General features: G+C 39.4%; 1 protein-coding gene across 1 annotated transcript; it reads right to left on the bottom strand.

Annotated features, from left to right (window-relative positions):
* Positions 1 to 26748: 26748 nt before the first annotated feature.
* Positions 26749 to 52430, bottom strand: LOC149204935 (uncharacterized). The gene is made up of 2 exons (XM_089394836.1): positions 51327 to 52430; positions 26749 to 28477 (listed from the first exon to the last, which is right to left on the bottom strand). The coding sequence occupies exons 1-2, from the start codon at positions 51927 to 51929 to the stop codon at positions 27704 to 27706; spliced, it is 1377 nt and encodes a 458-aa protein (XP_089250962.1). The 5' UTR covers positions 51930 to 52430; the 3' UTR covers positions 26749 to 27703.
* Between the last annotated feature and the right edge of the window lie 19659 nt (positions 52431 to 72089).

The raw sequence follows: 72089 nt of genomic DNA, 5'->3' as shown, positions 1-72089 counted from the left end.
ATTGGTCAGACACAGGAGGTAGGAAATACTCATCGTAATCTAAAGATTCTTCGTCTGTGAGCTCATTCTCAAGATTATATTGTAGGAATTTAAGATGAAAACGCATATTGAAATCCCTTACGGGTTCATCTTGTTCTCTAAGATAATCAATTTCATCATATACCTGATCGTAATAATAACAATCAAATTCCAAGATGAACATCTTAACGAATTGGTCCCAGCTGTGAATTGATGCAACTGGGAGGGTTCTGCACCATTTTGTAGCTTCTGCTGTGAAGGTAAGAGTAAAAATCCTGCACAAAACGCCTTCATCAATCTTTTGAGTATCAGAAGTTGAAACTTTTTGTATGAACTGAAGGGCGTGATTGAATGCAGAAGAGTTTTTCTTACCATTGAACTTTACCTGAGACAATAGCCTTACCACGTTCAGTGGAATGTTGGAAGAGGTATGAACATAGATGCAACTCCAAATAGGAACTTCATGAGTAGTCATCCTGTTTCAAGATTTATAATTCAAAAACAAAACATTCCAACAGGTATTATGCTCAGGCCCTCCTTCTAGCGCCAAATATGTTGAGGGCCCTGAAATCGGGTCAACAACAAGGGGGATACCCACCCGGTCGGGAACCTGGTTGGCGGCTCCTTACCCGTTTGGTGTAGCGGGTCCGACTGGGGATAACGGGACCAGCTTCCCGATCTAAGGGGTGTGTGTGTGTGTGTAGGGTTTGATTATGTTGTTTCTTTGAGAACTTTTGAGAACTAATTTAAATCTAACTCATGATTTGACTATAAGCTGCTGAAATCTAATGAAAACAACATATGCAATCTACGCTAACCCGGGGTATGTCTTTTCCATCACGCGATCTAAAAAGATTTCATATAATAACTGGTAATGAAGATTATTCAGCTATTATAAGAATATAAACCATTTAAGATAAACCATTCTGCATAAGTAGTTAAACAGGACAGTTGTGGACTGCATATCGCATGATAAATCATTCATATGTCAAGCATGAACAAATGACTCCATTGTACAAAAGTGCCAAATGGTAACCACACATTTATACATTAACATATAAATAACATCAGCTGTATATCACTCTAAGCAAATAAGTAGAAATTCATCAAGAGATAAAAGTACCATTTATGACTGATTTTTACTCACAAACTTCAAGCAATAATGATTTACTTCTACTTACTTCTAACACCTACTAAGAGTACAGAAATGCAACATCAGTAGCAGACATTAAAATGCAAATATCAATAAATCCGATCCTTCCATTCATCAAAACCCCCTCTGAGGTGCAGAAGTGCATGTTCTGAGGACAAGTTTTTTGACAAATTTCTGGACCCTTCTCCAATGCAATGAGAAGGGTTAAAATACTATGTCCTAATCCTAATAATAGTATTATTACAAAATTAAGGATTCGGTTTTCAAACGACCGTCCTTTTTCTAATATAACCAAAACAAAAAGAAACAACATTCTAAATAAAACTACTTGTGGACTTGGTCTTTGAAGTTGCATGTTTCTAACATAGGCTTGAGAAGAGTCGGCTGCCTAATTTCCGTTCTGAGCTGGGCTGTGAAAACGGCATCTGTAAGAGCTGGCGCTACCTTCTCGGCTGCGTTCATGATACACTTTACCGTCATCCATTGGCTATGTGGTTTAACCAGGTACATCCAGTAACTTTCCCAATTCAGTCCAGCCAGTGCTTGGATAGCTTTCCCTTTTGCCTGTGCCTTTTGCCTCCATTCTGTCTCCAGTTGCAACTTGTTTGGTAGGTAGCCCGGGGTGGTTTCTGAAATCAAATTGGCCCTGTGTAAATTTTCATTTACACAGTCGATAAGAATACTTGCCTGTGTCGCCGCTGCCTCTGCTGCTTGCTCCGCCTGCGTGATCTGCTCGTCCCATTTATTAAAAAGCATTTCTTTTTAATTTTCATTAATTCTAGGTGCTCCTGCTCTTTTTCCCTTCTCATCGTCTTGCCAAGTCAGATACTCTGTCACTCTCTTGTCGTTCTGATCATATTCGCTTCGCAACTCCACCACCTGACTGGTGATTTTGTCGCTTAGCTCACAGAAGTGCCTCCACTGTGATATTTTACGCCCCAATTCTTCTTGTTGCTGCAGTAGTTGATCGTTCAAGCCGATGGACTCTGAAATAAACTCTGCAAGCTTAGGTTCATCTCTGTGCATTTCTTGCTCCGCCTGCAGTTGTTTTTCTTTTTCTTCAAGACTCTTTTGGTAGCCTATTTGCATCTGTCGGAAGTCTTCTTGGAGCTTTTCGAGCTGTCTGGAGGCTTCATTGTTTGCGTTGGCTTGCTGTAACTGTTGTTGTAGCAGCTGTATGTGATTTTCTCGTTCCTTTAAGAGCTGCTGAACTTCAGAGGCTTTGTCAATAGTTGCAGAAGCATACGCTCCTGCAATTTGAGACAGATTCGTAAGATTTTCTGTAGGATTATTACTTGGGTCTTTCCACAAGACGTCTAAATGTTCAGCGTCTTGAGACAGTGCATTTTCGAGCTTCCTTTTCTTTCTTTGTCTTCTCACGACTGCCTTGTGCTGGGGATTGTAGAACACATCTAGCGGGGGAATTTCTTCTACGTTAAGTAGAAGTTCTGAGGATGGAGTGATGGAGAGATCTTCTGCTTCTGTGGTAACGCTGACTACGGTCGGAGCAACCTCTTGCACCTCTTGTGTGTCGTTTGCGGGCGTCTTTGGGACTTGCCCTTCGAGGTTGATTAATTCATTGAAGGACTCCCACTCTTTATCTAGCTCTACTGTGACAAGAGGAGCTTCGATAACCGGAGGGGGAACATCTCTTGGTGGCGAGGTGATAACTTGTTACTGAAACATTACACTGGACCGAGCTGTATCTTTGACTGCTTCTTCGTTAATTCTTTTGTCATGCACAGACTCTTCAGGATGTTCGGAACCTTCTCGCGCGGCGTTGGACTTGGATTTGGAAGTGCTGGAGTTCTCGCTGAGGCTGATGCTCGGAGTTGGCTCTCTAGTAGGTATTCGTAGCCTTTCTAGTGGAATGCTGGCCAGCCTTCTATCTCTATATGTTGTGAACTTCTGGAGTTCACCTGGAGACAACCTTGACTGAGCTTCTCGCAAAATCTCTTTGAGTGAGTTCTTACCTTGAAAGAGATCGTCAAACAAATCTTTGTGTCCGACGAACACTCTTATCTTGACGTTCGTAGTAAACTCTTGGGCAACTTTATTTGGGTCGAATGGCCTCATTGGGAACTTATATAATTGAAGGCACGTCACGTTTTCCACCTCATCAAAAGCGTGTCCTGCATCGAATAAAGAGAAGGCCCCACAATTGACGGGAAATTGAGGCCAAAAGGCCTTTTTCTTATCTTTTAATTCTTTGGTTAAGCCGCCTTCAGAACAGGTTTGATAAGCGATTTCTCGAGCCAAAAGCTTGTCTGGGACATACAAGGGTAGGACATGTGGAGGAACAGTGCTTCCATAAACTCGAATGTAAGTAAACCATTCTTCCCCAAACCATCTTGCGATGGAGACGATGTCGGTCACGGCTTCGGGAGAGCACCTTGGGGGGTCTTTACCATATATCATTCTATACATGGGCAATATAAGCCCATGGCAAATCTGGTAAAAATGAGGGGCAAACTGGGAATCCCACAAGATTTTGTGATAGACGTGAATAGGCAACGGGTCTTGGGTAGTCCATTTCCATCCCATGATGGGAAAATTAGATACAAGGCAAACAGAATCCATAACATAGGCAGCCAAATAGAAAGGAGGATAGACCCTTTGAGAAAAGGATCTTTTGGACCTGTAACTAACCACGGCCGTATATAGAGTATCGGAAAGAATTTTAGCCCAGTCTACTAAATCGGCATTTGTGGCAGCGTCGATTAATGGCAGCCACTCAGATGAAAACTTGTTGATATCGGGCATACCAAACAATCTACACAGCATGGCTGCAGCAAAACAATATGGAGAAGTAAGGGAACCAGTGCTGTACATACCTTTCTTATCCTTCTTTAACGGCTCGTCTCTTCTAGACCATTCTTTAGTGGTGTCCGATAGATCTGGGTTCTCCATTGCGAACTTCCTAAGAAATTCCGCATTATAGGTCACTTGCGGTTCGGGCAGATGGTACATTAGCTTCAGATCTTGGGCGGCGAAAGATCCCACGATCCCATGTCCCTGAATCTTGAATTGTATGTTACTTAATTCTGCATCATCCAGAATCCACTTGACCATGTCTGTGTATGGTAGAATCTTAGGCCTTGCCGCTATTCTGTGAAGGAATGAACATGCTAGGTCTTCTAGGGTTGCTTCAGAGGAGCGTGGTGTGCCTGCAACGGCAGTCACTTTCATTATTCTCGGTTTCTCCTCTTCTAATAGCCTGTACATGCTTTCCCATGTGGAGATTCCTGCATCTCGGTTGCAGGCTGTATCTGTGTATAGGGGCGGCATCTCCTTGGTCTTCTCTCTTGCTTCGGAGCTCTGAGCCTTGTTCTTCTTTCCCATTTTTACTTTGTGTTTCTTTCTGAGTCGTCTTTGCACTTTGTTCCTGCAGATTACAAGTGAAATGGAATGTCCGATCAGAAAGGTGATGGGAGAGTTTTAAATGCAAGAGATAAATCAATTATGCCACCTTACGTGAAGCAAATATCCAACAAGGCACGCGTCTTTAATCCTCTTAATGACTGACAACCAATCTATTTACTAACATTAAAAGCGCATGATTTCAGGTCAGGTAATGGTAAGTGGCTTTTCCTTTGAAAGGCGCGCCCGGAGGATTCGTACTAAGGTGATTTTATGATTTGCTGACGTACCTTCGCATGTCGCACGGTCGCAATATCGCAGATCGCAAAACCTAGTGCTTGCCAAATCTCGTCTGGCTTGTTTATGCGATATGCGATCTAGCGATCGCAATATCGCAGGTCGGCGAAGTTCTTGGCTTTTCGTTATGGACATCAGTATGGTGCGACGCGATGTAGTTATTAATCATGAGGGTGGCGGGTATTTTGATTTTTTTAGAAGAGTAACGGAAATGTTTCCTATCTTTTTTGTATATGCGACTTTAAAAACCTATCGTCTTCCATAGAAAAATATCTGAGAGGCCTTTTCTAAATTATGATTTGTAACTAAAAGAAAGTCTAGCTTTTCTTAAAAATTTTATCTAAGGGTCCCCATTCATTCGGTATCATGATCTGATACTAAATGAAAAAAAAGGGGGGGGGGGGGTTGTTGCTGGCCACAACAATTGGCGATTCACTTGGGAGAACCAGTTATCTCTGTTATTTCTATTGATGCTTTTAAAAACTTCTGAAATTTTTAAAAATTTTGAACTTTATTATAAAAAGATAAGACAAATGAGACTTCAAACTGCCTATGATGTTTTGTTTCAAACTCTTTCCATTTCAATTATCTGTACACCCAGTTTGTCTTTGTATCTAAATCAGCTGTTACTTGGTCTTTGTAAAACATAAAATAAAGTCTTCTCTGTTTATCAGTCCTTTAGTCTGCTCCTTAGTCGCAGGTAGAGCCTCTGCTGCCAGCAGGCGTCCATAGCCTCGACAGGGTTACCTTTTAACCAACAATGATCCTTTATCCTGCTTGAGGTTACTCGCAACATTCCAGAGAAAAATCCTTTTTACACACTTTTCCTTTTTTAATTCTCTAAAGAACAATGTCTTGGTTTGGTGGCCAATTTATGACACAGTCATTCACTTGATTTACACTTTTGCTGAACAAGTCGGCTCGTGATGAGACCTCTTGTCTTTTGATTGCAACAATCTTAAGTTGTTGCCCTGTTTTGATAGACAGTATTGGCAAAGTCAGCAAGTTATAATATCTGTGATCATGATAAGCCGGCTCGTGATGAGACCTCTTATTCTTTGAGATATAGTGTTTTTCTTGGGTTGTTTCTCTGAATGCTGTAATTTCCTTTTAGCAGGGAGGAAGTCATTGTTTTTCCTTAAGAAAGTTCTGGACGACAATGATAGGGTGATAAAGGCTGTTTTGACAGAGAATACTTATCTTAAGACTGATACCTTTAATTGTGCTGACCTAAAACAAATCCTACACTGAGATAGCTTTCTTTAAAATTTTGGAGTTTGAAACTATCATCATATATGGGTTGAAGTTCTAATGATAATAAAGATCAAATTTTCTTAAAAGATTCGATGTTGATAGTAGCAGAAGTTCCAAATTTTAAACAGAGACAAGGTATCTTCAGTAAATGTCAAATGTCATTAAACCAGAACAAACATTTATTACGGAGGAAATTAAAAGGAATGATAGGCAATTATTTTCTGAGGTTATGAAAAATATGTATAGCTTTGCCTATCAGTTATTAAAAACAAAAAACCTAACTAAACTACTCCTACTCCTACTCTAACCATATATAGGAAATAACTATGTGAAATGATATTTCCAATGGAACCATCTATTCATTTTTATCCCTAGCCGAATGAATCTTCCAAGCATTAATAAAAAGAATCGAATTTTTCTTGGATCGTACTTGTTGGCTAAGAAATAAAAACACAGAACTTCAATTGGAATTCTGGCTAATTTTCTTTTCTTATGCAAGGTTGTTTCCAACTGGGTACCTATTGGATCATAAAAATCAGAATGAATCTCAGTTGTGAATTGATGATGTCGCAATAGGAAAGATCGCAAGTCGAATTGTGGACAAGATTTTTTGATTTCAATGACTTGTGACCAGTTATCTGTTAGTTTCGAATTTTTTGTGATTTTGTTTGAGAAGAAAATTCTCATATGTGAGTTGCTAAAACATAATCTATCTAAAGTTTGAAGATTTGAAAAGAAATCCGATTTTGTACAAAATGAGTTTGAGTGAGAAAGGGATGATTGGGAATTTATACAAATAGTGTTACAGCACGACTGGGTTTTACTTGTAACATCTTGTTTTTCACAAAAACTGGCCAGGCTTTGTGAATAGGGAACTAGGTCATGATTACAAACAGGGATGGAGCTTTCCTCATGATATGAATCATAGATCGGGGTATTACCTGGGATAGTAAAATCATTTAAGTGATCTTCTACTTCGAGATGAGGGTGGACTGACATGATTTCTGTTTTAAGATGTGCCCTATCCTCTGACCCTAATTGAGTTATCTGAGAAAACTCAAAAACATTATCATCGTCAAAGTAATTATCATAAAAGACTCTACAGATTTCCCTAGGTTCCTCCTTTTCATTGTATGTTTTCTGACAAGGGATTTCAGGCAATCCCTTTTTATCCTTGATCGAAAGCTGCGTTAATGCAATCTCTTTAACTTGAAAACCTAATGATGAGTCGTCTAAATAACCCTCTGTAGTTTTTGAGATATCTTGAATATTAAGAGGGGAAAGGTTGTCATCACTAAAAACATCAGGATAAAGAGAAAAATGTAAATCTGGAACAATACATTTAAAAACATCATAAAAGAAACTTTGTTCATCAGATCCATCACAAATGTCGGGCTTTAGATCATACCTTTTTGCGCTGATACTTTTTGAAAGAGAAACATTTGATTGATCTAACCTTGGCATCTGCATTTGTTGGCTTGCAATGATATTGTCAGAGTCATTTTCTGTTTCCAAGGTACTTTTGCTTTTAGCATCCTCATCTCTCTTTACTGGTAGTAGAGCATGCATGACTCCCAGGCTTTGTAGGTTTTCTTCATTATGGATGCTTTGTGTATTTAACTTGGAATGATCATTCATATTAGAAGAAAAGCTAACAAAGGTAGAATTAATTTCTGATTGGTTAGACATAGGAGGTAGGAAATACTCATCGTAATCCGAAGATTCTTCGTCTGTGAGCTCATTCTCAAGATTATATTGTAGGCATTTAAGATGAAAACGCATATTGAAATCCCTTACGGGTTCATCTTGTTCTCTAAGATAATCAATTTCATCATATACCTGATCGTAATCATAACAATCAAATTCCAAGATGAACATCTTAACGAATTGGTCCCAGCTGTGAATTGATGCAACTGGGAGGGTTCTGCACCATTTTGTAGCTTCTGCTGTGAAGGTAAGAGTAAAAATCCTGCACAAAATGCCTTCATCAATCTTTTGAGTATCAGAAGTTGAAACTTTTTGTATGAACTGAAGGGCGTGATTGAATGCAGAAGAGTTTTTCTTACCATTAAACTTTACCTGAGACAATAGCCTTACCACGTTCGGTGGAATGTTGGAAGAGGTATGAACATAGATGCAACTCCAAATAGGAACTTCATGAGTAGTCATCCTGTTTCAAGATTTATAATTCAAAAACAAAACATTCCAACAGGTATTATGCTCAGGCCCTCCTTCTAGCGCCAAATATGTTGAGGGCCCTGAAATCGGGTCAACAACAAGGGGGATACCCACCCGGTCGGGAACCTGGTTGGCGGCTCCTTACCCATTTGGTGTAGCGGGTCCGACTGGGGATAACGGGACCAGCTTCCCGATCTAAGGGGTGTGTGTGTGTGTAGGGTTTGATTATGCTGTTTCTTTGAGAACTTTTGAGAACTAATTTAAATATAACTCATGATTTGACTATAAGCTGCTGAAATCTAATGAAAACAACATATGCAATCTACGCTAACCCGGGGTATGTCTTTTCCATCACGCGATCTAAAAAGATTTCATATAATAACTGGTAATGAAGATTATTCAGCTATTATAAGAATATAAACCATTTAAGATAAACCATTCTGCATAAGTAGTTAAACAGGACAGTTGTGGACTGCATATCGCATGATAAATCATTCATATGTCAAGCATGAACAAATGACTCCATTGTACAAAAGTGCCAAATGGTAACCACACATTTATACATTAACATATAAATAACATCAGCTGTATATCACTCTAAGCAAATAAGTAGAAATTCATCAAGAGATAAAAGTACCATTTATGACTGATTTTTACTCACAAACTTCAAGCAATAATGATTTACTTCTACTTACTTCTAACACCTACTAAGAGTACAGAAATGCAACATCAGTAGCAGACATTAAAATGCAAATATCAATAAATCCGATCCTTCCATTCATCAAAACCCCCTCTGAGGTGCAGAAGTGCATGTTCTGAGGACAAGTTTTTTGACAAATTTCTGGACCCTTCTCCAATGCAATGAGAAGGGTTAAAATACTATGTCCTAATCCTAATAATAGTATTATTACAAAATTAAGGATTCGGTTTTCAAACGACCGTCCTTTTTCTAATATAACCAAAACAAAAAGAAACAACATTCTAAATAAAACTACTTGTGGACTTGGTCTTTGAAGTTGCATGTTTCTAACATAGGCTTGAGAAGAGTCGGCTGGCTAATTTCCGTTCTGAGTTGGGCTGCGAAAACGGCATCTGTAAGAGCTGGCGCTACCTTCTCGGCTGCGTTCATGATACACTTTACCGTCATCCATTGGCTATGTGGTTTAACCAGGTACATCCAGTAACTTTCCCAATTTAGTCCAGCCAGTGCTTGGATAGCTTTCCCTTTTGCCTGTGCCTTTTGCCTCCATTCTGTCTCCAGTTGCAACTTGTTTGGTAGGTAGCCCGGGGTGGTTTCTGAAATCAAATTGGCCCTGTGTAAATTTTCATTTACACAGTCGATAAGAATACTTGCCTGTGTCGCTGCTGCCTCTGCTGCTTGCTCCGCCTGCGTGATCTGCTCGTCCCATTTATTAAAAAGCATTTCTTTATGATTTTCATTAATTCTAGGTGCTCCTGCTCTTTTTCCCTTCTCATCGTCTTGCCAAGTCAGATACTCTGTCACTCTCTTGTCGTTCTGATCATATTCGCTTCGCAACTCCACCACCTGACTGGTGATTTTGTTGCTTAGCTCACAGAAGTGCCTCCACTGTGATATTTTACGCCCCAATTCTTCTTGTTGCTGCAGTAGTTGATCGTTCAAGCCGATGGACTCTGAAATAAACTCTGCAAGCTTAGGTTCATCTCTGTGCATTTCTTGCTCCGCCTGCAGTTGTTTTTCTTTTTCTTCAAGACTCTTTTGGTAGCCTATTTGCATCTGTCGGAAGTCTTCTTGGAGCTTTTCGAGCTGTCTGGAGGCTTCATTGTTTGCGTTGGCTTGCTGTAACTGTTGTTGTAGCAGCTGTATGTGATTTTCTCGTTCCTTTAAGAGCTGCTGAACTTCAGAGGCTTTGTCAATAGTTGCAGAAGCATACACTCCTGCAATTTGAGACAGATTCGTAAGATTTTCTGTAGGATTATTACTTGGGTCTTTCCACAAGACGTCTAAATGTTCAGCGTCTTGAGACAGTGTATTTTCGAGCTTCCTTTTCTTTCTTTGTCTTCTCACGACTGCCTTGTGCTGGGGACTGTAGAACACATCTAGCGGGGGAATTTCTTCTACATTAAGTAGAAGTTCTGAGGATGGAGTGATGGAGAGATCTTCTGCTTCTGTGGTAACGCTGACTACGGTCGGAGCAACCTCTTGCACCTCTTGTGTGTCGTTTGCGGGCGTCTTTGGGACTTGCCCTTCGAGGTTGATTAATTCATTGAAGGACTCCCACTCTTTATCTAGCTCTACTGTGACAAGAGGAGCTTCGATAACCGGAGGGGGAACATCTCTTTGTGGCGAGGTGATAACTTGTTGCTGAAACATTACACTTGACCGAGCTGTATCTTTGACTGCTTCTTCGTTAATTCTTTTGTCATGCACAGACTCTTCAGGATGTTCGGAACCTTCTCGCGCGGCGTTGGACTTGGATTTGGAAGTGCTGGAGTTCTCGCTGAGGCTGATGCTCGGAGTTGGCTCTCTAGTAGGTATTCGTAGCCTTTCTAGTGGAATGCTGGCCAGCCTTCTATCTCTATATGTTGTGAACTTCTGGAGTTCCCCTGGAGACAACCTTGACTGAGCTTCTCGCAAAATCTCTTTGAGTGAGTTCTTACCTTGAAAGAGATCATCAAACAAATCTTTGTGTCCGACGAACACTCTTATCTTGACGTTCGTAGTAAACTCTTGGGCAACTTTATTTGGGTCGAATGGCCTCATTGGGAACTTATATAATTGAAGGCACGTCACGTTTTCCACCTCATCAAAAGCGTGTCCTGCATCGAATAAAGAGAAGGCCCCACAATTGACGGGAAATTGAGGCCAAATGGCCTTTTTCTTATCTTTTAATTCTTTGGTTAAGCCGCCTTCAGAACAGGTTTGATAAGCGATTTCTCGAGCCAAAAGCTTGTCTGGGACATACAAGGGTAGGACATGTGGAGGAACAGTGCTTCCATAAACTCGAATGTAAGTAAACCATTCTTCCCCAAACCATCTTGCGATGGAGACGATGTCGGTCACGGCTTCGGGAGAGCACCTTGGGGGATCTTTACCATATATCATTCTATACATGGGCAATATAAGCCCATGGCAAATCTGGTAAAAATGAGGGGCAAACTGGGAATCCCACAAGATTTTGTGATAGACGTGAATAGGCAACGGGTCTTGGGTAGTCCATTTCCATCCCATGATGGGAAAATTAGATACAAGGCAAACAGAATCCATAACATAGGCAGCCAAATTGAAAGGAGGATAGACCCTTTGAGAAAAGGATCTTTTGGACCTGTAACTAACCACGGCCGTATATAGAGTATCGGAAAGAATTTTAGCCCAGTCTACTAAATCGGCATTTGTGGCAGCGTCGATTAATGGCAGCCACTCAAATGAAAACTTGTTGATATCGGGCATACCAAACAATCTACACAGCATGGCTGCAGCAAAACAATATGGAGAAGTAAGGGAACCAGTGCTGTACATACCTTCCTTATCCTTCTTTAACAGCTCGTCTCTTCTAGACCATTCTTTAGTGGTGTCCGATAGATCTGTGTTCTCCATTGCGAACTTCCTAAGAAATTCCGCATTATAGGTCACTTGCGGTTCAGGCAGATGGTACATTAGCTTCAGATCTTGGGCGGCGAAAGATCCCACGATCCCATGTCCCTGAATCTTGAAATGTCTGTTACTTAATTCTGCATCATCCAGAATCCACTTGACCATGTCTGTGTATGGTAGAATCTTAGGCCTTGCCGCTATTCTGTGAAGGAATGAACATGCTAGGTCTTCTAGGGTTGCTTCAGAGGAGCGTGGTGTGCCTGCAACGGCAGTCACTTTCATTATTCTCGGTTTCTCCTCTTCTAATAGCTTGTACATGCTTTCCCATGTGGAGATTCCTGCATCTCGGTTGCAGGTTGTATCTGTGTATAGGGGCGGCATCTCCTTGGTCTTCTCTCTTGCTTCGGAGCTCTGAGCCTTGTTCTTCTTTCCCATTTTTACTTTGTGTTTCTTTCTGAGTCGTCTTTGCACTTTGTTCCTGCAGATTACAAGTGAAATGGAATGTCCGATCAGAAAGGTGATGGGAGAGTTTTAAATGCAAGAGATAAATCAATTATGCCACCTTACGTGAAGCAAATATCCAACAAGGCACGCGTCTTTAATCCTCTTAATGACTGACAACCAATCTATTTACTAACATTAAAAGCGCATGATTTCAAGTCAGGTAATGGTAAGTGGCTTTTCCTTTGAAAGGCGCGCCCGGAGGATTCGTACTAAGGTGATTTTATGATTTGTTGACGTACCTTCGCATGTCGCACGGTCGCAATATCGCAGATCGCAAAACCTAGTGCTTGCCAAATCTCGTCTGGCTTGTTTATGCGATATGCGATCTAGCGATCGCAATATCGCAGGTCGGCGAAGTTCTTGGCTTTTCGTTATGGACATCAGTATGTTGCGACGCGATGTAGTTATTAATCATGAGGGTGGCAGGTATTTTGATTTTTTTAGAAGAGTAACGGAAATGTTTCCTATCTTTTTTGTATATGCGACTTTAAAAACCTATCGTCTTCCATAGAAAAATATCTGAGAGGCCTTTTCTAAATTATGATTTGTAACTAAAAGAAAGTCTATCTTTTCTTAAAAAAATTATCTAAGGGTCCCCATTCATTCGGTATCATGATCTGATACTAAATGAAAAAAAAGAGGGGGGGGGGGGGGGTTGTTGCTGGCCACAACAGGTCCCTAATTAAGAGGGAGCTTAGGTACATTCCTTCCGTAGGAATGAGTACATTCCTTTATTGGAATAGATATGTCCTCCCTGATTAAGAGGGAAAGATAGACACATCATTCTTGTCTTCACATGCAAAGATAGAATGGAGGATTGGGTAAACATCTGGCATTTGATGCTCTTTGAGAATGTGTTAGGGCATCCAAGTTAAGAGTAGTCATAGAGGACCGATATTTTTTGAGGATTAGGAATCCAAGATAAGAATAGTCCTGGTGGAACACACCCTGAGAACCCAGGTGGGGTATGTTCCGAGAGAGACAATGATGAGGGTGTCTATACATCATTGGTCTCGCCAAAATTATGCTCAAATCTCATGGAGAGATAGAGTGGTTAGTCAAGGCCTTGCTATGTGACAATGCTAGTTCATATGATGTTATACAGATGCGGTTACCAATCTAACTCTTCTTATGAGAAATTCTTCAGATTGAGAATGACCAAGTACCATTATGAATACCTCCCTAGTTAAGAGGGGAGTGTTGAAAAGTGTAACTAGGTTCGGTCTTCATAATGACACATGTAAATGTGATTTTATATAATTGATGTAAAGAAAAATAAAATTATTTCTGTAGTGCTTGTCTCATGGGTTTCATGAGCAAGGAATTTTATTTTTAGTAATGGCTCCCATTGTGAGCCCTTAGGGTTGGTCATAAAGTCAGAGAGAATCAATGTCATGTATGAAGGACCCTTCTTGGGCATGTTAGATTTGTCTAAGAATCAATGAAAGTGTCAAACAACCCTCCAATACAAGCACAAGCATCTTCTTCAAGTCGACTACAAAATAGAAGAAATGATCTCCTCCAAATGACACGTCGGCTCACCCTCCAACAAGTCAGCTTATTTTGATGGAAAACAATTATAAATAGGGTTGCTCAGCATCATTTATGGCACAGATTTTTGGTCATCATCAAGTCTGAAGTAAAAGGTGTGAAGTACAGCGAGGAAGCTTAATTATGAAGCAAAGGAGAGAAGAGTATAATCTGAGCTCTTCTCTGGCCTTTTTTGGGGTTTATATCCTCTACAAGTGTGAGGCAACAAGAGTTTAGTTGCAGTAAAAGAAACCGAGAAGAGTAGCAGTCCTCATTGCATGGCCAAGTTGAAAGGTCTGTTGGAAATACTGAGAGGGGGGTGAATTAGTATTTCTTTTCAATTGTTAAATTTACCAGTTAAGATTCTTCACAATTACACACAGAGAAGTAAATAATAAGAATTTTATTATAAATAATTGAGGACACCAATTCTCTTTTAAAAAAAATTGTGTACAATGATAATAGCGAGTATCAACCCTTTTATCTTTCAGGGTCCAACCTGTTGCCAAGCACCAACTTGGACTTTCGTGAGGCTCTGACCTCTAGGGCTCCAACCCCTCAGATTTCTCAAGATAGATTATTCACAACTTTGTTATGCTCTTCAAATGTCCGTTTGCTTCAATGGAGTACAACCAAATCCATCTCATGATGTTGTAGTATCTTCCCTTACTGACAATCTAAGGCCTCCTTCACACCTTAATGTGTTAGTTCTTCCACCAAGCTCCTTCACAGAACTGCTCTTACGGTTTGCACTTCTGCCGAGCTACAAAAGATCTACTCCTTCGCACATTCGTTGTAACTCTGAGTTACTCACTGATGCCCACTTCACCTAGTCTGATCCTTTCGAACGTGCTTGTCCATAGAACAGGACTTTACCCAAACTGGACAAATGTCTCACAGGTCCAAGCTTTTACGATTTCATCTGTTTTAGATATCCAGTGATCGGCCTCTCCGTCTTCTGTCCTCCTTTTTAAGTTCACGAGTTGTGAATTGTCTCTTCTTTACTACAATAATCCCCAAGACTCACGTTCCTTAAAGGAGAGGTTGACTTGTGCATGAGGTGGCACATTAAAAATATATATAAGGGGCGTTTTGAAGATATTCAACCATAGACTTGTTATTTATGGAAGCCACATAGTAACATAGCTAAAGCAACATTACATTGGATGACAAGTGGTCCTACCTACTGTTATCACTGAAAAGATTTCAAAGGAAAAGGGTAAGGTAAGGAAGAATTGGTCTTGGTCATTCTCATGCTCCTTTCATGCGTAAGAAGCACTCGGCAAATTCAAGGTCAGCATACATCAGAGTTCTTTGAAGGCTCAAGCAAGGCAAGTAAGGTAATCCTAAATTTTGATATAGACTACCTTTTGAAGTTTACCTTAAAGAATGGTGTCAAGTTATTTAGTTTTGAACAGCCTCATGTCATATGGAAGAGTCATTACAAGATAAAAAAGCTCAAGACAGTCAACTTTTGGCATTAGAAACTGTGTTTTGTGATTACAAAGTGGTTTCGTAGCGCGCCACAAAACTGTTGTAGCTGCATATTTTGAAGAAGATTGACCAATTTTGAGGGACAAAAGGTAAACCTTTTTGAAAAGGAGTTTCTGAAGAAAGATCATTTACACAATACAAGCAATCCAGCAAGGGCAAACGAGCAAAGGAAAAGCATATATGAATCATAAACTATTTGTTATAAAAGTGATCACAGCTAGTATTGTTCATTATCCTTCAGGCAGCATTAAAGAGGTTTTATCTTCACACGAGTGCATGGGCAAGGTCTACAGCACATGAAGAACATGGCACTTCAATACATTTGTGTGTAATCAAAGAAGATCCTTGTGGAGACCAAAAGCAAAAAAAGGAGGAACTTTCTCTCCTTGTTTTTACCAGTCAATTTCTAGAAGCGTTTCTGAGCAGTTAAAAACTCATCTCTGAAAAGTGAAAGAGGTTTTCATTCTTAAGATACTGAAGTACAAAAACCTCTTCCACTTTCTTCAAATCCATTATGATTTGAGAGAAATGAATGATCAAACTTGCGCTACGAAACTGTTGTAGGTGCAGTTTTTCACAAGCATATTTTTACACCTGTTTTTCAAAGACTCATTCTGGGCAGTAGGAAAGATGTTTCAAAAAACCAAGAGAGGTTTTTGTTCAGCATGGATTGTTTCACAAAAGCCTCCTTCAGTTTTTCCAAATACATTTTTTATGAGAAGTTATGAGCTCTGTCCCAAGACCTATTTTTCAGCTAAAACAGAGCAAAGGACAGTCTCCTAGTTTCTAGGAACAGCAAAAGGATGAGTCATCAAGGGCTAGCTGGAAGGTTATGAGCACCATCAAATTCGACTTCATGGAGTTATAGGTGTCAAAGAATGCTTTAAATGTTTAGATAAGGTTGTTGTAATCATAATAAGGAGTTACACTCCTAGTTGTATTAGGTCTCTAGGACTCCTAGTTAGCTGTCTTTTGTATTAAATAGTTAGTTTTAAGTGTCAATAGGTGTCAAATTAGGAGGAATTCGAATTCCCCTCATGTTGGAGGAAGGAATTTACATGAACTCTATATATGGGAGAAGAACTAATGTATTAAGGGTTGGAAATTTATTGAAAAAAACTCTAATATTTGGCTTTATGTAAAGACTCTGTTTTTAGTAATACAGTGCTTTGGCTTTGCTTCTCAGGAATCAGAAGGAATTTGATGCTTGGAATGGCTTGTATTGTTCTCTTCCTATTATATTTAGTGGTATGAATTTGTGATTACTTAGAAATCACTAACAGTGCTCTAATTTCCTTCATGCATTCGTAAACTGTGTTGGTCCTTTGTATTTCTGGTGTTTTCTACATGCATTGAATTCTAAATGCCCTGACTTCTATGCAGAGCTAACCTTACTGTTAATACTGAAGCATATTTGACTCCATAAGCCCAATGGATACTTTCTAATTGTGTTTCCACCACTCACATTTTTATCTTTGTTTCACAAGAGTTAGCCATCTTAATCATAATCAAAAATCATTAATCTTTTGAGAGAGCCCTCTCAAGTTGGGGAGGCTAAGCCTCAGCCTAAAGTAGGTTTGAAATAGTTACTTAAGGTCTTCCTGGTCAACAGCCTTCCAGGGTCTGATTTTGAGATAACACCTACCACATCATCAACTTAATCCCACAATCGCAACCTCATGAATATCGGAGGTTTTTCAAGTTGTGCACAGTGTTTTAAAAATCGGTCTATCTGAACCGGTAACTAGTCAAACCGGCCGGTTAGCAAGCCCACCAAGTCAAACCGGCTTAAAAACCCGATTTACCTCCTCATATCGCAATTTTTTTGCCCTAACCGGTCCTAACCGACCGGTTTAGGACAAAACCAATCGGTTTGTGGTCAAACCGACTGGTTTTGTCCTAAACCGACCGGTTTATTGCCAGGGCAACTATAACCCCCACAACATGCATTTTTGTGAGTTTTGAAGCTGGTTTGAGGGAAATTTGGGGTTGTTTTCCTCCAAAATTAGTCCCTCCAAGAAAAACATGCCTACCCTCTCATTTTCGTGACACGTCTCAACCCTAACAATGTTAGCAATTAATGGTAATGTTAAATTCTTAAAGTAAAAGTGGCATTTCCTTTAATTTTCATTTTCATCATTTTACTTAAATTTTTAACATTACCATGAAATGACTCGGGATGTTTGAGAGTGGTTTCAACCTTGTTGGATTTCATATGCAAAAACTAGAATTTTAGATTTCACTCAGAATTCAGCAGACTTAATGGTTTTCAGGATTTCACGGTTTGGGGGTTTGCAATGTTTCCATTTGATTCTATCATGCGTGAGGGTATGAGATTGGCATTTGATCAAGAGCATGAAGCCCTTTAAGAACCTTGATCGTGGTGGCATTGATTGTTGAACCTTTTTTTATTGTTGGTGGTATTGATTGTTGAACTCCTCTACCATGGCCTTAACAAGAATGCACCCTTCACTCAAAGGAAAACAATTAGTTAGGCATGCTAAGATTTTTCTACCACATTGTAAGGTTGAGGAGATGAACCCTTCACTCAAAACAAAATCATTGGTTAGGCATGTTAAACCTTTTCAATTTCTATCATGTTGTAAGGCTGAGCAATCCAACTCTAAAGACTTTGAGCTAGATGATGTTCATGTGTCTCTTGTTGATGATGTTTATGTATTTCTAGTAGCGTTGAATCAATGATGAGTTTCATGAGTGTCCATGTTGATCAGTGATTTGTAGTTTTGATGTCTATTTTTGCTACTACTAAAGTTGTAGAGGAGTTTTAGGAGTCCTCAAACTCGGAGGCATATTATTTATGTAGCTCATGTTGATGATCTCTTGTCTAGTAGTGGTGATGAGTTTGATCATGATGAGGAGTGATCATGTTATTGATCACTGATATGTAGACTTGTAGTAGTTCAGTGACCCCATAGCTTAGAGCATTGCTTTCAGACACTAGAGGCCATTTAGAGCCTCATTGATTATGTATTTTGTTGCAGATATGTATTGCACTCGATGCCATTTTGATATATTCACCTTTACAGGGTATAGAGATGAGCAAACCTTGCATATTTTGTTTCTATTGGCTTGGCATCATGGTTTTAAATCTTAAAAATAGTTTTATTTCATTAAAAAATAATTATTTAATGTATTTTTTTTAACTGGTTCGTTTCGACCTAACCAGTCCCAATTCAACTGATTCCGATTCAAAACCCGGTTCATTAGGTGGACCGGTCCGGTCACCGGTTCCGATTTTTAAAACATCGGTTGTACATGTACTTTCTTCCGATTCAACATCGTTGATGCCCCTACTTCCGATGGATGCGATATTTCAATAAGCTCTTTTTGATACTTCCAATCAGGTCTGCATCATGCCCTGACCATTGATGGATGTGACATCATATTAAACCTATTTTGATAAAAACGTAGAGTCCACAAGCAAATCGCAATCGGAGGTTTGATGATAGCATTCCTTTGAAACTTGCGATACAGTGGATGTGATATTATATTAGAGTCGTTATAATAAAATCATTCGAGTCAGCATATCAGATGTCCCATTCAAATCGGAGATTGAAGATCGGGGTTTCTGAGTGGTAACACATAATAAAGCGTTGATATGATTTCTTTGATGTTCCTCAGTTATCGTTGTTTTCTTCGTTGTATCACTTCTTGGCTTGGCTTTCCTGTGGGTTCTCATTCCTGTGATTTCTGATGGCTACTCTTTGATTCCCGGTGGCTTCCGATGGCTTTTACTCTTTGGCTTCATGATGGCTTCTGATAGCTTTCCGATGGCTTCTTCTCTTTACTCTTTCTCTTTCTCTTTTGACGGCTTCTTCTCTTTACTCTTTCTCTTTCTCTTTCAATGGCTTCCAATATCTTTCCTCCTTGGGTCCACTGCTTCTATTATGTCTGTATATATATTCAATTCATATGTTGTATTCAATCCTTATGGCCATCAAGGACAACACTAATATCTCAATAAGGTCAAGACAAGAAGGGCGTCAAGTCAAGCTAGAAGAAGACCCTATCCCAAGCGAAGAAAGTGAAGGCATAAAATAAGGTCTTGTGCATAAGCTAGGGTTTATGAATTAGGATTGTAGGCCTAGTTCAAGGACGCTGAAGGTTTGAAGCAAAAGGAGGTCGAAGTAGAATAGAAATCGCTTAATTGTTATGCCCTAGATTTCCCAACATATGATTTTCCAATAAGCTCACCATATAGTGGAATTGGTATATTGTGATGCATATTAACTATATGCCCTGCAACTTGAAAAACCAACAAAGAAAGCATGTTCCCAAAAAACAGTGTACACTAGGATGGACTGCATTGGAAGTTCCCTTAGTTTATGAGATTCTTCAAGCTCACTAAACTTTGAAAGATGAGAGTAATATGGGGGTAAAAGATGCTAGAGCACAAAGATGACATGGTCATGTGCAAGAGGTGTAGACATTATTGCAAGAGCGAATGCAAATGTAAAAGGGATAAAAACCTTTTAAGTGTAGGCATGTTGTTGTTATAAAACATGTTGCAGGGTCTGGAACCTAGCCATAATGTCTTCCATCATTTTGGATAGAAACTCTTGTTGATGTTGTCATAGAGTTGTTTTCGTGATCGTTGGCTTTGTCATTGTTGCTTTGCAAAGCATTTAGTAACATTAAGACCTTAAAAGGCAACATAGAAAGCCATAGTGTAGGGCTAGATGAAAATTTTATGTTGTTTTCGTGAAAAAAAAGCAATCTAAGGATCAATGGGAAAATGAATTGAAGAGTAGCATAATGAATATGAGACAAATAAAATTCATTGAAAAGAATTGGCAATTCCATCAATCACAAACAATTGTTGCAAAAACATAGAAAATCTTGTAGATATGCATAAGAGTTTTCAAAGGAACTTATGTGATAATGAGTTCTTGTGCTTGTTTCTCTATAATGAGGAGAAAAGGGTAGCAGTGCACCTATAAGTACACCCCACAAAGTTAAGTGCTCAAAAAAAATTACAAAATCTCAATCATTAGGGGAATTTTGAGGTCTAAAATGGGCCTCCTAAGGAAATAATAAAATAAAATTAGATTACATCATCAAATTTTAGAAGGAAAAAAAGAAAAAATTATTTTTTTAACTCCTGTTTTCAACTTATCTCCCTATGGGTTTACTGAAATTTCAAGTGAAAACACTCGTTGGACGCAAAATTTGATTGTTCATCGAAGGAGTACCCATGTTGCATATTTTTGATGGACTCTACTACATGAAAAATGAGAAATACATGAAAAACATTATTGCAATCACGTTTTTTCATGTATTTCTCATTTTTTTGTGTAGCAGGGTCCATCGAAAGTATACAAAATGGGTACTCCTTGGATGAGTAATTAAAGTTTGCATCCAACAAGTACTTCCACTCGAAATTTGAGTAAAACCTTAGGGAGATAAGTTGAAAATACGAATTGAAAAAATAGTTTTATTATTTTATTACTTTTTAATCTTTTTACTTTTTTACTTCAAAAATGGTGAATCATCCCCATTGTTGGCATCATCATCTTGAATCCTATTGGTTCTTATCAAGTTTATTTTGGTTGTACATTTTTCTTAAGAGACCCATTTTAGACCTCAAAACTCCCCTAATGAAGGTCAAAATTGCAAACTATGAACCCTAATATTAAGGCTTTGATATCAATTAATGAGTGAAATACCAATGATAAAAGATACTCATACACAAGATATTATAAGGGAAAAAGTAAGCAATTATGAGAAAATAACACTCCATAACCCATTAAATATTTATAAATGTACGATGAATCAAAAGTTGGAATGTAATGTACATGCACCAATGCTGCGAAGATTCAACCACTTGGTTCTTCCAAATAAAACTCATCCAAAAAAGCAAAACATGGATGAGATGCAAGACAAAAACTAACAAAACACTATTATTTATCTTGATTCTCTTTATTCTTGTAGAATTTACATAAAAATTCTTATTTATTCCAGCACTACATTTAAAACTTCTCTAAGTGATGCTTTCTATGGAAATAAATGATGCAAGTCAAAATCACATTAATGTTAATAATAAGAAATTATTGTGTATGGAGTGTGGTCTAGTAATTGAGATGGGACATAACCACATAAATGACCTAGGTTCAAACCTCAATAGGCATAGAGCTCCCAATTAAAAAGTTGTCCGACTTTAATAGTGTTGATATAGCATTAATCCAAAAAAAAACCTACAAATTTGATCCTTGGTTTTTTTGCAATAGGGAACATGAGGTAGTACCACAACCAACACCCCTCCATTGAGGACACATTCCCATAGCACCAACCACATTCAATATTAGTTCGTTGCATACTTTCAGCCCTCGAGTTGTGTGCATCCTCGTTCATTATTTTCTGTTTAGCAGTAAAAATGGACCCATTGTAAAACTATACGAAGGCCTTAGGCCATGTGAATAAAGATATACAATAGGTTCTTATCTATTATTTCTTTCTTAATTTGCTTACTTGTTCTTGGATTCGTGTTCTAGGTTAAATTTGTTTCATATCAAAGAGTATCAAAGTAGTAGGTCCAAGCCTACTCCTTTCACTCAAAAGTTTGGTTCTATTTTGAGCGGTGCAGCCCCCACCCCACACACCATCTTGACATCTTCTCAATAACATATATGATGCATGACGATATTAGTTTTGCCAATCCATATCCCAGTGCTTATGCATTTGATCAAATATTGATCTATGGTATATGCAACACACCACAACATGCCTTTCTCTCCCACTCGTAACCTTACTCCCACATTGCCTTGCCTTTGGTTTCACCGCTCCTCTCTTCACAGGTTGCACCCATCTCTCTCTTGTGGCTCGCTTGCCAACCCCTGAACCCCAACATACATTTCTCTTCATGCATAGTTCTGCTCTTCCTTCTCTCACCGTCAATACACTTCTTTTTTGTGCTTTGTTACAATCTCTGGTAACCCTCCCACGATCTGTAGATCCACTCAACGTTGGCTTCACCTATCCATTATTAGATTGGTCAAATGCCAACCAAAAATTATTGATGTGAATGGCCATGTTCTACAGCACACCATCTCAATCAGAGGATCAATTATTGGATGATTCTAGTGGTGTTGATTTCCAAGCACGCTTTGCCTACTGATACAAACTCTTAGATCAAAAGCAGAGTTGGCCCCATAGATCTCCAACTCAATATATCTATCTTCTAACAGTGTCATCTGCATATTCCCCTTATTTGTACGGATCCAATCACATATGGATACTTGACATGTTCTTCTAGCACATTGTCCACCATGACTGCAGCTAGTGGACCTTGTTGCTATCTACATTACTTCAGATATCACATTGTTGATCCAAGGTGAGGGAACTCAATAGGCTCTGCTCCCTCATGCAGACAGCACCTACATCACAACCACAACAACTTCCTTCACGGTAACACTTGAACACACAACAATCGCTGAGGGGTGACTTCACAATATATGCTCTCGTGCCTCAAATTCAATTATTAACTTTGGGTTTGTGTCAATACCCTTCCACATACAAGGAGCATTTATTGACAGAGACAACCCTTCTCCATCTCAGTTTGAAGCATCTTTTATTTAGCACTATTTCTCCAAGTCATGTTTTGGTTACTACCACTAGAAGCACTCTAGTGATTCAGATCTTCATTGTGTAATAAACATATCAGTGTTTTTATTTGAGTCACAACCTCCTATTATTCTATGGAAGAAAATTACTGTTTTCTGATGGTATGACTTATTTTCTAATGTGCCCTACCTACCAACAACACTTGAATGCTGCAACCAATTTATGAAGTGCCTTCCAATACAGTCTCACACAACCCTCAAAAGGAGGAAAACCCTAAAGCTCACACTATCTACAATACCGTAGTCCCTCTTCTCCCAAATCACACTCTAATCTATCACAATAAATCGTTTAAAATCCTGCTCTCAAACTTTTCCTACACACCAACTCTCCAATACTGTAGCATTCTTCCTCAATAAAGATTACAGCTTCTGTAGTCTTATTCAGCAAGGCACCACATCATTATGATCTGGCTTTGTTTTAATAATGAGATGGTTCCCCCATATATGTTTCACATGGTTTGAGTTGGGCATTGACATCTCTCTTGCACTCCCTTTTGCTACTCTACCCCACATTTTTTGTTTCATTAATCCTCTGCATTCTTTCATTGCCAACATCATGTTATTGCTTGAGAGTCAAAAAACTGGGATCTAGAGGGCTTCTCTGCATTTCACACCATGGGAATTGCACTGTAATTCCTCAGCTTCCTGACGGAATATCTCAATCCTTTCCTTTGCAGTTATATAGTGTATATGGTCCAGTATTGAAGGAGACACATTCATTCTACAGAATCTGGTTCCTCTTCGCACAAAGTTATTGTTCAGATATTTTGCGGCTGTAGGCATTCTCTCATTACATTTTGATGTGGTCACCCAAGCATTCCACACCAGTACTGCTGCTTTTGAAGGTTTCTAATCACTTAGCATCTGTTGTGCTCAACAATACTACACTGTTGTAGACAGCCATAGTGGCATCTCATCAATTATAGATTGTCTCAACCACCAAACTACATCTTCCCAACCTTCAACACTCCAAGAATATCGCAGCAACACCTACTTTTTTTCCTACAACAACAGTAACAACTTAGCATTCTTTTACTACTTATGCAGATTTTGTACATGTATCTCCTACAGGATGTCCCATGTAGTATGTACAGTTTGAGGGCATGCCTTGATCCCTCAGTGCAACATGACTAATCTCATTTACAATCTCTTGCTATACTGCCAGCAATGGTCTACATCATTGATAGAGCTACCTTGGACTCTATTCCACAGTCCCAGTCCATTACACACCATTATCACTGGGGTTTTTGCTACACACTACCTGCTGCTTTTGGGTTCCATTTAGGGCACCCATAAAACCGTTACTATGTATATCCAAGGTGCTTTATGGGAAACATGGTGTATGACTGCTAGCAATATTGTTTGTCCCTGGCAAGAGGATCATTTCTTTACCTTGGTGCATTAGCTTCATGAGACACTTTCACATCTGTGTTGGATCTTACGCAACCTCTCCTAGCTTCAACAGAAGTAGTGATCTGAATCCTTGATGAAGTTCCACCGTCTTTCAAACATCAAAACATGTCTAAAGTATCATTGTGGACTAACGATTTTTCTATCCAATTCCAGGGGGTCCATGTGGACACTATGAGAGGAACTGCAGATTGTCCCATTGTTTTTGCAGCACAGAGATCAGCAGCTTCTGTGGGCTGAATTAGCATTAATTTCTTCTTCAATGCACCAGTGTCATCTATCATTCCACTTCTCCCATCTTTTCACTTTAGTACTGGGTTGCATTGTTTCACGTGGATGGATCTCCCTCTCCACATTTGCAGCACATATTTCTTAGCATAGTTTATTCCAGCATGTTTCTTCTCCCCAGCAACTATCCTAAACTGGGAGGATGGCACTACATCTTAGCACTTCCAACATCTTATTCAACGATTCAACCTGTCTCTATTGTATCAGAATCACATTTCTCCTTTCGAGTCTTTATGTATCCTGATACAACCGGTTTGCCATGAAGACTCACAAGGGTTCCTACACCACATCAGGAAGCCAAGAGAACAGTGCTCTAGCCTTTCAACACATGAGACTTCTTTTACATTGATCAACTATTTTAGTCTGCTCCAGCTGACAGTTCATGATCTCCTATACACACATCTAGGATTCAGCTACTATCATGTTTTCATCCCTTAAAAGGACAAGCAGTTCTTCCATTGTTTATGTGTTTCATGCAACGACAATTATCCCTTTTGCAGCCCAAGTCATCACTCTTGGTGTCCACATCACTGAGATATTGCCAATCCCTGACATTTTCAGATGGCCAAATCCTCCTCTCTATGCAGTTCAAGACTCAAAATGGTATGCTATTTCTTACAATGCTTTTCAAGTTCATGGCATATTTCAGGGTTTGGAAGGACAGCAAGAATGCTTTCAATCTAAACATGGAACATGAGGGCACAACACCCCTCCTCTGAGGACACATTTTCCCAAATACTTAGCTGCATTCATTATTAGTTAGTTGCATACTTTTAGCCCTTGAACACAGTTCATTCTTGTTTATTTTTTTCTGTTTGGCAGTTAGTTTAAAGTGGACCCACTGTAAAACTACAAGCCCTTTGGCCAAGTGAATTAAGCAATTGGTTCTGAGCTATTCTTTCTTTCTTGATTTTCTTGCTTGTACTTCAATTCAAGTTCCAAGTCAGAACTGTTTTGTATCAATTTCTCAATGGTATTTTTCATAACCTGCTCTATAAAAACTAAACCATAACCATTTTATTTTTAGACCATTAGGTTATAGGGCCACGTAATCCAAGGTACGAAACATGGAATAAATCTACCCTACAAGAGAATGCACTTAGAGATACATTTATATGCAAAATGTCCATATACAAGTGTTGGGTAGCTATTTCCACCATTTCCATAGTCAATTAATATTTCATAGATAAGGATTTGGGGGGTTTTTTGGTTTGGGTTTTGTTTTTTAATTATTAACTAATATTTATAGTCAGCTAATACGTCCATGCAAAGAGATTCAGGATTTTCTTTTGTTTAAATTTTTAATTATTAACTACTTTTAGGGTTTCTAAAGGCAAATTGGAAACTTGGGGAGTCAGCTTAGTGATTGCACACAAAAATAGAACATCTGCATTCCTGTTTCAGCACACTGATTGGGCCCATGTATGCAGGAGCTTTGAGAAGTTCCCATCATGTGGAGGGCAACAGTTCAAGAACACTGCCAAGAACACCACATGAGTGACACCCAAAATGAGGGATTGTAAATGCCCCCAACACACTCCTGAATCCTGATGTCTTCCTGGTCAAAATAGGAGCATTTCGTACCAGTTTCCCTGCTCTGAAAAAAGGGGGAACCAAGCAATGGGTTCCCCCATTCTTGGGAGCAGCAGTTCCTCTACTTTGTAGCTTCAAACTAGAGATATAGTCTTCATGAAACCAAAATTCAGGCAAATTGGTGTTGGCTAAACTTGCATACATAGGATAATTTCCCAGACAACAGCAATGCACACAAAATACGTCCTGAATTTCCTAATGAATAAAGGAGAATTAAATCCATTATTAATTCAACTTTAAGAAAAGACGTACAAATCTAATATTTAGAAAAATTAAAGGTAGAAGTAGCTACAATTAAAATCAATAAAATTAACAAGCGAGAAAACATATGACATCTAACCAGGTTTGGAGAATGAAACCCTCTTCTCTCCATGTGCTCCATTTTATAAAAAAGAAACAAGCCCTAAAACCAGTAAAAATAAAACTTTCTGATATAGCAAGCAAGAAATGGGACATGGCTTCAAAATACTCTTCAGATAAAATACTCATAAAACCTGTATCAAAGAATATTAACTGTACCATATCTGGATTCTCCTTGTTCCCCAGATTTACAATGGCTTGTTCATCTGCAGAACACTCATTTATGTAGTAATCACTAAATACCTAATCGTTCAGAAGACTCGGAAATTAGTCTAAATTTGCTCCATACATTTGAATCCACCACTCAGCTAAGGGAATTGTGAAATCTAGTTGCTGAGAAATATTTGAAGCTGCTCAGAACCTGCATAAACTGTTTGATTGTATGTCTTTCCACTGATAAACACACGTGAGATCAGAGCTACATTATGCATTCATTTTTGCAACAAGTCATTACATATCCAGTCAACATGGTCAAGGACCATGTCGTTCTCCAGTCAATATCATGATTCTGGACATTGTATCTCCATAGGGTACAATCAAGTAAATTGAATCGGATACAACATAAAAGAGAACCGTATTTATCGAGAAGTGAAGTACTTGAAATGGGTTATACTCATCCACAAGGGAGTTAGAAAGTGTTCTTTAGTACAACGGTTGTCAAGAAAATTATTATTTATCGAAAAGGCAAACCACATGAAATGGGTTATGTTCATCTGGCTACATGTTAGATGATGTTGTTGTTTAGCATATCAGTTTTTTCTAAAATTTTGGCAGTGGAAGAAATGGGAACAGTGTCAATCTCTTGCTGATAGACAGCTATATGATTGTGTCCATGACCCCATCTTCATAGTACATACCATTTACCAGTCTAAATCTGGTTCTCTGGGAATTGAATATTGAAAGACTGGTAGGATATATGTCAAGGAAATAACATGTTGATCTGACAGTATTATACACACGCCAAAAAGCCTCTTAGTCTGCTCTGAATTTATGGAAGGAGTTTGGTTCTACTCTTAATCTTTCTATCATGGAAGCCCCCATTTTCAGTCACTATGATTGCCCATATGCTTTCTTGCAAATAGTTTCTGATGAAGGAGCATCCCAATAAACAGTCTTCTGTTTCATGGCCTCGAATTTTTTGATGCAAGAACTTAAGGTTTGGCTTTTAATCTTCTTCCTAGAGGCTGCAAGGTTCGGCCCCGCTGCCTTATCAAATATGTCTTCCCACTTTTCTTCCCAAACATCATGAGCATCACAGAGCTCTAACCCTTGTGGAGCCAAAGTCCAACTCCAATTCCTTATCAAAGATTGAATAATATCAATGGCCTCAGTTCCTTTAGACACTGGCTTGCATGGCCTGCATTTGACTCCATTGAGGTGTCCTCTAGTTGAAAGTGAAGCCACAGGAACACCCCATCTAGAGGGAGGCCAATCATACTTTCTCTCAGACACTATGCAAAAGGGAAATGTCCTGAACTCATATTTTACCCCTTTCACATCTAACTGATGCTTGAAAGCAGTCTCTGAATTCTGCCTTCTATATCCACTACTGTGCAAGAGTGGTATAAGGCTCAATCTTGATAATGCAGCTTCACTGGTTTCCATATTACCAATTCCAAGTCTGTCATTAAGGCCACCAAATTGAGAGCCTTGCGGCACAATGTACCTCTCATTTAAATAACTTTGAGGAGGAGGAAGTGGTCCATTCCAGTAACCATCCACTCTTGTTCTCACAATCCAATCATATTTCACCTTGTATCTGATTTGGTAAAACTTTATCATTGTCAAGCATCCCTCAACCAAATTGAAGTACTGCAATAATCCCTGAAAGCAAATGCAGCAATGAGAATCTACCAGCTTACCTCTACAAAAGTGGGCAACTCCACCAATAATTTCATTTTAAGGCAATTATAAAACTCCAAAGTAGCATCATAAACTAAACAAATATAAGAGCTAGAGACTTTTAAAAAATGATGCAAATGCCTTAAAGCATTTATATTTATGCTTCTAATGTTGGCTTATATGCTATCTTCTGAGGATAAGCAACTGTTGGGAAAGATTTCAATATGGTAGAGTGGGAGGGCAACTGTTGTGAAAGATTTCAATATGGTAGAGTGGGAAGGCAACTTTCCTAATCTCAGGCCAAAACATGGGATTATGCTCCATCTATTCTTCTAATATTGGTTCACTAACAATCTTTCTGAGGCTAAATGAATGTTGAGAGGGGATTTTAATAAGGTAGAGTAAGAAGACAACAAAGAGAGTGGCCATCTACAAGTAATTGTAGGAGGTGAAATAAGAGTTGATGTAAAATAAAATCAACACATCAAGTTTTTAATGTGAATTGCAGCCATAAACATCATGATATTGGAGGCTGCTTTACATGGTCCAATACAAGAAGGCATCAGGAAAGAGTACTGGCAAAACATGACGTGTTAACTTTTAAGCCCCCAAAAAAGGATTAGTGTTTTCAAGAACTGAGAACAGATTTGTTGATGTTGGGTTGGATGCTACAGGGTTTGACCAAATTCTGTTGGTTACATGCATGTTGAGAGTGCCAGGAATCAGTATCTGCCCTTCCTTTCAAACTTAAGGTATCTCGTCTTTAATCAGAAGATTGAATAATGTACATTACTAAGATTTGGAATTTGATTCCTATACAAAGGTCCTGAGACAAGATGAACTCTGAAATAGAAGATTTCTGTAAAACTGTGTGATGATGAAGTACTTCAAACTCAGGATGCAGACTTGACACACATTATCAGCTGCGATGTAGAATAGTGAGCTAGAAGAGGTAGAATCCATTCTAGAGTGACAGAGGCAAGAGAAGGAGACAAACATTGCAAATTTTGTTTTGAATTCCTACATGAAAAGAATAATTTTACACTTCCAATGTATTTTCTCTGCCTATCCTGAATCAGAACAGGTTTTGGCAGCATGGAGGCATGCAAGAAAATGGTCACTACTATGATCTGAAGAATGGAAAGATATAATTTAAAGCAGGACGTTCCCATAGATGAATATGGCTCTTGCCAACAGGAAGAATGGTAAATCACTTAGCGTGGATGGCCTGTGATGTGAAATCTTTACGATTATGTGGCACAAAATTGGAAAGATTTTTACATGATGGTCCATAAGGTATTTCAGAGCAGTAAGAAACTAAATCATCAACGAGAAACACATGTGTAACACAACCCCCCTCCCCCTTGTTACACAATGTTTTGTCACACCTCCTGCACTTCTCTGTGACATACCCCAAAGTGCCCGAAACATGACCATAATGCAGTGTATTCATTCATATATGCAGCTCAGATCCTCCCTCAGACATTGATTGGAAAACACCTTGAGCTTCCCCTGAAGAAAATAGCTCTTAAACCCTCATTTGAGCATCATCGCTCTTATGAGACTAAAAAGCGCGATGGTCACCTGTTGCTCTATACCAGACCTGCGATGGCATCGCTCTAGACTCTGTTTACTTGTATACCCGCGATGATCCCAAAAAGGCAATTTTCCCAAAGAGGATGAGAAGCTTCGTGATCTAAAAGCTTCCAGAGCGGCAAGTTGGAGGTTGTTCGGTGTAGATGAGGTCGAGTTCTCCCAACTAGGCTTCTTGGTTTTATCCCGATGAGCTACCTCCTTGAGATGAGGGCCTACTCCTATCTTTGGAGAGATCCTAACTCCCTTTCCCTGCCTATATATTCATCCTCTCCCATTCCCAAATGGTTGGTCTATGTCTATTTGCACCCTTATGCTAAGATTGTGCCTATATGCTACTCATTTGGCTTGGAGAAGGGGTGCTTGGAGAGCTTAGCTTGGACTTGGACATTCATTTAAGGAGATCCTATCCACATCAAGGCTTGGTTGTATGTTTTCCCTTCTTTTCTATTAATATACAACTATTGGTTCATTTTTCATTGATGTGTATGCTCATGTATCATCTATCTTAACATTCCTTGATCAGTTAAGTAGGTTACTTTTGAATATGCTATTTGTATTTGCATGCCTTGTTGTGTCTTGATCTCTTGTGCAGGTGCATAAACGTTGTGAGCAGCAAGAACGAGCCCGTGATGCAAGTGATTCAAGGTCTTCAACAAAGGAGATTAAGATAGCATCAGAACGAGGTAGGCCATATTCTTCGTCTTTCATTTCAGTTGTAACTTAGGAAAGTGTCTAATAGATTGTCACTTAGGTTGCTAGTCCCACTCATTGGGCTAGAGGGATCATCTCTATCCGCAAAGAGGATTTACCTGGACAACAAAATGGCGACTCCACTGGGGACCTATAACCCTTTACATCCATTTCTTCAATCAAATCCTTTGACTAGTTAGACCAACCGTCAATTTCTCAACTTGTCTACATCAGTTTGAGTTTATACCATCACTAATTACTGCCTTAGAGTGCTAAGTCTGGATTGTTTCTTGGAATCTTTTTTGTTTTTTCCCATATTCCTCGCCCATCACAGTTTAGCTCTAACAATCGCGATGGCATCGTGAGTTTTTACTTGTACAGTCGCAATGGAATAAAAATACTTCACTATTTGGTCGCACTGAAATCATCACTACTTTTGCTATACAAAGTAGTGTTGATGACCCCGACTATCGCGGGTTTGCCTATGCAAAGTAGCGATGATAACCCAATCATCAAGGATTTGGGTATATAAAGTAGCGATGATCCTTGAATGTGAGAATTTTTAAGGTTTCTGCCTTAGAATCCAGTGTGTCTTGGCCCCTAAGGTCTTTTCCCATCTTGTATGCTTGGATTTGTCAGTTCTTTGATTGGTTGTCTTGATTAATTTGCAAAATTTGTCTCATTGGCTTTGAAGTGAAATCTGATTGAGTTCTAGGGTTTCTAGTCAATTGGTCATCGCTTGTTGCTTGTTGGTGTCATTAAGATGTTGGTTTTGTTGATTGATTGAGTGTTGTTTTCTGTGGAAATCATTGAAAACATTGTTTTGCATTTGTTTTAGCTTGTCTTTCAAATTTTCTTTTCGTGAAAATGCATTAGATTAGTTGCATTGAAAAGTTATTTTTTGAGATTCATCATTGAAAATAGATCACATTTTTCGGTGATTGAAAGCTAAAAATTGTATTAGGTGCATCAAATCATTCAAACTGAAAAGAAAAGCATAAGTCATATAAGCACATCTTTGTAAAGTAAAATCATTGTTCTTTCGAAAAAGTTGCATTTAGGATAGTGGAAAGTGGAAATCTTTTTTGACTTTTGGCATTGCATTTGGAAGACGAAAGTGAAAGTTTGCGGAAGGCATTTTGTTTGATGCATTTTTGTTTGATGCATTATTGATTGAGTTTCTTCCCTTGAGTAGTCTAGCTTTCATTGAAATGAAAAGTTTTCCTTTTCTCATATAGTTGCATCATAGGTGTTCAAGTGACATCGTTTTGAGCCTTAAAACTGAAACATAATTGAAAATAAACATTAAAACTTACCTCAATTAACGTAAGAAGCATTTGAAACTTAATGCAAATATCTAGAGGTCTAGGCTAGAGACGTGTTCCGGCGTCTTTAAAAATAGCAGTTGTCATTAACTACCTGCAGTGTATCCCAAGGCTGAAATCTCGTCCCAGTATGGAAGTATATAGAAGGTTCTCCAGTGCTTTTGGATATCTCGAAAGCACTTCAGTATGGTAAGTATATTGGGACACTCTCATCAAACAGTTCTGCATTAGACAGCGCTAGCACAGAGTTGTGCTCCCCGTAGCGTCGCGTATATATTGAGAGACCCCATTAGGTTGCTATCCTTTAGCCACAAGTAACCGAGTTAGCCGCCTTGTAAACGTGATACACCGAACACAACATTCAGGGAGATTGGTCGTCGTACGTTAAGTCCTTGGTTTCGGCTAAGGTGTATATTGCGGTTCACGGATACTTGGTAAACCCTCTTGCCTAGATTACCCCTTTATTTTATTTATTTTTGCTAAAGTTCTAAAATCAATTAATTGACCGCGGAACGACATCCTTCCTGTGGAAATACTCCTTAGTAGATCTTAGGTTGATATCAATGGCAACATTTCATGAGTTTATCAGTCAAGGAAACCCCTCTGACGAGAATCCTAGTCCTTTTCCTTCTTTCGGAAATATTGGTGCTCCCTATATGGCAACGTTGTCCCTTCCTGGATTGACCATTGGTCTGCCAGTTTGGTTATTTTCGACCTCGGTGGTTCTGAGTGTCCAAACTACTTTTCAACCGAGTTCTCCTCCACCTGAACAACATCAACCTCATGTTGATCCTAAATTTGACCCCTCGCCTTCTTCACCTATTTCTTCACCTCGTTCTTCCTCTTTGCCTGGTGAAATTTTGGATTCTAGTAACCAAGAAGCTAAGAAGAAGAAGAAGAAGAAGAAGAAGCAAAATAAGCAAGAGGGCAACCAAGCAGTCATTTCTACGGATGCAACTGATGTAGGCAAATCTTCCAACCAGCCCCAAAAAGTAAAATTCCCTTGCATGTTATGTAAGGGTGACCATCTTCTTCGGAATTGTCCTGGTATTCCCAAGGTCTTAGAAGTGTGGTCTATAGGTTCACATCGACCTTTGTCATCAGCCTCTAGCGATCATGTTGGTGATAAACCTTCAACTAGTAACAATAAAGTCCATGGGAAAAAGGGAAAAGTCAAATTTCCCTGTAAGTTGTGTGAAGGTAATCATCCCATTCACATGTGTCCTCTTATGGATGAAGCTTCCAAAGAGTTGGAAAACCTTACAGCTTCTCAACCTCATATTTCAACTGGGTATCGAAAGCATTCCCCTCATCCTTCACTAGTTGATCCAGTGATTGATCAAAATTCATCTTTGGTCAACCCCACTCTCTCTGAAGGTGAGTCTCGTGAGTCCATTCTCGATCAACCATTGGTTGAGCAACCGGTAGGCTTGGATCCACCTTCAGTTAACTGTACCTTTCCAGTAGAGAGTGAACCTCATACTGCTCAGGTTCTTCTGGTTTCCTCAGTTTCGACTGAATTGGAGGAAAATTTTCATGTTCCCATAGAGCAAGAGAGCAGCTCTCACGTTCCTACGACACCCCCTCCGAGTAGTTTAGTCAATTCTTTTGATTGCAGTCGACTGGCAAGATATCGCCTTTTGTCTTATGTGCCTTTCCAGATTACAGTACAAGCTTACCATATGTCAGTACCTAGCACAGTCATAGACGAGGGCGCATCTGTTAGCATTCTGTCCTCAACTACTTGGCAAGCTTTAGGTTCTCCTCAGCTTGTCCCCATCACCTAGAATCTGTTAGCTTTTAACAGAGGAACCAGTCAACCGTTAGGGATCCTTCCTAAGTTGCCTATTACTTTGGGAGGAAAGACTGTCTATATAGACGTGATGGTTGTCCAAGGCTCGTTGGATTTTAATCTACTCCTTGGCTGTGACTATGTTTATGTCATGGGAGATCTTGTTCCTTCTCTCCTTCGAGTGATGTGTTTCTTACATGAAGGAAGCATTGTGATCATTGATTAGCTTACATTCATTGGTCCTGAATCAACTCCCCATCAACCATCATCCCTAAATGGTTCTTATGTGCAAGCGGTATCACCCCTACCACAGGTTAATTACATGACAACCTATTCCATGCCCACATCTATTGATGATCTAGTAGGTGATATAGTACACCATGTACTGGGGGCATTGGAGCCTGATTTTTCATTTGGATCCCTGAACATGTATTCCTTCCAGAGTGTTGTTCTCCCATCTGATGAGAACCTCTTGGAAGCCATGGCCTCTTTTGGTATGTGATAAAGAGCTTGGAGCAGAGTTCCTTGTCTTGTGTCAAGCTCGTTAAAAAATGAAACAAGGACTATGAGGATAATTCTTTAACTATGTCAACCTCTGGATTTAAGACCTTTGTGGTTTATTATTTTCGACTTAGTCACCGGAGAATCCACAGTAAGAACCATTTTCTGCCAACGTTTCAAATCCCAACCGGGATCCATCTCAACTATGTCAACCTCGTTAAAAAATGAAATAGGTCCCATGAGGATAATTCTTTTACTATGTCAACCTCGTTAAAAAAATGAAATAGGTTATGAGCATGGTTCTTTTCCTGTGTCAAGCTCATTAAAAAATGAAACAAATCCCCTTCCAATTCGAGTCTTTGATTAGATCTCGTAAAATACCAGTCGATTCTTTCACTTGATCTCGTAAGTAAACCTTCATTCCATCCACATGTTAGTAACCAGTAGTCTACTTAGGTGAATGAAATGAAGCTTGGGGGGCATGTACCTCGAATTGAGTCATTATGCTAGGGGCATGCAAACTTATCTCAAGAATAGTTTATCTTTGTTTCAAGCTTGTGTAAAAATGAAACCAAATCCAAGCATAGTTTTTCCTCATGTTTCAAGCTTGTGAAAAAATGAAACCATCCTCAAGTATACTCAAGCATAGTTTCCCATGTTTCAAGCTTGTGTAAAAATGAAACCATTCCCATTTTACATCTCGTGATTGTTGTTTTTATGAGTCGATTTTTGTCAGATAAGCCTTGGTTCTTTCCATCATCACCATCTCTTTGGCCGATCATATGCTTTCACTTGGTTGTTTTACCCTTGCCTGAGGAACATCTGCGATGAATGGTCTTATTAGCCAGCCTCTTGACCTTTACATGTTTTGAGCAGTTCCATCATCACCGGAACCAATTGCTATCCTTTTATACCACTCGTTCCTCCAAGAGGAGTAATCTTTAAGCTCTTTTCTAACTCTCAAAAAATGAAAAGATCGTCAAGTACTTGTCTTTTCGAACTCATTAAATTAAATGAAATGACGTCTACTCAATATAAGTTTAACCCTTTTCCAAACTGAGATAAACTATTGTACGAAAAAGGAACACTTCAGTCGAACATGGCTAGGAGGTTCTCTTGAATATTGTTTTCTACCTTTTCAAATTCGAGAGACAAATTACGAAAAAGGGACATGATGGAGTTTTTTCATCTTTTTTTCGAACTCTCTAAATATGAAAAAGATACCAAGTTATCCTTCCGTCGGACTCGTAAAAAATTAAACGATGCATGACTTGTCCCCATGACGAGAGCGAGTTTCTCCTTCCTAGGACTCGTAAAACTTACTAGGATAAATTCATCCGAAGGATGAACTTATATGACAAGCATATGGTTTCTTCTTCAAGCTTGTGTAAAAATAAAGAGGTACTCGCTAGAAATAGTGGGGAAAAATGAAAATGAAACATCTTTTGTATAGGCAGCATGTCGCTCTTGAACATGATACTCTTCTGCTTCTCATGTCAGGTTTGGGATATCCTCACTCAGTCACTTGGCCTTCCAGGTTTGGGTGATCCATTTTGCCTCTCATCTGACTATTCCACTTCGTCATTATGACCCTTTGCCACACTCTAGAGTCGTATCACCGATATGTTAAAGAGAAGTCCTATCTGCAATCGATTACCTATACATTGTTTGACTTTTTGACACAGTCTTGGATCATACTCGTTTATTCCACTTTATTCCTCGTTTCATGTCAATGACAAGGGAATCATTATGACCCTCGTTCGACGGATCACTTCCTGTCGACTTCAGCTCATTATTCGAGAAGATGATTTAGAAACTCCCTTTCAGCACCTTAGAGCTTTCATGCCTTAATGGCAAGTTCTTCGCATCTGACGACAGGTTTCCATCATTGGCCTTCGATTGGGTGATTCCACGAGTGTTCGACTTCAACTTCATTATCACATTCACGGATTGTACTGTCGTACCTTGAGAGCCATTGTCATTATTGGTGGTTTCTCTCATGCTTGTTAACGGTCCACATCATTAGCTAGTAATCAAGCGGTTTTCTAGCATGTTCGACTTCGACACATTCATTCGCATGTTAGAATTCGTACTTTGATCGGGTTGGGATGGAGCGCAAGACCCTGAGTCTTGTCTGATATGACTCAGGCTGCGTGGAGTTGTGTTATTCATGATTGTACACATGTTTCTGCTATACGGATGGTTGTGACCATACCGTGGGACTTTACATTTATGATGATCCTTCTATATCGGATGGTTGCGTCCATACATTGGATCTTAGATTCACAAATGATCATCCTCATTTGAATGGTTGCGCCCATGCCAAGGATCCTTTCATATAGTCTTTATTATCTAGATGGCTGCGTCCATACCATGGATTCATGTTTTGATATCAGATATGTATATGTATATGCGTCCTTGATTTGCAGGTCTCCTGACAGTGTTTGTTCTCATCCTTGCAAAAGCTCGTAAAGCATGTCAACCATCACTTCCCATTATGCCTTCTAGGGGGCATCTGTTACACAGCATTTTGCCACACCTTCTACACTTCCCTGTAACATACCCCAAAGTGCCCGAAACATGACCATAATGCAGTGTACTCATTCATATATGCAGCTCAGATTCTCCCTCAAACATTGATTGTAAAATACCTTGAGCTTCCCCTGAGGAAAATAGCTCTTAAACCCTAATTTGAGCGTCATCGCTCTTACGAGACTGAAAACCGCGATGGTCGCCTTGGCTCTATAACAGACCCGCGATGGCATTGCTCTGTTTACTTGTATACCCGCGATGGCATTGCTCTGTTTACTTGTATACCCGCGATGATCCCAAAAAGGCAATTTTCCCAAAGAGGATGAGAAGCTTCGTGATCTAGAAGCTTCTAGAGCAGCGAGCTGGAGGTTGTTCAGTGTAGATGAGGTCGAGTTCTCTCAACTTGACCTCTTGCTCTTACCCCTATGATCTACCCTCCATGAGATGAGGGCCTTCTCCTATCTTTGAAGAGATCCTAACTCCCTTTCCCTGCCTATATATTCCTCCTCTCCCATTCCCAAATGGTTGTTCTATGTCTATTTGCACCCTTATGCTAAGATTGTGCCTATATGCTACTCATTTGGCTTGGAGAAGGAGGGAATGGAGATCTTAGCTTGGACTTGGACATTCATTGAAGGAGAGCCTACCAACATCAAGGTTTGGTTGTATGCTTCCCCTTCTTTTCTATTAATATACAACTGCTAATTCATTTTCCATTGATGTGTATGCTCATGTATCATCTATCTTAACATTCCTTGATCAGTTAAGTAGGTTACTTTTGAATATGTTATTTGTATTTGCATGCCTTGTTGTGTCTTGATCTCTTGTGCAAGTGCATAAACGTTGTGAGCAGTAGGAACGAGCCCGTGATGCAAGTGATTCAAGGTCTTCAACAAAGGAGATTGAGATAGCATCAGAACGAGGTAGGCCATCTTCTTCGTCTTTCATTTCAATTGTAATTTAGGAAAGTGTCTAGTAGATTGTCACTTATGTTGCTAGTCCCGCTCATTGGGCTAGAGGGATCGTCTTTGTCCACAAAGAGGATTTACCTAGACAACACCCCTTATCCCACCAAAACACCGGCTACTATGCTGACCCAAGATCCAAGGTGTCGTTACGGAAATGGGGTCTAAAATTTTCAATCTTTCACCTAGCTTAGAAACTCAACTAGACATCACCATTGTGACCGTCTCGTCAGGACAACTCCAGTGATATAAAATTTTACTTCAATCCAACCTCTGGATCAAAAGCTATGGCCAATTGAATTTCTGGCGAATCTGATGATGCCACATCATCAGCTTTCCATATGGTGCTTACATGGTCAGCCCCACCTCTCAGTCAACACCACAGCTCAGGAATACTCGTTGTCAACCCGTTCATGGATTGTGGTCCCCGTGTTAATTATAAGCAACTTTCCTGTCTAGGCGGGCCCCGCATACAAGTTTCTCAATGCGATAGGCCCGCTTTACATGGGCAATGGTTCCTCCACCGTCCAATGGATGGCCTCCGCGTCACCCCGACCTTCCCCGCACTGCAGGCCCTGCTACGCCACCTCAGTCCTTGTTAGCCCAGGTGTTCCTTTGTGCGATCTTTTGAGAGCATCCGGGGACGTAACCTCCGATCTTATGTCATCTCGAACTTCTACCCAGCCACTGATCGCACCCATTTAATCTCAGCCCTTCAAGAACTGGCCTCGAGCTCGATCATGCGTTGTGGTTGTACGGCTAACGACTTAGCTTTCAACCAACCCTCGCACAACCCAACACATCCTTCCAGGTTCATAGATAAGGATAAGACGTCGAGAGTGTGGCTACGGCCCTTCTCACACTCTTCACCTTGCGCCACTTGCGAAAGGATTCATCCATGGCTCGACTACGATGGCTCTACAAACACCTAGACTTGCGCCAGAGTTTAGCCATAGCCATTAGGCCTATGAAGCACATTTTGATGCTATCCCTCCTAATTTTTCCGCAAGAATACCATCTCAAGGTTCTTAATGACAAGAATACAAGGCATGGTTCAGGGATCCTTCCAAAAATGCCTAAGACTTGCCCATTCAGTCTCGCAAAGATCTGCGGTCCCTTGGGAGTCGGGACCTCAACGTTAATGTTGAGGAGACCATCATCCCATGAGAAACAAGAATCTCCCCTTTCGTGTTTCGATTTCAGGCATAAGCCATGATCATAGGCACATAAGCAACAATAACAGAAACCTACAACATTTCGTTCATATAGATGAAAATTTCAAGCAAGGACTACACAATTGGTCGCCCTATATTCAATACTACTGGCCTGAAGCTTCCAAACGAGTATCCAATGCTCATAACACACATAGAAGGGTTACTCGATGCATACTGCATCCACACCGGTGGTCATATATATATATATATATATAGAGAGAGAGAGAGAGAGAGAGAGAAATGCTACCAGTATAAGAGCAGTGACGCAACATCGCAACAATAGTGAACATATGCATCAGAGTTCCCCTATTCCAATTTTAGCAAGCCATGAGCCATTCATAAAGTAAATACAGCAATGATTTACAACCCAACATAAGTTCAATAACAAGAGGAAGCAATTATAGACACTTATTTTGAATTTAAACTAGAGTTGGCAACTGAGATCAGGGCAACAACTCTCCACCCAACCATAGACAACTACAGCCAAGCTACTTGCAATTGTCACCCCTGAGCTAGATTCCAGGGATTGAGAGGGTCTTGCTCAAGGGAAAAACCACCAACTACCAGCTGCAACAGGGACTCTAGAGGTCCGCCTACCTCCACCCACCAGCTTCTCAGCATTCAACCAATGCATAGGGAATTTAGAGGCCTATTGCCTCCACCCTCCAGTTATCAAATAGTCACACACATTCCAGGGAATCAAGAGGTTTCACCTCCACCCTGGCAACATGCAACACAGTGATTCCACCCAATGAAGGGAGTCAAGAACTCACTTCCAAACCTCAATAAACAAGCACAGGACACTCCAAAATTTCCTCACTAGGATTCCAAGGGCTAAACCTCTACCCCAAGCTATCAAAGGGCTATAAGGAATGTCATCTCCACCCTCTAGCCGCTTGAGGTATCCTGAGATTTACCCTCACCTGAAGAGAAATTCCTCCCATACTCCTAATGCTCAACCGAATGTATCATAGTCTTCTGAGAGTGGTGAAAGAAGCCAATATCCTCCACCATGCAGTACATAGCATTGTCTTTTTACTAAGATTAGACACATTCTCTATGCGTACCTCCTCTGCGTTGCTCCAAAGAATGATCACTCAACTCCATGAGCACACTCTCTGCGTGTATGTGTTCTTTTGTGTGCCACTCTCCTCCCATGTATGTGTGTCCCTTCCACACTATGCACTCTTGCCATAACCATGTATCCCCCTATTGAAAAGTGTAGTTTGGTTCAGTCTTCATATGTACTCTTGATTCTTGCATACTGTAAAATGAAAAAGAAAAATTATTATTATTAGTATTATTATTGTAGCATTGGGCATTTTGTAACAAGTTAAGAAAATTATTGTTGAGTCAAAGTGTCAAAAACACCCCTCCAAGACCAAGTCAGCCTAGCAAAGAAGTCGGCCTCATTAGGGCATGTCGTCCTCTTTGAAAGCTTATATATAAGAAAGCATTCGACTTCCTATGGCATCCATCTCACTCACTCATCAATCAAGCGAAGAAGGAGAAGAAGAAAGGCAAGTGAAGGAAGAAATAAGACGGAAGGGCGAAGTTTGGGTTGTTTCTCTCTTTATCTCTCTCACACGTGCAAAGTAAAGGCTAGGGTTTTGCAGCTACAAGGTCAAAGTTTTCAAGTTGCAAAAAGAAGGTCGAAATTAGTTGAAGAAAGCTCTATTTGGTCACCTACTAGCCCTAGAAGAAGAAGCAGCCCAAGCGAAGGAGCAAGGAAGCCTTGGAAGCCCTAATTTCTCTCACATGTGTGGAAGCAGCAAGTGTTGCAGGGGCCGAAAATTTCAGACCTGCAATATAGGCCGACATTTTGTAGCTAGGGGTTGAAATTGTGCAATTGGAAGAGATTTGACTTGGTTTGACTTGGATAGAAGAAGCACATCATCAAGAAGGTTTGACTTGGTCTTCGAAGGGTATTGGTCTTGGTTTAGAGGTCTTGGAATTCGTCATTTGAAGAATCTATAAGAAGAGAAGAGAGTTGTGGGTTTTCCTCTCAAGAGAAGAGGTTTTGGCCCTAGCTTGCAGCCTACATCTTGTGTCCTTGTGTACTATTGATCTTCATGTTTTTGGTAGTTGTTTGATGATAAGAACAACATAATAATTAAAGAAGAAGCTAATAAAAAGTAAAAATACATCACAAGCAATTATCATGTCTAAGAGAAATCACCCTAATTGTAGCCCTATTGATTTCTCAACATGGTATCAGAGTTAAGGTTGACAAAGGGCGTGATGAAGATCACTACATCCTTAAAGAAATCGTTGAAGTTCTCATTGAAATAGTTTTCTATGTTGGTAAGACACCTCAAGCAAGGCATCAAACCATTCAAGAATCTCCTATCATCAATCAAGAATTATATGATCAAGACCTCTTCTACAAGGGACGAAGGATTATTCTCAGCACTTACGGGTACTTTTGAAGACGAAAATATTTGGGTAATTAACAGCAGAGCATCTAGACATATGATAGGTGAACATAAACAATTAAAGACTCTATCAAGAGGAAAATATTCTTATTCAGTCGAACTTGGAGACAAAAAGAGTTATGCAGTATGACGAATTGGATCAACTTTGTTGGAGCTCGAAGATGGAGGAAACATTCATCTCAACAACATTCTATTTGTTCAAGGGTTGAAAAAAAAAATACTTTCTATTTCATGCTTAGAAGATAAAGGAGATAGAATTTCTTTTATGGATGGAAAAGTTATGGTGCAGGACAAGGACTCTGGCATCAACAATGCAAAAGTTATTGGGATTCGTGAAGGAAGACTCTACAGATTACTTACCCCTCTATCTCAAGCCTTAGTTCACATTGAAGTCAGCCAATGTGAGCTTTGGCATAGAAGGTTTGGACACCTTCATTATAAAATCTTACCAACTCTAATTACAATGGTGAATGGCATCCCTAAATTAAAGGAGGATCATGAAGGAATTTGCAAGGGATCTGCATTAGGGAAAAATGTAAAGAAACCTTTTGGAAGCAGTGCTTCAAGATCTAAAGAAATACTGGATCTCATTCACTCTGATGTTTGTGGTCCTATGTCTACAAAATCTCTTAGAGGTCATCTATACCATGTAACTTGCATTGATGACCACTCCAGGAAGACTTGGGATTTATTTACTCAAGTCCAAGGATGAAGTATTTGAAAATTTTCAAGAATTCAAAGCAGAAGTAGAGAATATTACAGAAAGAAAGATCAAGGTACTAAGATCCAATAATGGTGGAGAAAACACATCAAAGGAACTTATAGCTTTCTGTAAAGAGGTTGGAATTAAGAGGGAGTTGATAGTCCCATACAATCCAGAGAAAAATGGAGTAGTAGAATGGAACAATCGTACAATTGAAGAAAGTGTTACTATGTTACATGATCAAGATCTACCTAAATTTCTATGGGGTGAGGCATCCAAAAATAGTTGTCTATATTCAAGATCGAAGTCCTCACTAATCACTGGACAACATGACTCATGAAGAAGCGTTTATTGGGAAGAGACAATGTGTAGATCATCTCTGAATATTTGGTTGCCATGTATACATTCACATTCCAAAAGATAAAAGGAGGAAATTGGATCCTACAACCTTGAAGGGCATATTTGTTGGCTATAGTAACTCTTCAAAGGCATATAGAATCTACATAAAAGAAGGCACCGAATTGAAGTTAGCAGAGATGTGCAGCCACCAGCTAGCTCATTGTGCCATTTCTCCGCCACTTGAGCTAGCCATGTGGTCCCCCGCCCATCTGCTATGATCGTATGTTTGAAGGTGGGCCTCCCGAACCTAAAGGTATGCCTTGTCATTTGGTAATTGAGTATTGTAGTTTGCTTACCATGGACACATTTGGGCATTGATTAATGGGGGGATTCGGCGAAAAGAATGGGTCAGGTCTATGCCCTTGTCCCCTAGACCCCTTTTGGATATTAACCTTGCATTCTAGTCCCGTGGAATCTCTTTTACTAATCATTTAGCTTTAGGGATGGTATTTCATGGGAAACCCCGATTTTGGTTGCATGTTCCCGCTCCCTTATCCACTCATATTATCCCCTTTCCACTCATTATCACCCCATTCATCATTTCTACCACCTGGGTCCACATTCCTCCACTAGGTCCACATAGGGTTAGCTCGCCCCTTACCCTTGCCCACACCTTGGGTCAAGATTGGAATGATGCCCCAAAGGTTGATGCAGCTAAAAAGAAAGATAAAAGCATATTTTGCCACATTCAACAGGGAAATGTACCACAAAATGCAAAAGATGGTTGAGACAAACACATTTAGCATGTGGGCAAAAGCCAATACATGAGCTATACCCCATCATCATGGCCATCACCTTGGTTTCTACAAGTTCTATGAACCTTTTTCATCATATAAGAACCCATGATTGTCCCAACCCCTGGTGGGAAATGAACCGCCCTACCTTAAAAGGGGGTATTCACTGCTATATTTTATGCATCATGCTCTTACCCCTTGAGCCCCTAGCAGATAATCAAAGAAAATCATAAAAAGGCAAAAGACATATAATGAAGGGTTGAAAAATCAAGGTCGGAGCACCTCATGTACCACGATTGCTCCCTCCTATACATTATAAACCCAAGTGTGGGCTTCCCTCTTATTAGCTACCATTGTACCCCAGCATGTGACCCAGGGTTGCCCCTTCTCATTCCCTACTTCATTCACCTATTTGTCACATGCCACCACCTTTTGAAGGACGTACCTTGAACATATTATCCCCTTTAGAAGTAGAAACCACCTAATAGGATACTTGGTTAACCCCATATGGAGTTTAGGAGACAATGGCACATCCCGAAGCCCATTATGGAAGGGCGGGCCATTATGAAGTCCCCACCTGTGGTCCATGATTGGTAAGCTCATTTACTCGATTTCTCTAATGAATTGTACTGGAAGGCTAGGGGACACATTGGATCTTACGCAAGATTGCAAATGGTCTCCCTCTTGGGTTTGGTCTCCCTATACGGGGTCCTAATCCTCCAAAGGGCTACATTGGCACATGTAGGGTGTGTGTTGAGAGCCATGGCCCTCCACAGCAGTAGATAGCACTCCATGGATCCTCGGGGATGGTCAGAGACGCTTGAGATACTCCCATTGGATGAGGAAGATGCACCTAGTTCATTTTTGCCCAGCCGGCCCCACAAATGTACCATGCACTTGGCAGCTGAACCAAGACTTGTAGGACGATGTGGCATCCCCTACATCATCAACAAAGCCCTTGTAGATGACTTATAGACATCTTCGACTCATTTGGATACCCACGAGGTTATTGTTGTGCCCCCACACCAATTGGGAGCACCACGAGTTTATTGTTTGGAGAACAAGGGGCCAACCCATTGTCCATCACTTTTGAGGGTCCTACTCTTCATTATGGCACCCATGAACCTCATTAGGCCTCTTAGAGAGCCCTACAACATGCATAGATTATTATTTGACCTCTTAAGAGGCTTATTCTTTCATTTATGAGCTAGTTTGGTGGGCTTGTCACCAAAAGTTAGATTATTAGAACACTCTTTTATTCTTGGGGTTTATGTAGGCCAAGGAGGCTAATTAGAACTCCTCATTAGTGTATAAATACAAATGAGATGAGTTCATTATCTCATCATCACTTTGGATTGGATCTCTTCCCTCTCTTGAGAATTTTGCACTTTTTTTTAGAGGATGAATTGGAGCTTTATGGATGAATTTTGATGTGTGGATTTGTTCTATCTTGTCTTGGAGCTTCTCATTTGTCAAATTGTGGATGGTTGGATATATTCTATTACATGTAAGTACATGCTTTTAATGTTATTCTTGTTTTACTTTTTCATATACATTGGATTGGGATTTTCACTATTTTTAGGGCTAATTGTTGCATGCATTTACTGCTTAGATTGTGGAATTTTGTCTCTATTATAGCATCTCTCAATGTATGGGCCATGTAATGTGAATGAAATATCCTAGGGGTAATTTTATCAATGAATTTATCTTGAAAAGTGTTAAATTTGCAACTAGGGCCAAACTCCATGTGGGTCAGCTTATTTATGGCTGCTGATATTTTTATTGGATCCCTCTCGTCGAGAGGTGTAGGATTGATCCAAAGATCATCCGATTCCGATAAGTATTTATGGAGATATGAATTTATTTTGATTATGGATTTATTATCTAGCCAACCAGCAACTGAGGTAGGCTCAAGAAGCCCAAACGTCATGTCTATTCATCATATACGTTTTAGTATAAATTGAAGAAGATTTGATGTCATTTGGGACACACAATTCTTGAGGGATCTCCTCCTCTCCACGTCTTGGGTTTTTGGAGAAGGAGTGAGACACCAAGAGAAACACACGTTGGTCCAAAGATGATGCCCTACCAACGCATGATGATGCCCTAAATGATAACGCAGTCATGAACCCACAAGCAATGGAGATGATACGTGAAGGGTAGCCACAGTTACATGAAGGATAGCCGTAGGTAGCCACAGTGGAAACTCAATACGCTGACCAAAGAACATTATACGTTGGTCATTGATACACAGGTCCTGGAGATTCTTACACGCAGATAATGAAGAGCCGCATTCTTCATGGTTACGTTCATATGCAGGTTATACGTGACATTTATACAGTCAAAAGCAATGTTGTTATGAAGAGCCGCATTCATATATGGAACCCACTGTCTATACAGGAAAAGCAGTCAAGTATGGAAATACGCACAACAATGAAGAAATGTTCTATGCGGACATGAAGACTCATGACTCATATGCAATCAATGGTGAACGCAATCTTGGCATTAACCTAACACAGTAATAACACAGTCTTGGCAATATATACATTGGGCATGAGAGTCATATTCATGGGACACAGTCATATTGAACGTAGATATACAAGTCATATAGACAGTCATGGGACGCAATGATGTCTGGAATGCATATACGCAGCAATGAGTTCTAACGCACAGCAATGGAGACACGTACAACGTGATGCCATATACGTTGTACATAAACCTAAGTTAATACGCTGCAAAAGGAGACTTCTACACACAGTCAACATGATGCCATCTACGCTATACATGATGAAGATATATATGCGCTGATCCAAAGACACCTACGCTGTACATGATGATACAGTGATGAAGATATATACGCAGATCCGGGAGACACCTACGCTGTACATGTTCATATGCTGTCATGGTAACAACATGATACACTGGTTCATGGAGAAACTCTATACACTGTAATAGAGACCTGTAAACGTTGTAATGGAAAATTGTTAACACATGGAGACCTGTTAACGCAGAAAGAAGGATAGGTTAAGAAGTATGCCGAATAGGATCTATACCCTAGCTGCTTTGCTAGGCTGCAAGCCATAGCAAGCAGCTAAGGCTGATATCAACAGAAGCAAATTGTTGCAGCATGATGAAGCAACGAGAAGGCAAAGGCAGCAGCATGATGGGCAGCACTATGAGATCATGTGCATGGGCAGTACAATGATACATGGAGCAGAGGCAGTAGCATAATGATGATGCACATTAGCAAGGGCAGCAGCATGATGGATAAGATCATGGACATGGGCAACATGATGATAATCATGATTAGTCCAATATGCAATGATGCAACTAGAGGCCCAGATGCAGCACGATAATAGGTGAAGGAGTTACCTTGGAGAATCAGTTGAAGCAGAATGTCTTCAACTGATCTCATCGTTATAGGAGATGATCTATGCTCAGATCTAGATAAGTCAAAGTGTTGACTTCTGTTGTAAATGTACTATCTCTCTCTCTCTCTCTTTCTCTGCTGAACTTTGAAGAACATAAAAGAAGAATTGATCAAGGGTTTCCCCACACATTGTGGGGTTTGTCCCTGGCTAGCGCCACATCTTGTGTCCTCTTGTCTTGGCTTGTCTTCTGCGATTTATATTTATGTTCTATCTGCAGTTTACTTTATGCTGATGTGATTGCTAATATGGAAAAGAAATTAAATAAATTGCTCTAGCATAGAACATACCTAAAATTAACAATAAGCCATCACCTTTTTCACATCAAAGTATAAAAGCTACAAGATTGTTTCTCTTTGACCTAGAAGGCTAGCGAAGTAGTCTTGACGTCTCCTTGACCAAGAACCAAAGGCCCTCTATCATATTCATCATAGACTCCATTCTCCCAAGATCAAGGCACTAATCTACCAAAAGGTGGTCACCTTAAAGCAACTTCTTTCACCTTTTCCTGGTTCTAGCCAAGTTGGGTCACCTAGGTCATCATTTTCCCAATGAACTAGCCCTCCAAAAAGTTCGATCTTCTAGCCCCTCCTGCACTGGTGTTTCCTCTAAACCTCCTCCAAATTTGAGGCCATTTCGATGGTGGAGTTGTGAGAAAAGCCAAGCCCTAACTCCGAGATCAAACTTTTCCCTAGCATCCCCAAAGGATAGTACCTTATTGGATCACTTCAACACCTCTTTGATCTTTTCCCCTACCTTGTCTAGGTTAAAGACACCATTGGTTGCTAAACTACTTCCTCTTGACCTAGACCGAGTCCGCTTGGTCTCGTGTGGTCCCGTTCCTTTGAAAGACAATTCTTCAAGAACCATACGGGATACCAATTTCAACAAGGATTTCAAGGATTGGGAAACTCCTTCACAAGTCATATCCCATAAACCTAACCCTCAAATCCTCCCTTCCTTTTCCTAGAAGACATTGTACCTTGCTTAGAAAGCAAGCAAGCTCCATCTTTTAAACTCTTCTGGGAAGGGGATTATTTGGGTCACTCCATATCCATTCATTGATTTATCCTTCATCGATGACTCCATAATATACCGAGTCTCCTCCCATCGGTCAAAGTCCATAAATAGAAGGGAGCCTTCGCTGAGGTGACAGTGGGCTGTCTCCATTTGTTGCCCTTGTTCTAGCATCTGCCCTTTAGCGATTCCCTGCTAGTTTGAGAGGTGACAAGCCTCATTAGGGCATGTCATCCTCCCTGAAAACCTATATATCAGAGAGCATTCAACTCCCTATGGCATCCATCTCACTCACTTGTCAATCAAGCGAAGAAGGAGAAGAAGAAAGGCAAGCGAAGGAAGAAAGAAGGATGAAGTTTTGGGTTGTTTCTCTCTCTATCTCTCTCACACGTGCAAAGATAAGGGTAGGGTTTTGCAGCTATAAGGTCGAAGTTTTCAAGTTGCAAAACGGAGGTCGAAATCGGTTGAAGAAAGATCTACTTGGTCACCTACAAGCCCTAGAAGAAGAAGAAGCCCAAGCAAAGGAGCAAGGAAGCCTTCGAAGCCCTAATTTCTCTCACACGTGTGAAGCAACAACTATTGCAAGGGCCGAAAATTTCAAACCTGCGGTAGAAGCCGAAATTCTTTTTTTGGGGGTTGAAATTGTGCAGCTGGAAGAGATTTGACTTCGTTTGACTTAGATAGAAGAAGCACATCATCAAGAAGGTTTGACTTGGTCTTGGAAGGGTATTGGTCTTGGTCTAGAGGTCTTGGAATTCGTCATTTAAAGAATTTATAAGAAGAGAAGAGATTTGTGGGTTTTCCTCTCAAGAGGAGAGGTTTTGGCCCTAGATTGCAGCCTACATCTTGTGTCCTTGTGTACTATTGATCTTCATGTTTTTGGTAGTTGTTTGATGATAAGAACAACATAATAATAAAAGAAGAAGCTAATAAAAAGTAAAAATACTTCACAAGCAGTTATCAAGTCTAAGAGAAATCACCCTAATTGTAGCCCTATTGATTTCTCAACACCCCCTGCGCTCCTTCCCCGGGTTGACTTCTTGGCTTTATCAAGCTGAACACAGAGCTGCTACATAGTAATTTTTTGTCCTTTCCTGTTCTGTGCGGTCCCAACAAGTATGCGCTGCGTCCCTTGCTTGGCAGTTTTTAAATTTACAGCACCAGTCCCCTCATTAAAACTCGATACCAGTTCATTAAAACTCAACAACCAGCCTTCAATGGTTGTCCCCACAATTCAATTTCTTCCTTCAGTATGTAAACTGTATTTCCCAAGCAATTCACCTCCCTCAATCCCTTGGAATCTGTGTCCCTTACTCAGCCCATTTTAAATCTTCACAATTCAAAATACATGAGATATTTACATGGCCAGCATAAGCCCAGTATCAGCTGGGCTGTTACAACATGAACAGGGGATGGCATCCTATTAAGCTGCTGACAGTGACAAATAAGATCATGACTAAAGCATTGATATAGTGAGTCTAGAAGGTAGCATTAAAAATTATTTCCCTCTAGAAAATTGGATATCTACAGGGAAGATTCATCCTAAGCAAACTGCCGACTACATATGAAGGCAATGATTGGGGCTTCATATCAAAGATGCTTATCTGCTTGGATTTTGGCTTTTGGGATGAAATTTACTGTTCAAGCTTCATTTTTAAATATTTCAGCAATGGTTGTTGTCAATGTTGTCTTGTCCAATAACATTTCTTTGCACAAGACCATTTTTTACTTGTATGCGCTGCTAACTGATTCCATGGGATGCTTACCAGAGGCTACCAATAATGAAGGTAAAATTCAGGGTCTACTTGAGGCTGTCAATAATAAAGGTAAAATTCAGGGTCTACTCATGCCTAAAGTGGGTGAGATAAATGATATTATAATAATTTCACAAACGACTTCCTTCTTCGGATCCAGCTCACTCTGAGTCAATTCAGAACCATGAAATGCCTCAATAGTTTCTACAAAGATTCATGCATTAAACATGAGATGGATTTCTGGATTATAGGAGATGAGGATAGTTCTGACTGGTTGATGAGGTTGGGTAAGGATCAATATGGGGACATTATCATATATTTGGGAATTCCTTTTGGTGATGGTGTTTCTCCTTCTGAAGTGTGGGATTGGTACCCTAAAAGATTGAAGTAAGCTCCAGAAGTTGTGGTCTAAGTTTGGAGGTAACACAGGGCTTCCCATCATCCCATGGAATTTTTGCATTCTCCCAAAGGAGGAAAGTGGACTAGCACCAATAGATATAGCAACTGACAAAGATTTTGGCTGTCAAACAGATGATAAGATGTCTTCAAGGCAAAGCCACCTGGAAACAGTGGAGGATTTACATTATCATGAATGACACATGCATAAGTAACATAAGAGACTCATTTAGGCTGCGTGATATTATTGGATTACCACAAGATTTCATAATTCTGAAATCCCTGGTTTTGAAGGGAATTTGGAAAGCTTGCAAAGGCAATTTTTTCACTGTTAGTGCAGAAATTTTATTGTGCTATGCATGGATGTGATCTTCCTTACATGCCAATTTGGTCTTGAAAGATTTTAAAATTTGGACATGACAAATGTTCATCAACCTAGACACGTAGCCAAGAGACTAAACAAAAATGAGTACGTGAGAAGAAGGGGATCTATGGGATTATGAACATCAAATGTGGAAGTACTAGCGTCTCTTCGCAAAGGGAAAGAAGTTTGCTAAAATTGAAAAAGGCAAGAATCTCTAATCCTCAAAAGCTCATACTTGAGAAGAATCTATTTAAATGGACGGCCTAATAAGGAGGCCAATATGGAGGTACTGGTGATGCAAATATGGTGAGCTTGTGAATAGTTGGATTTCCTGGCTGAAAAAAGTGTGGTCAATCAGAGTTCCTTACAGCTAGAGGGTCTTCTCTTGGTTAGAGATCTACCAAGATTCCTCAATGAACGATGCCTTGCAAGGTCAAGTTTCAAGTACCTTTTTTGTACTCAATGTCAGGCAAAGGAACCAGTAAAGCATTTGTTTTAGAATTTCAAGGCAGCCAAGAGTATATGGAATTGATTAGTTACCAAATGTGTATGTATTTGGTCAGATTGACAGGAGAGATGCTTATGGGTTGGGTATACCCTTGTAAGCAAAGGTCATCTAATTGAAATATGCCATTGCATCTGGACGGTGAATCTATTTTCCTTGCGGAAAACCAAGTGCACATCGGTATTCCATGGTCACCTGATAAAAAATAGTGCTTTCAGAATTACCTCACACTAAGGCCAATCTTAGGAATCTTGGGAGAGATGTGAGAGGCCTCAGTGCAGCTTTGCAACCAGACCTCATACAATATAAAACATTTTACACTCGCAGAAGTTCAAGTCGCTCTGATCACTATCCCTATTTTTGGTAGTTTACAGAATGGCGGACATATTAGTAATCATCCCTTGTTCTTCCATCAATAATAAGAAGATTTTGCAAAAACCCAACCAAAAATAAAGTTCATAGGAAAAGGATTGCAACATACCTGTAATCCATTTGGAGAACCGTTTGATGTCAAAGCTTCTGAATGCACAGTGGTCACATCTATCCTTAGAGGGCTAAAGATGCGGACAGCTGCGAGACTGTTTGCATTCTTGAGAAAGTGGAATTTGTGCGAGTCCTTATCAAAGGGGGCGTACAGGAAAACGTCTGTATTATTATACATATTCAGTACATATTTCAGCAGAGAAGGCCCTGTAAGCTCAAACTTCCTCGCTCCACCTACTAAACATACGGCAATCCGGGGATGACTCTTCTCTCCGTTCTTGGTGGGCAATTTTGTATCATTGCTTGGCAGTTCTGGGGTGGATTTTGATTTCGATAACGGTGAATTCGTTGTCTCGGAATCATCAGATCCAGAGCGAACATAGTTAGCAAGATGGGACTGTATGGTTTTCAACGGCAAAAATGGTTGTTGGACTGAAATCCCAGTCTGCATAAGACCCACGAAACCTGCCAGGCCTATCAGAATTAGCCACCCCATGCATTTCCTGTACCTCAAATTCTGCAATTCGACCAACCAACCTCCCATCCTGCTTCTAAGATTAGATCTAGACTCTGACACTGTTCCAGAAATGAAATCCATCATTGAATTATATAGTTCTCTGGGCCTTGATTTCAACGGGTTTTCATATGAATAGCATGATTCTTCACTTCTGCATTGAACTGGTGATGGTGATGGGAGAATTCATCAATGGGTATTCCCAGAAATCACCTGGCAGTAAAACCTGGATTTGCCCAAATAGGAGAAAAGCAAAACCGAAAAGAGAGGCGAAATAACCCAGCGAAAATACCTCAGCTATCTCTCATAGAATATAAATATAAAGGCATTAATTTGACAGCAACGAATCATTAATCCAGCTCTCAAAGTAGCCTATACTGCAAGCCACCTAGGACTCGAACCCTTGGCTTGTATCATGCACTTTTCTTGCAGGTTTGAAATTGGAATTTACTTCCTTGCAGTTTGGTCGGTTGGCATGAACAGAAATCCGCCAGAGGTTAAATAGCAGACCCGCTACGGGATTGGGAAAGATATTCTTTGAACAAATGCACATAAATTTATATAATGATATTTCACCGAAATTCAAAACGCTGACGGCGGCTGTAAGTGGGTAAGGAGTTACGCCCTCCTTCGAGATCATTAAGGCAGGCAGAGTGACAGTTACAATTATATACGTTACGAGGTGTCGCCATTTTTTCTCGCATGGTGAATAATGTGAGTGAGTGAGTGGTGCCGTTTAGTAGACCATCTTTAATGGGAGACCATCAAAATTTAAAATAAAAATAGACCATCTTTAATGGGAGACCATCAAAATTTAAAATAAAAATACCTATAAATATGCAATTAAAAATCAAATATCTATAAATACGTGGGATATGTGGGTGGTTATTCATTAATGATAATTGTCATTCATAATAATATTATAAATTATTATATTGTAATGATTATAATTACTGATATTTATGTTAAGTAATTTTGATATATTATTTTTTTATAAATTTAAAGAAAAAGTGCGGGAAAAAATTTAGGTAAATATATATTTTACTCCATATTTCTCTTATCTAGTTTAGGGTCCATCTAGTTTAGGGTCCATGATTCTGGAGGAAATATTAAGTAAAACATATATACTGTTATATGATACATATTTTGTGAGATATTCTTTCTATTAGAATTGGATAACAAGATAATGGCATAAAATATTGGCAAAATATTATTAATATTATATTATATGTTTTTCTCAAAATGCCTAAATATAATGTTCTAAATTATTTATTATAATAATAATGATTATTATTATTACTTATATAATATTATAAATTATTTTATTGTAATGATGATAAATTACTATTAGTATTTATTATAATTGAGGATGGGAGGAGAGGGAAAGGGAGAAGTGCTCTATTGCTTTGAGGAAGTTGAAGTTGCAAATTTTATTCATGGGCTTATGATGCATGACAAACAATCAAAGTTAAGTTTATGTTTTCTACTAGGGGATTTTGTGAGCCAAAGAAAAATAGGTAGCTTTTCTCATTGTTTTGGGAAACTCCCTCCTTATTCAATCCCTTTCTTATTCTTTAGAGCTAAATGGATTGACATTGCACAGTTATGAAGGATTACATTATCAATTAGATATAGTATGACATGTGAAATTTATTTTTTGGTGGGTTGGTTTGTAAAGTATATAACTTAAAGCCCTTCCTTTTTGTTATCCAATTGGGATTCCTTCTAGAAAAAATTGTCATTTTGTTATATAGGAGGCTTAAATAATTTTTTTTAAAGATAGAATTATGTACTACCTAATGTTTTTGCAACGATGCAAATTTGCATATATATATATATATATATATATATATATATATAATTTTAATTCATTGATTTTTTTAAAATTAATAATTTATTTTAAAATTCTATTTATATATTATTAAAAAATCTTAGTAAACTTTCATTACTCTATATATATAGAGTATTATAAGTTATTTTTACCCAATAATAAGTTAAATTATGTTCCATTTTATTTATTTTCTTTCTTCTCCTTTTCTTTTACCATGGTGGATTAGTAACTTGTTGGAGTAATCTTTGCAAGGCCTATGATCAAACCTAGTGGTTGCCACTATAACACCAAGAGTATATCCAATAACAACTTAGTCAGGTATATTAGGAATTATGACTCAGGTATATTAGGAATTATGACTTAGCAACAGCCCACGAAGCCAAAGATGTCCCCCATGGGATTTGAAATTGGGTGGAGGGTATAACATCTCATTGTGGCAACCACTTGGTCATCCCACTAGGAGGCTCCATGTTATTTCTAATAAATAATAATAATCTAATTTTAAGGTCATAGTTAAGTTAAACACCAATTTGGTGTATAAGACCCCCCTTGTTTGTCGGACAAGAACTTGCCTTAACTCAACAATTTCATTATCATTATGATGTGGCTCGAGGGGTAAGTGTACCCCTAGAGTGGGACCTAGTGTCTCAAGGCATCTTATCCCTTACCAAGTCACAAGTTACTACTAGTATTGACTTGCAACTTGTCGGTACGAGCTCCACCCAATTTATGGTTAAAAAAAATATTTAAGGACATTGTACAACTTGAGTGGCCTTAATGGTTATCATTCGAATTTAAACAGGAAAGCAACGAATTACAGATATAACCATAAATATAAAGATGCAACAGAAATAACATTTCATTTCATTAATATCAAATACTGAAATATGCTTACAAACATAATGGAAATAAGACTAGCTCGGGCAATGGTAACTTATCTTTGAGAAGAGATGTGGTGGCTACATGTCTCTGAATTGTGTTACAATGAGGCTCCAATGCATATTTATTATTGAGAAACAATGGAAAACCCTAAACATCAAGAAACCTAACCCTTGGAGATGAAGCGCCAAAACTATGGGTCCTGTTTGGGTAAATTGGTACATCAATTTCCCAAGGCCGTAACTTTGGCATAGGATCTCTGTTTGGTTATCATAATACCTCATTTTGAAGATCTCAAAGAGTAGGCCAAAAGAGAATAAGTTACTGAATTTTGGACTTTTCCAGTCTCTCTGTTCCCCTAAAAACATCATCTAGGGCCTCAAAACAAATCCGGAAGTTTAGGACCCAAAAAAATTGCCAACTGAAAGAGACAGTATTGGGGGTCCAAGTGGAATAGGAGGGTGGCGACCATTATCCACTTGGATCAGTCCTCCCCCCTTAGGAAGAAATGGTCCCCATTATGTTGTGTGCCTCCACGAGATGGGAAAAATTTTGTTGAACTTGGTCCCTGGTGAGTCACTTGACTTGGTGCAGAAGTTGGCTAGCTTTGACAACCCGATATAGTTGGATCTTTTTCTGGCAAGTGTTCTTAACCTATGCGTCCATAATCTAATCAGTTGTGACATGTTCCGTGCAGTATGGGAACTCTGTTGGTGTGAGTTGTTCTACAATGTCTAATGTGTCCAACAATGGAGGGAAGTATGGTTGAAGGCAGTCCACATTGAACACTGGGTGCAGGCCAAGGAATGGGGGAATGTTGAGTTCAAAAGCATTATCTCGTACAGCCTTGGTAATGGTGTAAGGACCATATTGGAGTGGTCTGAGCTTCTGATGGGCTCCAGTAAGGCGTTCTTTCTGCAAATGCAACCAAACTTTGTTGCCCACCTGAAACTTGTGTGGCACCCAATGTTGATCATGTCGCTGCTTGTACTTGGCATTTGACTTCTCCAGGATGTTGTGAACCTACTGGCGGATGTGTTGGATGCGTTCAATAAATCTGGTCGCTTTATCAGCCTCAGACAATACATGTGTGGATTCTGTCTGTGTAGTCGCATGAGGCATGGCAACATCAATCAGACACAATGGTTGAAATCCTAGACCCACTTGAAAGGGACTACGACCAATCGAGCTATGGAGAGCTCTATTATAATTATGTTGCACATATGGAAGACTCTCATCCCAGGTTCGAGGATGATTGGAGTTGTACATGTGGAGTATGTGCACTATCATCCTATTGATGACCTCCGTCTAGCCATCACTTTGGGGATGGAAGGTAGTCGATTTGGTGAGCTTGGTGTCCAATAGTGCCCAGAGGCTTGACTAGAATGTGCTCAGGAACCTGCTATCCCAATCTAATATAATGGTCTGCAGGATCCCAAAATGTACCCATACTCGTTCAAAGAAGAGTTTCGTAGTGTCCTCTGTTGTGATACTCTTCTTGCAGGCTGCCAATATAGCCATCTTAGAAAATCTATCCACGACCAAAAATACACAGTCATTTCCATGCTTGGAAGAAGGGAGACCAGACATATAGTCCATGGAGATGGATTCCCACTACTGGTTGGGAGTAGGGAGATGAGTGTACAGGCCTTGCTTCTTGATGTTTGGCTTGGCGATGGCATAGGCAATGCAGGATCTAATATATTTCCCAACATCCAGTCGGAGTTTGAGCCAATAAAAGTACTTTTGTAGTACAACAATAGTTTTCTCCACACCAAAGTGTCTTGCGACCTGACTATAGTGCGCCTCCCAAATCATCTTGGCACACTCGCTTGAAGGAACACAAAGATGGCCTAGGTAGCATAATAATGCGTCTTGGAGGTGGAAATCAAGAACTTTCTTGCCTGGTACTAGCATTTGGTATGTTGAGGCGAACTTTAGATCATTTTTGTATAGTTGCTGCCATCCAAAGGTCTCGTGACCACAAGAGTTGAGAACAATGATCACTACTCAAGTGGGAGGCGGTTAAGGTTGTCTGCAACATGATTGATGCTACCCTTTTTGTATTTAATGTCCAAGTGGAATTGTTGCAGATATGTAGACCACTTCTGATGGCGATCGTTCTACAACTTCCCTTATGTCTGTGTAAATTGAAGGGTCGGTGATCAGTGTGGATGATCGTCTGCTTCCCTAGAATGTAGTGCTTCCATTGTCGGCAAGCCTACACGATGGAATACATCTCTTTATCATAAGTGGGGTACTTTTGAATTGTATCAAAAAGTGTCTCACTGTGATAGGCTACTAGATGCTCGTGTTGGGTGAGGACTACACCAATAGCATAGCCTGAGTTATCTATCTCAATTTCAAATGGTTGTTGCAGGTCTGGTAGTGTGAGTACCGGTGTAGAGCAGAGGTCGTGCTTCAACTCAATGAACACCTTTTGTTGGGACTCGGACCAGGAAAAAGTTGCTTTCGCCCCGCCCTTAGTAATCTGATTCAAAGGCCAAGTGATATGGGAGAATCCCAACATGAATCTCTGATAGAAATTTGCGAGGCCCAAAAAGCTACGAAGCTCAATTAAAGTGGTCGGTGCTGGCCAATCTCGAATGGCTTGGATCTTGGTCAGGTACACTTGCACGCCACACTCATCTATGATGTAACCCAAGTATTAGACCTGGCTTATGCCAAAGGTGAATTTCTCCAAGTTGGCACACAGTTTGTGCTGATGAAGGGTTTGAAGGACCTGCGAAATGTGTTGCAAGTGTTCTTTCTAACTCTTGCTGAAGATGAGGATGTCGTCCAGATAAACCACCATGAATGAGTTGGTGAAGGGCTACAAGATGTCATCCATTAGCCTCATAAAAGTAGCAAGGGAATTTGTCAACCATAAGGGCATAACCAACCATTCAAAAAGGTCTTCCTTGGATTTAGGTGGTCTTCCATACATCTGTGCGATCTATTGGAACCTAGTGATAACCAGACTTCAAATCGATCTTGATGAAATACTTGGCCCCCTTGAGTTGGTTCAGCAGGTCATCAATCCATGGGATTGGATACCTACTCCTCACAATGATTTGTTTTAGTGCTCAATAATCAATGTAGAGCCTCCAGGTCCCATCCTTCTTCTGTACAAGTACAATCGGGCTCCCACAAGGGGAGGAACTTAATCGAATGTGTCCTTTATGTAGCAACTCATGGATTTACCATTTGATCTCTTCATTTTCCATAATGGACCAGTGATATATCGGCCCATTGGGTAGAGGTTCTCTGGGATTCAAATCGATTGAATGCTTGACCTGACAATGCAAGGGTACCCCAGTGGGTGAGGAGAAGATATCAATGTATTCTTCCACAACCATATCCACATGCTTCTGCTGCTTGGAGGAACCCTTCCCAGGGACCATGGATGTGGCTACGACCTTCCTCTTACTTTGAGAGCGAATTAGAAAGAAAAAAATTCCCAGTCTGGGAGATGACCTTACTGCATTGCTTCGCTGAGATCAAAGAGATGGTGGTAGGTGGGGCTACCTTTGGTATCTTGAATAACTTAGTACCCAAAGAATTAATAACAGAGCAAGGTCTAGACTCATATACAACATGCCACTTCCATAAGTATGGTTGTCCTAATAATACATCACAAACTTCAAGAGGAGGAACATCACATAATAGCCCATCCGTGAAGGGCTTGATGTTGTAGGGAAGGTGACATTGATGGCTAACACAGAGATGTCGTCCTTGGTGAAGCCACCCGATGGTATATGACTACGGATGTGTTGTAGTCGGTAGGCCCATCTGCTTCTGCTAAAATGAGGTTCTCTTAGCTCCCACTACCGACAATGAATTGCAGCGAAGAACCCTTCACCCACATTTGTGAGTGGAATAGGTGCTCCTCCTCTTCTAGATCTTCATGCTCAACCTTCTGGATCTTGGTCGTGGCCACAGTGGCACTAGACTACATGTCAATGATCTGCTTCCCTTTGTCATTCCCCTTGTCGGGTTCTGACTCAGAGTCGGAACATGCGTCGGACTCAAAAGCCTTCAACTTGACCACCAATGACTGCTTGGTCTGATACTCACTTGTGTTGCGAGTGGAGCTCTTATGGAACTCACACAACTTTCATATGTCCTTCTTTGTCTTTGTGGTGTTGTTATTTCCTTGTGGCTTTGGTGGGTTCTCTTGGGTTTCCTCGCCTTGGCCTTGGCCTTTGCTCTGCGGTTTGGGGGCGCCTTTCCCTTGCTTTGGATTCGCAAATCCAAATTCTCGCTTTTTTCTATTTAAGCTTCTGCTCAATCTTGATAGCGTATCGGTACGCCGTGCCGAGCGAGGATATGTCCAAGAACTCCATCTCATCCTAGATGTACCTGTGTAGGCAGCCACAGTACTTGAGTACCAAATGTTTCCCAGAATCCTTGATACCCAACTTCATAAGAAGGGTATGCAAAACATTAGTAAACTCTAACACATCTTCGTCCTTTCTCTGTCACAGTGTGGTCCACTTTATGTATTTATCTTTATAGCTCCCGATAGGGTAGTACTGCTCCTTGATGGCATCCCAGAACGAATCCCAAGTGGGTGTGCCGAAAATAGTGAGGGCGTACTTTCATCCTTCTGCTCACAATAGGTTTCCCACTAATCCTTGACGTGGGGGGTGGCTTTGAGAAGAGAAAAAGTAATATTTTCCCAGCTGGAAAAAATCATGAACAGGAAAATATCCTTCTAGTAGATTTAACCATTTATCTACAGTGTCTTCAACTATCTAACCTCAAATATGGGAATGTCAAATTTAACTTGTACCTTAAAGGGTGTGGTGCTTCTAATATAGCTACTAGAAGTAGATGTGTCGCCCTTGGGTATCTGTTGAAGGATCTGAGAAAAGTTGTTCATCATTGCGTTCCTCTGTTGCTCGAGGGCTTCTTCGAGCAAGATTTTCAAAGGATCTCTGTAGGAATTTACAGGGTAAGTTCCTCATACAGAACACCAAAGGACACCGCTCACAAACAGATCACAGATCAATACACCAATATTTTTGACGTGGTTAAAACCCTCAAAGAGGGAAACAGTCCATGACCTGAGCCAACACGGTCACTTCAGGCAATTTATTAATAAAAGAATGAAAATTTACATAAGCTTCTCTCATGGACGCTTACCCTACAAATGACCCTCCATGCTCTTTAAATAAAGATCATGGACCAATCGGGTGTTAAGCCACGGATCAAGTGTCGGTAATACAGAGGAGAGAATGAACCGTCGGATCACTACATATCATGACCGTCGGATTGTAAGTTACAAAATGTACATACTAAAGAAACACACTTTACCTAACTCTATACTAGACCAAGTTATACTTAACTATTTCCTATGTGTCGGAATATCCTAACATCCCCCCTTAAGAACAACTTGGGATAGGATTGAAAGATTTACAAATATGACACAATAGGAGAAGGAAGGAGGCACTAGATCCTATCCCCCCTTAGTGACAACTTCCTGAACTCCAACCATAAATCGAAGTTTAGTAAACTTCGCCTCTTTGAGAGCCTTTGTAACGATGTTTGCAACTTGATCATTTGTGGAACAATATTGCACTTCAAGAACATGGTCATGAATGAGCTTTCTGATGAAGTGAATGTGCAGTTCAATGTGTTTGTTGCGCTGATGTTGGACTAGATCTTTGCATAGTTGTATGGCACTTTGATTATCACACCAAAGTGTAGTCGGATGTTTCTGTTGAAAGCCAAACTCTGACAGGATCTGACGAAGCCACAAGGCTTCCTTACTAGCTTTTACGGCACCACAATACTCTACTTCTGCTGAAGAAAGAGAAATGGAAACTTGTTTCTTGCAAGCCCATGTAATAGGTCCTGAACCAAGAGTGAACACATAACCTGCAGTAGACTTCCGATCATCAGGGTCACCAGCCCAATCAGAATCAGTGAAACCAACCAATAGAGGAGCTGCTTCGGCACTGTAATGAATCCCAAACTGAATTGTACCTCGAACATAACGAAGTATTCTTTTAGCTACTTTCCAATGGCTTTCATGTGGGTTTTGCATAAACCGAGCAACAAGGCCAACGAAAAAGGAAAGGTCAGGACGAGTATGGGTTAGATACAAAAGTTTTCCTACAAGTTGACAATACAAGGTAGCATCAACTTCAGGAGAAGTACAAGTGACTGAAAGTTTGACTCCAGACTGAAAGGGAGAAGGGGTTGGCTTACAGTCTTCCATGTGAAAATGGCGTAGAATATCACAGGAATACTTGGACTGGGAAAGGGAAATACCTTCCTTGGATTGCAAGACTTGAAGACCAAGAAAATAATGTAAGTGTCCTAAGTCTGTCATTTCAAACTTCCTTTTAAGGCTAGAATTCACATGGTTTATAAGGTTGGGATCACTACCAGTCAGGATAAGATCATCAACATAAAGAACAATAATGATAAGAGACTTTCCCACTTTCTTGGTGTAGACAGTATTGTCATAATGACACCTAGAAAAGCCATTTTCTATAAGAAAGTTATCCATTTTGGCATACCAAGCTCGAGGAGCTTGCTTGAGACCATAAAGGGATTTCTTAAGCCGACATACAAGGTTGGAGTCTGTTTGTATAAAGCCAATAGGTTGTTCCATATAGATTTCTTCATGCAAGTACCCATGCAAGAAGGCAGATTTAGCATCCATCTGATGGACTTCCCATTTGAAAGAGGCAGCAAGGGAAAGAACAAGGTGGATAGAGTTCATTTTGGCAACAGGGGAGAAGGTTTCAGTGTAGTCAATGCCTTCAACTTGTGAAAAACCCTTAGCAACAAAACGAGCTTTATGTTTATCAACTTTCCCATCTGGTCCATACTTGGTTCTGTAAACCCATTTGCATCTAACAAGTTTTCGTCCCTTTGGTAGAGGAACAAGATCCCATGTATCATTTGCCAATAATGAATGATATTCTTCATTCATAGCTGCTTCCCAATCTGGATGGCCTGAAGCTTCTGCAAAGGTGTCAGGATCATAATTCACTGAAGCTTGAGCCAGTAAAGAAGAGGTTCTATCAAACTGAGAACGTGTACGTCGTTGATCTGTAGGATCACCAGCAAGATCACCTGCTGCATCCCGAGTAGCACGGACCCATTTTGGAAGCTGAGGAGCTGAAGGAGGATCCTGAGAAGGTGGGGGAGGATTTTCTTCCTCGCTTTCATCATCAGAAGAAGAAATATTTTCAAAAGTAGAAGATATAGGGAGAGGTGGCACATCCGCCGAACTAGGCTCGTAGGCCGATATATTTTCAGCAAACTTTACATCTCTTCTAATGATAACATTTTTGGACTTAAGTGGAATAAGTCTATATCCTTTGACATCTTCAGAATATCCAACAAAAATACATTTTTCACTCTTAGGTTCTAAAGCTTTATGTTTCTCATCTGGAATATGGGCCCATGCTTCACTTCCAAAAACATGAAAGTTACTTACATCTGGTTTAATTGAGCTCCATGCTTCTTCTGGAGTGATATTCTTTAAAACCTTATTAGGAGTGCGATTTATTATGTAATTTGCACAGTTAATTGCTTCTGCCCAAAAATTAAGACCAAGTCCTTTAGATTGAAGCATACAATTAGCCATTTCCTTTAAGGTGTGATTCTTCCTTTCAGCTACACCATTTTGTTGTGGAGTATATGGAACAGTATGTTGCATTTGAATTCCATTCTCAGTGCAAAGTTGATGAATTTGTTGTTGACATATTCTCCGCCATTATCAGATCTTAGCTTAAGAATTTGATGTACAAATTGTTTTTCAACAAAGGTCTTAAAGGCCAAGAACATGTTAAATACTTCACTCTTGAGTTTTAAGAAGTATACCCAAGTGCGTCTGGAGAAATCATCAATGAAATTTAAGAAATACTTGTAGCCAGAGAATGAAACAACTGGAAGTGGACCACATAAATCACTATGCACAAGCTGTAAAGGGGCTGAGGCGTGCCAAGAGGCATGTTTTTCAAAACTATCCCGATGATGTTTTCCGAGTACACATCCGGAACAAACACCATCTCTGCAAGATACCATTGGAAGACCTGTCACCATATTTTCTTTACATAGATTCTGAAGGGAGCGATAGTTTAAGTGACCAAATCGCTCATGCCAAAGTTTGCTCATTTCATCATTATGAGCAACAAATACCGAGGGAAGATTTGATGACCCAAAGTTGTGAAACTTATACAACCTTGTAGAATCATCAGCAATGCCAGTAGCTAAAATCTGTCTAGGATCTCTTAGGTCCTTAATTACAACATTGCGAGGTGAAAATTCAACGATTTTACCTTCACCTGAATGAGTTATCTGATATACAGATAGAAGGTTGCATGATAAGGTTGGAACACATAATACATCATTAAATTGACCATTGTCTATATGAACAGTTCCAGTCCCTACAACACTAAGAGATCTATCATCACCAACATATATATTTTTGGTGTTACAATAATTTAAAGAAGAAAACATGGCTTTGTTTTTGGCCATGTGATAAGAAGCTCCAGAATCAATGAGTCACAGAATGAGAAGAAGAAGATACATTTAGTGCATAGCCAGATCGAGATGCTTGACAACCACATGCAGAAAGTGCTATTCCTGAAGATGAAGTTGAAGTTGAAGAGTGCTCCAAATGGATGTTATGCTTCTTCATTGCTGCTTCCAAGGCTTCCATCTTCTTAAAGCATTTGGATTCTAAGTGGCCATCTCGATTACAAAAGTTGCAATGTCTATCAGTCTTCTTCCCTTTGTTTTTATTTGTCTTATCATTTTGTTGAAATGATTTTTCATTTTGAGGCTGACATTGCTTAGGACCCTTGTTTGGTTTAGGACCATTCCCTTTAGGATACAACTTCTTAGGATTCTTTGAATTTGGTTGCTGCTGGGCGGCTAACGCTTTCTTAGAAGAGTTTCCAAGATTAAGAAGACCAAGGTGTAAGAGTTTTTCTTGTTCTCTTATTAAAGAATCACAAAAGAAATCAAAGGAAGGGGACTTGTAGGCTTGTCCTTGAGAAATGAAGGCTTCTCTTGTAGAATGGAAGGTGGAAACAAACACAGAGTAGGCTGGTCCCAACTTAGTAAGAATGGAATAGATAAGGTTACTATCTTCTTTCTTAACATTAACACCTTCTAAGAGAAGTCTAAGGGTCTTGAACTTGGACAAAAAATCTTCAATGCAAGAAAAATTATTGGGGTCCAATGTAAGTAACTCATTTTCGAGTTGATGGGTTTTAAGTTCATTTTTAATTCCAAAAACTTTAGTAATCTGTTTCATTGCTTCATTAGGAGTATCAAGTTCTGCAATATGGAATCTAAGATCTGGAGAAATAGACATCCCTATCAACCCTCGTACTTGATCTTGCCTATTTTCCCATTTAGTTGCCTTATCTTCATCTTTCGGTTTGGTTTCTTGGCCTGAGGCTATTTTGTAGAGACCTTTACTTCTAAGTAAATCCACAATGTAGGACCACCATTGGAAGTAGTTGGTGCTGTCAAGAATAACTTGGCATGGAATTTCCATTTTAACAGAAACTGAAGCTATAGATGTTGAAACTAAGTGTTCCAATGGAAAGATCTCGAAAAATTAGGCTGGTTAAAAAAAACGGCTCTGAAAACAGCTTCCGAATGAAGAAGTTATGGCTTTTTGAAGAAAAATTGATGAAGATGCCGACGAAGTGCGGAATGTGTGGAAATGAATGATAATGTTATATTTAAAAAAAAAATCCGCCCCCTTTCCAAATGTAATATAATTAGCTCAACAAAAAGAAGACTTGAACTCAAGACCTCTACTCTCATAAAGTAGCTTTGGACCAAGTGAGCTAAACTAAAAGTTTAGTAATTTTTGGAAAAGAGGAAGGGGTTTTTTTTTTTGGTCGATGAAGCTTTGGGCTGCATGATTACTTTGAGAAAGCTCTTTTTCCCTACAAAACAAAAAACACAAAACCCAACACGGACATACAAAAAAAAACGACGCGGCGGAAAAGAGCATACGCATGAGAAAAATCCTTTCTTTTTGTTTCTGATTTGCCTAGATCGCACAGAGTCGCGGGGCAAATAGAATACACAAAAATGAAAGGTATAGATTTGGTAATAAAAAAGGATCTAAATAAACCGAAATAATAAATAGAGAGAAAATAACTAGAAACTGCAAAAAAACATTGTATACCTCCAGAGCTTAAAAATGACGTAGCTAGGGCTACCAGAAACCTTTTCGCGTGAAACGAAAGGGGTTCCTCACTGGAACAGATGCTCCTAACACAATAGAGCAGTCCTCTCGGCCCGAAAGCAATCAGAAACAATAGATCTAGGAAACTATAGTTGGATGCAGTTTTACCGGTTTCAGATTTGGATCACCAACGGACGCGGCCCTCAAATAGCTCTGATACCATGTAGGAATTTACAGGGTAAGTTCCTCAGATAGAACACCAAAGGACACCGCTCACAGGCAGATCACAGATCAATACACCAGTATTTTTGACGTGGTTAAAACCCTCAAAGAGGGAAACAGTGCACGGCCTGAGCCAATGCGGCCACTTCAGGCAATTTATTAATAAAAGAATGAAAATTTACATAAGCTTCTCTCATGGACGGTTACCCTACAAATGACCCTCCATGCTCATTAAATAGAGATCATGGACCAATCAGGTGTTAAGCCATGGATCAAGTGTCAGTAATACCAAGGAGAGAATGAACCGTCGGATCACTACATATCGTGACCGTCAGATTGTAAGTTACAAAATGTACATAATAAAGAAACACACTTTACCTAACTCTATACTAGACCAAGTTATACTTAACTATTTCCTATGTGACGGAATATCCTAACAATCTCCTACCCCCTCGTCTTTCTTTTCTTCCCCCATGGGAGGTCGTTGGGATTTGCGAGGCTAGTCTTTCAAAGGTTTGACCAGTTCAAGCCCTAACTCCTTATATCTCGACCTCGTTGGGTACATGCAAAGAAAAACAGAGAAAGAGCAAGGTGCTCTGATACCACTGATCCGAATTTAAATAGGAACACAACAAATTACAAATATAACCATAAATACAAAGATGTAGTAGAAATAACACTTCATTTCATTAATATCAAATACTGAAATATGCTTATAAACAGAATGGTAATAAGACTAGCTCGGGCGATGGTAGCTTATCTCTAAGAAGAGATGTGGCTGCTACATGCCTCTGGACTGTGTTACAATGAGGCTCCAATGCCTATTTATTATTGAGAAACAATGGAAAACCCTAAACATCCAGAAACCTAACCCTAGGAAATGAAGCGCCAAAATTGTGGGCCTTGTTTGGGTGAATTGGTACATCAATTTCTCGGGGTCGTAACTTTGGCATACGATCTCTATTTGGCTATCATAATATCTTGTTTCGAAGATCTTGAAGAGTAAGCCAAAAAAAAATTTGGCTACCCCATTTGGGACTTTTTTGGTCCCTCTGTTTTCCCTAAAAATGTTGTTTAGGGCCTCAAAACGACTCTGGAAGTTCAGGACCCAAAAAACTGCCAAAATAGTAAAATGTGCTACAATTAAGGAAACTAAAAAACTGAAAGAAACAATGTTGGGGGTCCAAGTGGAATAGGAGGGTGGCCACTAATATCCACCTTGAATCAGGGTAAGAGTATTTGCTTCCTTGTAAGAGGTCATAGGTTCAAAACCATAGAGGGGTAAATTTTGTATGTGTTGATAAATTAATATTGGTCTATTGTGATGAGGCTCAAGGGGTAAGCATCCCCTTGGAGTGGGACCTTGAGTCTCTCGAATTGTATGTTGTCAGTGCTACATCCACCCAATTTTTGGTTTGAAATAAAAAACTAAGGAGGTGTACTAGCTTCACCAACTTTTATGCTTAAAAATATAAGGAGACATGTAATCTCGTGTTAGTATCTTGAGTAGTATGGAACATAGTTTGTTCTCACATCCACCCAAGTTCAAGTCTAGGGAACATGTGTTGATCCCTTTTGATAAGAATTGAAGAGTAGATGCCCCAGCCCACATGACATCCTAGCTTTTACTGGTTAGAATGCGGTATCTTCTCTTTTGTATTTTAATTATTATTAATTTTGTACAAGTCAATAGTTAAATGACAATAATAATGTAATATGAATCACACTTAAAAGAGAATCTTTGCAACTTATTAATCCATTAAAATATCTAGCATATTTAAAGTCTATTTAAACACCAAATTAAATAGTGTATTTTTTTATTCTTTCAATTTCACAAACCCTTAAATAGTTGACATGTCATGTGAGTTAAAATGACACAATGTGACATGTCATGTGAATTAAAAGGACACAAGTCAAGTGAGGGTAGGGGATAAATGTGAGGGTAATGACTAAGGCCCTTACTCAACGAGGTTTAGGAGATGAGATAGTAAAGAGGCTTTCTTGATAGTTTTTATACTTGAGTCAAGGGAGCCTAAACCTCACATTCAATGTGATCATTAAAGCTACGTGGAAGGAATTTTGGAAGGCATCGCGGACTTTATTGGTTTTTTCCTTAAGCGATATAGTTAAGAGATTTATAATCTTGAATGTTGAAATGGAGGCAAAGGATGCCGCTACCCACTGAATGAAGTTACTATTGCTTTGATAACAAGTGGAACATGAACTATGTAAGCCTAAAATCCTCTTCCACTACTTGTAGGCCTATGCCCAAAGACCCTAGTCACTTTGGTGACCAAAGAGAGTGGACAAGGAATGCACTACTGAGGAGAACATGCAGGAGGAGACCTCCACATGCACAAAGCATAAGGGAGAAAGCCTCAACACCTCTATGCACATGTATATAATGTGGGGATATAGGGTATTTGATAAAGGGATTTGAGTCAAGGCATAAATTAACCACTACGCAACAATTGTAAGTGCTTGAAGACAAGGCATGCCAAATGAAACATGTGTACCATTAAGAGCTAGACTATGGATAGAGAGATATAGAACAAAGTCCTAGATGTAGGTATCTCACGTAGTAGGATTAGCCAATATAACAAAATTGTGGACCTATATTGGCATATCAAGGAGATGATTATTTGGAGTATGAATTGCAATATTAAGTAGGATATCCCTCTCCTAGAGGACATTCTAGATATCCTCAAAATGGTGGATGATAAGTAAGACTCCCTCAAAGAAGGAAAAGGTAGCTTGCACATGTGTCCTACATGCTTAAATGAAAGATAAGCCCATGGCTACAAGGCAACACAAGAAAAATTGATATTCCTGACTAGGGGTGCCTTGTAGCATCCAATATCCTTCAATAATGAGGAAACTTGGCCAAGACTAGGGGTACCTTGTAGCGTCCCATCTCCTTCAATAATGAGGAAGCTTGGCCAAGTTCTTTTATTATTTTCATATATAACATTGGTCATAGTAGGGCTATGTCTAAGTTTTCAAATTCCCTATTTTTATTTAGGGATCAACGAAATTTCCCATTCAACATGCTCATGGAAGATTATATATGTCCATTTAAATATTGAGACTGACAAATCAATAGCCTAATTTAAAACAATGTCGTATATTTGCTTGTTTGAATGTCTGTCAACTTTATGTTGCGATGTTTATAAACATATCTTTAAAACTAATTTTGAAAGTATTTGGAAGGTTAATCAACCCTTGGCAACTTTTCAGTATATCTATAACCTACTTTTCGTATATATAATTGAAGGCCTTACTGTTGCCCAAAATAAGTTAAAAAAAGGAAAAAGAAAAATATTGAACTCTTCTTGTTAAAAGCATACTAGTCACTACTTAAAGGAGATATTCTATATGTTAAGATTATATCTAAAGATTAAAGAATTTATATTTTCTCTTTATACTATCTCTGGTCACTAACATGATACGAGTCAATAATTAAATGTGGAAGAGATGTTAAGTGACAGAGTTATCTTTTCCCTTTCTTATCTCTTTGGGTATCAACAAGACTTTATGTAAAAGGCATGTTCTTTGACCTCTCTTATCTCTATGGGTATTAACAAGGCATTATTTAAAAGACATGTTCTTTTCCCTTTCTTATCTCTATGAGTATTAACAAGACATTATTTAAAAGACATGTTGTAAATTAAAAGTAGCTTAGTTAAGTTTAGTAACTAAAATCAACTAGGTCTAGAGCAGTTGTGAGGAATTTTTTATCCTCCTCACTATGGTTCAAATCTCATGTTGTGATAATATGTTTTTTGTGAGGGGAATGAGGGGAAGTGCTCAAGAAGTTTCACATTGGAATGAGTAAAGTGCCTAACAAGTTTATGGAACAACTTCCATTTTTGGAATGAGGGGAAGTGTCCTAGAGTTACCATTCTTGGAATGAGGGGAAGTGCCCAAAAAGTTTCCTTGACCATTTAAATAATTAAATGAAAAGACAAGTACAGTGATGTGTGGTTTGACGATAAGTCACTTAGGCAAAGCCTGGGCAGACCGAAGTTCAAATCTCATTGAGTACAATGACCTGCTGTGGTGGCAGCTAGAGGGGCGGATTCCCCTTTCCCGTGAGTCTGCTCTTGCTAAAATCGTAGGAACTTAGTATACCCGACTTGCAGGTGGTTGGTTATGCTCTTGGTGTTATAGTGGCAGCTATGAGGTTTGATCCTTGGTCTCCCATATATTAGGCCTGACAGTTACCGATTCACCATATGGTTAAAAAAAAAATTATTTCTAACTACTTAATTGAATGAAAACAAATATAACCTAACCTATTAGAAAATAATTTATTTTTTCCATAAATACATTTTTGGAAAATACGTTAAACACTTCTTTTAATTCTAAAAATAACACTTTTAGTAAATTATATACTTTGGAAATTAAGATTAAGATTAAATCAATATTTCAACCACAGTTAATTAAAAATATATAATATTATAAAATAAAAAACTTTTTAAAACTATACTTAATTAACATATCTTTATTTTATTATTTTTATAATTATTTACGTATAATTTAGATTTAAATAAAAATATATTATAAATAAATTTTAATCTACATCATTCGATTCCAAAAATCTATCCACAAAATCATCATATCTTTATTTTAATATTTTTATAATTATTTACGTATAATTTAGATTTAAATAAAAATATATCATAAATAAATTTTAATCTACATCATTCGATTCCAAAAATCTATCCACAAAATCATCATTTATTTTTGCATTGCTAATTTTATAAAATTAAATAATAAAAATATATAAATCCACATTACATTGAGTATCGTTAAAGTTATACATTAATTATTACGGAATACATTATTAGCTTGCTCTCACCCATTAATGGACCAAACCATTAAATTTATTAAAGTTAATACCATTGACTTACGCTCGCTCATTTATTCAACGTATGACATGTTTTATTAAAATTCAATCGTGGAGTCCAATTTATATTTCCTTTTGACTGGGTTTTGGAGTGTTTAATACGACGTGTCTTTTATAAAGAGTCCAACCTTTTGGTATGCATTTTTTATTTTTTTCCCTCTATTTTTATATGTCTTTTATAAAGAGTCCAACCTTCCTGGTTAAAGCCTTGCGTGTATTGTAATGTTATATATAATATATAATTTTTATAAGGGAATTAGTTTATTCTATAATTAGATTTTAAATTATTTTTATGGTTTATAGAATGGTTTAATTTTTTATATTATTAAATAATAATGACACTAAATTATTATTTTTAATTATTTATTTATTGATATATTAGAAAATTATTATTTTATAAAATTGTATAATTAGATTAAATAGTTTTTTTTAGTAATTTTAATTAAATTTGGTAAAGTTTTTTTAAAAATTGAGTTTAAGATTTTTAATCTGTAGAATTACAAGTCTCAGGGTTTTTCAAGGCACTAAATCCATTTATACAGATTTCAGTGAAAAAGGTCTTTCCTCTATAAGTTAGACTGATGAAATGAACGACTATCACTATTAAACTAGATGCAACTATTTCAAAAATGCTACAAACAAGGCAGTTATAACATGTCTTTAGAGACACCAATTTTTTTTTTACTAAAAATAATTATATATATATATTTTTTCTCAATCTGTCTACTTCTATTATTGTACAAAAAGATTCAAAATGTTACAGCAAGGCCATGGCCTTGAAAATCTTGCCATGAGATTGACAATTAGCACAGCTGAACATCTTCCAAAAATGGTGGACTTCCATCTGTTACATCTTCTCCTAAGACTCTAAGTCTTGCGAAACAGACAAGCTGAAACAAACAACTATTGCATTGTTGGGCAGCGCTAAACATGGACAAATAGACATGGATCCATACCATCGACATAGAGACATATAGACACATACTATGACCAGACACAGGCAGAATTGCAAGTTCCAAAAACAGAGTAATGCGCCTACTTCTTAGGCTGCCGAGAGCAGAGAGCCATCCAAGATCAGTCGTCATCCGTAGTGTAGGGTTCCTCCACTACCCTGCACCCAAATTGCAAAGAGTCGTCCGAGTCTGAGCGAAGGACCACCGAGCCGGTTGGGACGCCCGGAGCAGGCTCGCTTGGACCATCAGGGGCGGCTTGAGTCGCCAAGGAGGAACTACCCGTGACCGGGCGTTGAGTGTCAATTGGAGGCGCTGTCCCTGGTTCTGGCGGAATTGCCTGATGAGCTGCTGCCTGGCCGCTGAGATTTGCACAATTTTCTATAGTGACTGAGACCAAGAAAGTGGAATTGGCAAGAGTGCAGGGGATTCGATAGCGGACTGTTGGATGCGCCGCATGCCCACAGTCAACTAGCCTTCCACGCCCATGACCTCTGCCTCTTCCAGCTCGGGAAACTTGAGGGCGATTTTGCTCAGGTGCCAACTCGACCGAGGAGGAGGGAGAGATGGGGGCAGACCTCTATGAGGTGGCGCGTCCACGGGAGCCTTCGCGTCTGCTACCCATTCTTGGACGCTCTCTCGGCATTGCAGTATACAGTGGATTAACCAGCGCACAAATACACGGAGGGGAGCAACTAACCAGAACGTGAGCTCGTTGAACTGGAGCTAAATTCCTGTGAAACACTCTCGAGTCTGAGACGGAGATGGACTTGGGCACAGAGAGTGAATGCCCCTGAGCTACCAACAGGACCGTAGAGGAGTGCGAAGTGGCAGCAGAGGGATGCGAAGAGGCCGCCGAGGAATGCCAAGAAACCGCAGAGGAATGCGAGGAGGTCATTGGAGCACAGACATTATGAAGCGCCATTGCACAATTTACCAGGAGGTAGATGGAGGAGTAAACGAACCACATTAATAACCCTGCGTGAGACCAGCTCACTTGATCTGCACGGTTCCTCGTGGCGCGCATGGGCTGACACCTGCCCATGTGAAGCGCCACCTTCGTACCCTTACGCTGATCGAACACCCTTTTCCCGTGAACAAATAATTATATATTAAAATATTAAGAAATTGTGTGTTTTTATCTTTATTTTTATTTTATGATTAAAAAAAATCAATTACAAATATTAACTTATTTTTGAAATAATATTGATTAATGGATTTTTTTAAGCTCAAAAACTCATATTGCCCTAGAAAATATGTGTAAAGCATATTACATAGA

Source organism: Pinus tabuliformis, chromosome 1_2, assembly GCF_031772625.1.
Source record: "Pinus tabuliformis cultivar Carrire ecotype Pingquan chromosome 1_2, CPIR1, whole genome shotgun sequence".
NCBI lineage: Eukaryota > Viridiplantae > Streptophyta > Pinopsida > Pinales > Pinaceae > Pinus > Pinus tabuliformis.
Note: the sequence above shows the minus strand (reverse complement) of the source record. Positions and strands in the feature narration are given on the sequence as shown.

What these genes read in the sequence shown, in the direction of transcription:
- LOC149204935 (XM_089394836.1), bottom strand. Translation starts at nt 51,929, where the DNA reads ATGATGGATTTCATTTCTGGAACAGTGTCAGAGTCTAGATCTAATCTT. An exon ending in GTTCTCCAAATGGATTACAG is followed by an intron (nt 28,478 to 51,326) that starts GTATGTTGCAAT and finishes ATTTGCTTTCAG; the next exon opens with GGATTATTGCAGTACTTCAA.